Below are 72,089 nucleotides of genomic sequence, written 5' to 3'. Positions count from 1 at the left end.
TTTGGACCTTGAGCGCATGTAAAAGTGCTTTGTATACAACTAATTAATGCAAATGACAAGCAGTATGTTAGCCACCTCAGCAGCAAGCGTTTTTATGCTAGTCTTAAGATAAAGGAAATGTTTTTTGGCTGCACAGTAATAATTAACGAGACATTCATATCATTAGAACCCTTGCTGGACACTGTAAAGGGCTTAGAATTTTACATCTTAATAATGCTTATTGGCATCCAACAACACTCAAACACGTACATATGAGTTTAACATACTTTAATGGCTGCTCCTCATCCGAGTTATCTTCTCTGCAACCCACCTGTATTTTCTGTTTTTTTCCCCCTGGGCACATATTCAAAACTCCATTTAACGGCTCAACCTCCTGTTTGTTTTCTCAGGTTCTCTTCCTCTAACTTTAAGTCGCCACAGGTCCGTGTAATCCACACACGCACTCACACGCAAACGCACAAACACACGCTTTTACTCCCCCCCACGCATTAGTCTAATCTCCTGTTCGTACCTGCCAATATGACTCACTGAAAATGGATCAGGGAATGAGGGACTTTCTTATTTCCTCAGTGCCAGTCCAATAAAAAACACTTCACAGCAATAGACACATACGCCCACACACACACGGCTCAGTGAGTCAAATGGTTATCCATTTTTAATGACATATGGACAGCTTGACCTAGTATTGCTGAGCTCTGTCTCCGGGGTCGGTGTGTGTGGTGTTTTGTAGAGGCAGAGGCAGGCTGGGAACAAACTAGTGTGTGTGGATGTCTACTCCTGCAAAATCATTTTCGTGTGTGCACCCTAAATATAGTTTGCAAAACATTACAAAATGTTAATCACTTCACCCACATGCAATCAGTCACACCACACAGGTCAGAAACATGGATGGTGTCTGACTTAATAATCTCACCTGTGCATATTTCCCTCCCTGTCTGTTTGTTATCAGTCTAGCGTCCACAGTTTTTAAGATATCATTTTCAAATTTTGTGTGATGGTAGATACCAATGACAACTCGAGTGAAAATTGGGGCCAAGGTCAAATTTGCACAAGATTTGAAAATCAGTAAATTTTATTTTATACACAATTTTCCATGGATTGTCTTCAAACATCACAACAATATACTAGACCTTGTGGGACATCATACTGTAATTAAACCAGGCTGATGTCAGCATGTGGTAATAAATACATAATAAAGCAAGGTTTATTATAGCCCTCACTCTTTGGGTGGAGTTTCGCTCTCTGAGTGCTGTTGTTGGGTTTTTCTCTCTAATACTATTGGGTCTTTACCATATAATATTGAGCACCTTGAGACAACTGTTGCTGTGAATTGCTTCTATATAAATTAAACTATATAAATTATATGTTTTTGGAGCAGGTTGCTGGTAGCAAAGTGCCTAAAGATTCCATTTCAAATAGCTTTTTTCCCCTAAGTTGTTTGTTATGTGTGTAGTGATAACAGTGGTTCATCCCTTTTGTTAGGTGTATGTTTTATGCTTAATATAAGCTTAAGATAGAATTAAAAAAAATAACAACTGAAGCGGAGTACAGTGGAAAGGTGCTTGAAACACACCTAGACAGTTGTGTATGCACTTATACAGCAGTATTAGTCATTCAACCATGCACTCTCACCACATACTTTTCTCTCTGTGCCCTCGGTGTGACCTTGGCTTCTATCCCCCCTCTGGATCAGCATTCATCTGTCTCAGACTCTCTCTGTGAGTGTGACAGAAAGGTCACCCATAGAAAAAAGACTTACAAATTTTTAATTCACTATAATTACTCATTACATGTGTACATTTATTGTCAGCAGTCCGGGACTAAGCACAGTATTGTCTTCTAATCTTTTTTCTTCAATTCTCCCAGTTAAACAATGAGTCATCTATTGCAGCATATATTGTCTCTGGGGTATTTTTAATTTATTGTTTCTCATTGTTTTCATTGTGCAACACCAATGTGTGTGCTATTTGAGCAAACCGAAGCCCTAACACAATCAGACATCATAATTTAAATATGAAACGCACACGCGTTCCTGCAGTATTTATAGTGGTAGTTATTAGACATGAAACAAAAAGTAGTAGCAGTGGAACCTTTAAACTTTCAGTTTTCATTAGATAAATTTAATGCAGCAGTACTGGCTATTTAAGCTTTTCTGATAACATTCCCAAATAATTAGATGAATACATTTTTTTTTTGAATGGGCTCCCTTTTCATGTGCATGTCATCTGAATGAATGGAGAAAGGTCAGAATATATTCACAACCATTAAACACACAAAGACTAACAAATTTGTACATTAATCTAGATCACAGATCTGACTGTTTGGCCTCCTGGTTTCCCCGGAAAAAGGAAATGGACACGTTATTTCCACATTTTGACTGCGTGCATGTGTCTGTGTGTAAGCCTCAGAAAAATATGACTCACTGTTGTCATGGGGAAAGAAGAGCAGTGAGACTGAGGAGAGATTTACTGAACCATGTAAAACACACACATCAGACACATGCGTGCAGTAATGCACAACTTGAATTGGGTACATTAATGAAACTGTAGCACCTATAAATCCCCACACGCTGCTGTAGCAAGGTAAATGTGCACACACATAAATGAATAACATCAATTTGGAAAGAAAAAAGAAAATATGAATTTAAAGAGGGAATATTCACAGCCCTGTAAACACACTCGCTCACATCGACACACGCTGAGAATCTGTACCCGGTTATTTGGAATAACAGTGCTGAGATCACAGGCACAGATGCGCTCACCAGAAACTAAACAAACCAAGCTAATATGCACAGGCGCATGCGAGACCATCCAGACATCTCTTCTGTTTCCTCTTTCATGTCTCACCCGCATGTATGAACACAGCATAGTTCACAGTGATTAAAAAAAGAATTTCCTTAGCATGACACTTCATAAAAACTCCCATGCAGAGTGGAGGAACCAGTTACCTCATTAGTCTGGGCTGCCAGTCAAAGGCACTGCAGAATATCCACAGTAATTCCACTTTAGTGGTGCTTTACAGTCCCTTATATAAATGAAAAGGTCTATAATGATCCTTCTGGTGTATGAGGAGTATATTTCATTATCCTATAAAACAGCGGTCCCCAACCGGTATCGGTCCGTGGGTAGTTTGGTTGGTCCACAAGAGTTGGACTCGGGTGTGAAATTTATGGTTTTCAGGGTTTTTATCAGTTTTTAGCGTTTTTTTTTTTTTTTAATCATTTTTATCGTTAACTTGGTTTCTGTGGGTCTTTACCACTATATGAATAAATCTTCGCTTTTTTGGTACTGGTACTGGCTTTATATTGTTTTATTTATCTGCAACACCTTAAAGGCTGGTCCGTGAAAATATTGTCGGACATACCCGTCCGAATGGTTGGGGACCGCTGCTATAAAAGACCAAAAATAACAGATGAACTGCATTATCATTTCGATAAAGAAAAGGTTTGTCAATGACTTACTGTAGTTGCTCACCTGCATCCTGAACAACTACAATCTGCCTAATACTGAAAGAGCAGTAGCCATATTCATAAAAGGGCAAAATAGCTAGTCAAAACCATTTCAATCACATTACCCTACAGCAGAACACATCCTCCAGTTATCCATCTTTTCCCCCCTCTAATTAAACACAAATAGAAACAGACGAGAGGGACAAATTGGGAGGCCACAGAGCGCTTGGGCAGCCATGTGATTTAGTGTCGACATTGATTCGGAGTGATAGACAGTGGGGAAAAAAAGAACAAAGATGGAGGAAAAGAAAGAAAGAGTTTATTGTTAGCTACTTTGATGTGAACATAGATACAGAGAAGGAGAGGTGGATGACAATGGAATAATAAGGACAAGAGGCAGACAGAGTATCCATTGTAGGAAAGAGTGACATGAATATGTAGAGCGCTGCAAAACGTTCTGACATTTCACAACTGTTTCTGGACACTATTCTGTGAAACATGTGCTTCTTTAACTCCTCTCAGTCGTTATTGTACAATTTCAGCCAAAGTAGTGTGTTTCAGCATCGTATATCCATCGTAATTCTATGGATATAGGCCTCAGAGGAGCAACACATTTCTCGTCTGCAGCCCACACCATAGCAGGAAGGACAGAGCCACACAAAGACGGAGAGAGAGAAAGATATGCGATGATGGTTAGAGACAAAGCGCTGCAGTACAATGCAGACATAGGCTTCCCTCCGTTACAGACTGCTCATTGTGCTGCGCTGTGTGAAGTGTTTGTGGTAGAAAACTAACTGAGGAAAGAGAAGGGGATGGAGGGGAGGACAAAAAGGAGAAAGTGTGTGTGTGCTCACACTACTACATGACGGTTGAGCTGGTTGTGTGAATAGGCTGCTGGAAAGTGTGTGGCCGTGGTTTGTGTGTGCCCACTGGTCAGAAGGGAGGGGTCAACCTGGGTGTCATCGTTCGTGTTCCTGCTAGATGTAAAGTACTTTAACTCAGTGTAACAGGCAACCATTCGCCTGCAGCCGTACAAAAGCCTCTCCGCAGCAATAATAGTTGTTAGAGATAAACTGAAGCTGATTGTATTCAACACACTGGTATCTACACAGCCTTGACATTACAGCTTTCCCATTAAGTCAAATGAAAAGCCAAACTGGTAATAAAGCATACAGATGTTAACAGACTATGTAAAACGAAACTGATTGCTATGAATGGTACCTGAAAGATAAAACTTAATGTCTGAATTTGAAAAAATAGAGTATTAGGTGTGACAGCAAAGTGATATTGTGTGATTAAAACAATTAGAACCAGAACTGATTACATTTTCACATTTTCTATAAGCCTATGGATCACTCTTCCAGGCAAAACAATGCCCAAAGGATCTAAAAACCTTAGGATAACTTCAGTGAGGGCTGAAATGTAACGTGCATAGAGATCCTTTGTTTATTTAAATCCACTCTACTTGGTTTGGGAGGCTTATGTTATTACTGCGAATATGCTGAAGTGTAGCAAGTATAGTGTTTACCATTCTCACCATGCAGCATGGAGCTAATGGGAATGTCAAACTTTCTTTAATGCACTTGGAAAAGGACGCAGCTGGAGGAAAGGTTTAGGACAAAGACATTATAAGGCTCAGACAACACTCAAAGAGCCAGCCATCTGCTTTATAGCAACCAAACCAGTAAAAACATGAGCTAATCAATTGTTGCAGAGATGTCATGACAGTTTCAGCTGTGTGGTGGCCGGCGTATCCACTGATGTAGGTAAGAGCATTTTTGTTGGCTTGCTTTCCAATAACGTGTCCCATTAGCATGGTAGGTGTTTAGTAATGATGGATCAATCTGATGCCAATAAATACAGGGCGAGTACTGTTGATACCAATACTGATACTGATGCTTTTAACCAATAAGGCCAGCTTATATTGGGCAGAAAGCTCTGCGCCTGGATTCACACAGATGAATCATCATCTACTTGCAAATTTGGAATACATTTTAACAAACACAAAAATCACGGGGATTTTTACTTTCCGCAATTAATACAATAAAACACAGCGTTCAGCTTTTCACATATTTTAAAACTGAGTCTTTTAGAGAGCTGGAATGTAAATGGGCCTGTCTCTAAAGCACTTTCATTCAAATTCTGTTAAAATGTGCTACAGGCTACACATAAAATAGATGTGACAGTCAACACAAAAAGGTTCCGGCATTGTTCATAGTGCATGTTTGATGTGTTTTTTGTGTTTTTCATGAAAAAACTAGTATTTTACACATATCGCTGAGCTGCATTTTGATTTTAGAGGATAGAAACACAGCTGCATCAATATGATGTCAATTGAAATCGATACTATCGGTATTTGGATCAATCTTCCCCGTGGAGTGTTTAATGCTCTGGTGCGATACATATAACATGCACGAAGGAGCTTTTTAAACTTCTTTTGTGGCAAATTCAGCAAACTTTTTAGGCATTTTTAATCAGATTTGATTGGTGATTCACCACATGCGTTTTTTTCAGGTTCCACAGACTATTGAAATTAAAGTTATGCCTCTCTCATTGTTCATTTTGATAGAGGATTGGTCTTGGAAACCCACAATAACTGCTCAGGCATTGTCAAGATGACCTCTGAAAAGCAGGACATGCTTCTAAAGGAAGTTTGGTTAATTCATTCTAATTTATTCATATAGCGTCTGTTGCAAACATTGAAGCATCACTAAGGCATTTGACTTAAATCACTCATACAGTTTGTATGAGGCTTAGGCCTTTGGAGAATATTTGTACTTTTAAACTAGCATCTTCCTGGGTCATTATGCTACAGGTGAAAATAAAAAGGAAATTTTTTATTGGCCATTTCTAGAGGCACATTGTGTAAAGACTCTGTGATACTGGCCTGTGCAATGTTTCTGAGTACACTGGCAGATGGAGAACAGAGCCTGGAAGGGAAGCAGAATCAGATGTTATCGGATTAATAGACAAATATTACATCTTTCCCCAACTTGTATGCGGCATGCACTTCAAAAGTTTGATTTCCTGGCACTTGATGCGAAGAACGTAATCATCAAACAAAAAAAAAGGTTTTTAAAAAGTCCCACACACGTGACATGAACCGCTAATTCTCATTATAAATGTATTAGATATTCTGTAACATTAGAGTATTAGTGTGTGAGCAACATGTAGAAATGGCTGTCAGATTTCTGAGACATGCTTTATGTCTCACAGTGTGAATTCACACTCAGCTGCAGCCATTTCTTAAGGTGGCAGAAAAAAAAGTGTCATTTCCACAGTCACATGGGCAAGTTGGAACAAAAGTTGCTGTGTGTGTGTGTGTGTGTTTGTGTGGTGTGATGGTGAATGTCGATTTGTGTGTGTGTGTGTGTGAGAGTAGGGGGGATCTGAATGAACCAATGCTAAAAGCATGTCTGTCCAAGAAAGTCAACCACCTACACATTCTAGCATCCACACACACACACACACTCACAATAAAGACAAAGGAAGAGAAAAATGCACACATGAACAATCTGTTAATCAAAGTCAGTCTTGTTCACTCAACCCCCACCACACACACACACACGCACAAAAGACAAAACAGGAAGGAAGTAAGGAAAGTTGGAGCATTCAGTTTAGGTTTGGACCCCCTACAACAGTTTCTCTTTAGTGGTTTTCACTTTGTGGCATGCATTGTCCCGTGTGTGTGTGTGGTGCCTTGTGTCCTGCACGTACATCAGTGTGAATGGATGAATAGGGGAGGTGCGACCAAGGACAAAGTGGGCGGCGCTGGACACACAACAGCCTTGCTCTTTGTCTTTTTTCCTTTTTTTTGTATCATTATCCCGCTCCTCTCACTCTGTCTGTCACCTTTAATTATCGTGCGTTCACATTTCTGGCTTTCATCTCTGTATTTTGTGTCTTTATTTCATCTGTTTATTCATTCACAGTTCCCCCTTTTTGTTCTTGCTGTCTTTTTTTCCAGAAAGCTCAGTGGTCACACTGCTTCAGTCATTATTTCTACTCCCACTGGGGCTACAAATGGACAAAGTCTTATTCCAGCAGCCACCAGCCAATCAAAGAAATGCCTGGAGCGTGCGAGCGCCGCCAGCAGACACACACACAACAGGCTGTGCCTGGAACTGTGTAGGGTGTTCTGTAGTTTCTAGTTTCATGCAGGGATGAATAATTAGCTAAAAATATCCATAAATGCTGGAGTGCATGTTAGTGAGCAATTCTGATCTGTAAAACTGGGGGTGGTGACATAAGATGTGAACTCCCTATTATGTAAAATCCCCTACTATGCCTAAATAAATTATACAGCCAGGATTTGCCAACAAGGAATTTTATTCAGTGTAAAATCAAGAATATTTTTTCCTTTTTATATTGTAATGAAGTTTGTATAAATTCCTGCTGAGAAAATGAGTAAATGATAGACTGTGAATTGGTGTGTGATTATTTGCATTCTACATATTGGCTTTGTTCATCAGAGCATCAATATACTAATTGGTGGCTGTGAGGAAAAAGCTTCAGAATGAGGCCAGGTACCACTTGAAAACACAATAGATTATTTAGAAATCCACTAATTAAATGGTGAACCTTCTTTAAAAAGGAAACCCTACCCAAATTAAAAAGCTTACATTCAAAGCTCCTAAAGCACCAGATCCAGATGTAGCTGAGCAAGGTTGGCCATATTAAAGCAAACAAATATTAAACAGCATATCCAAGCACACGGACACACTTTAGTACCTTTAGTTCCCTCCCTCATTAACGTCATGAAAGTGTGAAGACATATGGTCTCCCCAGATGGTCCCTCAGTTTTACTCTTCAAGGTGAAAGACAGATTTAAGATTTATGTGGCCAGGCAAGTTCATTATTCTTTCTTAAACATAATTTCTGGTAAATATTCATTTTGTTAAAAAATAATCAGCCAACTTTATTTCTTAGAAAGCAACAGGGGAACCATGCATGGGATAGCTGAGCCATTAAATACATTATTATCATATTTCTGAATGCCACTTGACAGTTTATCTATTCTACAGCTGCATATATTTGAAGTTCTAAAGCTGGATCTAATACTGTATTTTTAGCAATGCTAATATAGTGGTTTAAACATTAACTGAACACGGTTAATGCTGCTCCCCAGTTCAAGAACAGAAGGTGACAAAAACCTCTTGGGGGTTGCATGAGGAAGGGCATCCGGCGTAAAAATCTGTCAAATCAAATATGCAGAGCTACATGCTGTGGCGAGCCCTTGTGAATAAGAAAGCTGCCAAAAGAAGCTTCTTCTAATTTTGTCTCTATTCATTAGGGCTGCACGATTAATCGTTAGAAAATCGCGATCTCGATTCATACTTATGTGCGATCTCATTTCCAAATGACAACGATTAAAAAAAAAAAAAGACGACGACGATTGTACCGCATTTTGATCCGGGACATAATCTGCATGAAAACAAGCGCTCACTCTTCCTGCTAAACAAATGACAAGGGCGGAGCCTTATACCACGTGATACAGAAGCTGTGCGATGCTAAAATTAGCAGGGAAAAAACAATGAAGAGCACGTCAGGGATGACGAGAAAGTGACAGGAGAAAATCCGTCCCGGTCAACCACCCAAACATCAATAACGGGAACCTTATACAGCGCTTCCCTATACCCGTCGAACTCCCGCAGGCACAAAGAAATTACGGAGGCTATCACTTATCACCTGACCAAAGATATGGCTCCCATCAACACTGTGCAAAACGAGGGATTTAGGAAAATGATCAACACCCTAGACAAACGCTACACAGTGCTGTCCCGCAACTATTTTCTATTGTTGCACTACCTGCTCTATACACGCAGTGTCGAGCAACGGTGGAGACGGAATTTCAAGCAGTACAACATTTTGCGGCAACAACAAAACGTGAGACATTTGTTGTTTTTATGTTTATTTATTGTTTTTATGTTCAGTTTCAACTGTTACGAAGTTGATGTGCAGTTAGATAAGTGCAATAAATATTTATACTGGAAAAGAGAATCGTGAGAGAATCGTGATCTCAATTCTAAGCCAAAAAATCGTGATTCTCATTTTATGCAAAATCGTGCAGCCCTACTATTCATAGTTTCATGCCACATGATCAGTACTGGAGGCCTTCAACATGCCAGCCAACAATGGACACTCCATCAAACTACAGAACAGGTTGGTCATTATTTTCTCTGTTGCATGGCTTGAAAATTTACCACACAAAAGAAGAAAAACAAAGATATGTGACTGAGTATTGGGAACTTGCAATCTCACTTTAAGAAACCAGCTATAGTATTAATATAGTACTAAAAACACTAAAGGACTATCACAGCATGCAAATTAAGGATAGCTACCCATATTTTTCTGCCATTTGGGAGATGCGGATGAAGAAGGCCTCAATTATGGTAAATGGCCTGTATTTGTATAGCACTTTACTTAGTCCCTATGGACCCCAAAGCGCTTTACACTACATTCAGTCATCCACCCATTCACACACAAATTCACACACTGGTGATGGCAAGCTACATTGTAGCCACAGCCGCCCTGGGGCGCACTGACAGAGGCGAGGATGCCAGACACTGGCGCCACCGGGCCCTCTGACCACCACCAGTAGTCAACGGGTGAAGTGTCTTGCCCAAGGACACAACCACCGAGACTGTCGGAGCCAGCGCTCGAACTGGCAACCTTCCGATTACAAGGCGACCTCCCAACTCTTGAGCCACGATTGCCCCGTATTATGGGAAAAGAAAGTGCTAATCAGCAAACATTAGATACCTGATGTTGATCCATTGGGTTAGTTTCTATCCTATTTCAGCAACAGCTCACCAAAGCAGAGAATCTGTGTTTCAAAAAGTGCTTATAGTTATAAGTCAGCTGCTTTTCTATTATGATTAGGAGCTTCTCATGCTATCCTCTAAACACTTTTCAAGCACCACAAGCTTCAGTGTTAGGGCATTTATTATTTGCTTTGTATATAATCTTTTGAGGGCTTATTTTACAAAAAAAAGTATTATTTTGCTGTTATGCTGATAATACACTGATATCTCCCTTTGATTCCTGAAGACTCTGTCTGAGTGAATTTAGTACTTTGGTGCACCTGAAATATCTCAAAAAATAAGGATAGCCATGGCATTTTGTGCTGGAATTCTTAATCATAAGTCATTATGATTAAGAGATTAATCATATTGAAATTCTATGAAATTTGAAATCAATAGACCTTAGCTCTTCAAAAAATCCTTCATCACTTCAAAATTTCCATTTGCTGTCAATCTGTGCATGTATCCATAAGAACACTGCCAAAGCCATCTGCAGGGATGATTTTCAAGTTGGTTGACGTTGGATTTCAAGTAATTTCTGATAAGCATATGGCCTGGACGTACTATAAATGGTTTTGTTCCAGAGTGAAGCTTCAAATTTGGAGCACTTTAAACATTAAAGCTCAATTCTCACTGAAGATATCTGGAATAAAAGTGAAGTAAATCACAAGCTTCAGTTGAATTCAGGAGTCATTTCATGATGGTAGTGGAGGAGTACAGGGAACAGAACAGAAGAGCGGCTCATTTTGTTTTTGACAACTAAACATGTAAGTTTCTGGTTGAGAATTGTCTCCGTCCTTCAGCAGATACGACAGAGCCCTCTCTGCACTGACAGGTTAAAGACTGTAGCATGTCTCATTTGGGTCATGTTCACAAAATTTCCAGAAGCCTGAAAGCCTGGCTGTAAAGGTTTCACTGTCTGATGTGCCCTTTTGTCTTACATCCCACCTAGGCAACAGACAAAGTGAGTCATCTTCAGTCTTTTAATAACACAGAATCTCCTTTAGGAAAAAGAAAAGACTTCTACACATGCACAACTATCTTTTTTTTTAAATGTGACACACAGTGGATAGAGCAGTTTACCTTTGAAGTTTACATGAAGATGTATAATTTCTTCGCAGTGCCTGAACCTTACATGCTAAAAACAAGTCTGACAGTTACATGAAAAAGTATATGTTGCATTCAATTCATTGCTTAGTAAAATCCGCTTCAGTGTTTAGTATCAAGTGAAAAAACATTTTTGATCACAAGTTTATTTTGTTTTCCAAAAAATAATTCAGCAGCATCTATTCAAATTGTTATGTATTTAATTATTTATACACTGTTCCTGTAATGAAGTCATAATAAAATATGTGTTGTCAGTTCAAAGCCAGTAGAATTATAAGGATCATTTTAAAAATAATACATGTTAGGAAAGTTTGACCTTGAAAAAGAGGTCAAAGGTCCAAAGTCTATATGCCTTCTAGCTGTCAGTGCAAACAATGGCAGTAAGAAACTGTTTTGTAAAGCTCTATAAAGCATTATTATTGTTTTAACATTTACATCAATCTGTTGACCTTGAAGGAAAGATCAGACATGACGTCGAATATTACATATTTTAAATATTATACTGTACTTTCTATATGTTGACAATAAACACCACACTTGTTTTCATCCATTTTAAACCAATAAATAATCAATTTGACCTTGATTGTTAACATGACCCCACTCTACACCCCTACAGAATTTTATCAGAATTCATGGTTTATGTCCATGATTAAAGACAGAATGCTACCAAAACATAATCTGTAATAAATGCTGGTGTCAGAAACACTGACAACATTAAGACTCAAAAATATATATTCATTTTAAAATTAACCAATTTTAAGATTTACAGATTGGCTATAACACTGTTTTGCATCAGATTAAATGTAGATAGATAGATAGATAGATAGATAGATAGATAGATAGATAGATAGATAGATAGATAGATAGATAGATAGATAGATAGATAGATAGATAGATAGAAACCACTGTCAGGTGACATAAATAACGCAGATCATTTTGTTACAGTGCAGTCTACTAATTAAAAAAAATCTTGGGACCTGGCAATCTGGTATATATTAGTTTGGAATGTACCACACACCTGCAGCAGCAAGCTTGATCCATGGAGCTGCACACCATAACCCAGATGTCACACACCTCGGCACACACCCCGGCACACACCCGGAGGTCCTTTGTCCTTCCAAACACAATTCAGAGACACCTTGGGAGGCTGAACAGTATTAAGAGAGTGTTTTAATATTGCATCTGAACTGTTTTGCCATTTTATACCCCTTTTTGAACAGGCATAAAGTCTTACATGTCCGCAGTCCTCACTGCAAAGTACCACAAAGCTATATTTCAGTATCTGTGTTTTGAAATCTACTAGTTTAACACCATAGTAGTAAAAGAAAGCCTTCACAGGTTTAGAAATACACCTTAATAAGAGACATGGGTTCAAATATAATTAGAACTTTATTTTAAAAAACATCTTAATTGTCAAAAACAAATGGGAAGAAAAAAAAAACAATGTGGCACATTATCTATAGGTCTAAATGCTGCCCTGAAGATTAAAAAGGCAATCGGATGGGACCTACCAGCAGTGCAGAGACTGTGAAAGTAGGGGGGGGGAAACGACACACACACACTGCACACCAAATTTTCTACCCAAGGTGCTGTAAAATAAGGAGGATTGTGAAAAAGAACCACCACCAAGACGGTAGCACTACAACTAGTTGTCTACCCCAGTCCCATCCAGCAACAGGGAAAAAATATGATTAGTTATCAGCTGAATTCAGTGGTTTATGATTTCATGCATGACAGATAATAATAAAAATAGCCCTCATAACACAGGAGAGAAAGGTACATATCTGCACAGCAGTAGCCACAATAAATGTGTATCATTGCCAAAGCTAAAGATGATGCCAGCTGAACCAACACTTATCTGTTAAAGCAAACCACCCCACTGGAGAAATGGCCGACTGCGTTACAGAGGGGCAGGTGAAACAATAACCCAGTTCAAGTCCACCATTAAAACGCCAGGTATATTCACCACACGGGACAGTTTCAGGCCAGACAGCAGCAGGCACGCTACGTCAGACAAGACAATGGCTGGCAAACCCACATGAGGCAAGACAGCAGATCTTTGGGGAAGTCAAGCCTCAAGTATAATGGCCAGTGAAGAGTTCTACAACCTTGGATGAGTGCAACCACAAGCCTGAAGGCATGAATGAAACACTGACTGAGGCGTGGCGTAACGGCAAGCAGAGACCTAGAAATTAAATTTACGTATTAGATAAAATGTAGCAGGCTGCACAAAGTAGGCAAAGTGCCTCCAAAATCAGCTCACCTCAGAATAAGTGGACGTCTTATTGCAGTGGTAAGTGTCTGCTTCCTCTGCAACAGCCAGGGAAAAAATAGCCCGCCACAGGTTGGTGAATATCATACTACTGTCAGCTTACAAAGGCTGGCTATGAGTAGGACAGGATATGTAGCATACCTTGTTGTTGTATGTAAATGCGATTAAAATCACGTTAGATTGCACTGAAATTTACCCAGTCACGTGACCACCAACCACTCGACGTTAACTTGTCCACCAGATTAAATGTGAAACAATGTAAGGTCAAGTGAATAAGATTAACCAAAGCAATCGCAGGGAGGGTTTTGGTGTAAAACCATCATTGTCACAGATCTTACACACTGACAGCCACCAAGCTCAAGAAACCACTCGCCAGCCATTGACGGATTACAAATTTTTCCCTTGCAACTGATTGTTGTATCATGTGCAATGTGGCCACAATATCATGCGAAAAACGTTCATTCTCCACCTTATAACCTTACCACGGAAAAAAAAAAGGAATAGCATGGAGCGATGTATGCCTCACTTTTAAATATATGACCCTGTGTTATTGCAGTCTGATTGGGTGTAGATTCTGTCTCGATTTTTGCAAAAAACAGTGTGTGTGCTCATGAGATAAAAGTAATTTCATAATGCATGTATATTATTTGAAGATGGAATTTGTGTTCGTGCACATGTATTTGTGTGACAGAGAAAGGACAAACCAATACAACATGTTAAAATTAAAGGTCACAAATCCACAATTTTTAGAGGTGTTCACAACAGGCTCCACTTACAATATTTAGTCGTAGGCTGGTGGTGTGTGTATGTCCCAAAGCAGTGTAACAGTAACAAAGACACAGTCTGAGAGGGCACAGCTAAGCGTATGTGTGTGTCTGTGTAGAGTTGATGAGCTCTCAGCCCAGGTATAATTACATGGAGACGTGCTCAATCTGGCTGCATTTATCAGGAATTTATCACATTCATTTAGCCGTCATTGCCATAGTAACCAAAAAGCCTCTTTTCGAACATTATTCTTCAAATGATTCCACGCTACCGAAACCAACGTCATCAGATCTCCTTATAGACCAGAAAGGGAGTGACTGTGTGCGCCAGTGCCAGTATACCTGCATGTGTGCATGTAAATTAATCTCCAGTATACCCGGTCACAGCATGGGTGGGAGAGTTGGAAGAGAGACAGGCAATGAGAGAGGAGAGGGGGCAGATTTGAGAGAAGAAGAAAAAAAGAGTGAGAGAGAGCATACTGTGCAAGAGTGCAATGCTGTTGCTAGGTGGAGCAGGGCTGGTGCTTTGAAGCAGAGATGTTTTTGACTGCACTTAAAAAATCCCTCTTTCAAATGCGCAAAGATGTGCACAACATTTTTTTTTTTTAAACGGAAAACACACTTTTCCATACACTCACTGCCACCGCATTCCTAAAACTAAATAACACAAATACACAGTGGCTTGTGGAAGTTAGAGCTCGAGTAGAGAGACACAAAATACCAGAACATGAGATGAGGTTTGGAAAAATAGATGAGCAACAGAGCCAATAAAATGCTAGAAGGCAACAATAAGCATAGATAGAAAGATTATGTTAAAGTAGACAAGCCATGTTAGTTGATTTGGGGCAAAGATAAAAATAGAGGGAGCATGCTAGGAGATGGTCAAAAAACAGGCAAAAGAAAAAAGTACTGGGGAACAAAAGACTAAAATGAGATTAACAGAGTAAAGGGAGATGAATGGGTTCAGTAGCAGCGCCACTGTACAGCTGCTCGCACTCCATTATAGCAAGGAAGTAGAGACACGTAAAATTGAATTTGCAGCTATACACGCTAACATTTGCATGGCACTGGTGGGAAACACAGGGTCAACACCCAACTGTTTTACTGCTGGTCAGAACAGTGATAGCAACAAGATGTTTAACCCTTTGTCAAAGAGCATGGACACCGCATCCATGGCTGTCCTTCTGCCTCATACATTCTTTGGAAGAGCTGCTATGGACTGTTAGCAAACAAGCTAGGCCAACTAGTCTTTAGCTATGTCCCAGTTCAGGGGCTGCATACTTCGGAGGACCCAGCCTTCTCGGCCTACGTCCTTCGAAGACCGAGAAGGCCGGAAGTGCGAGGCTCTGAACTGGGACAGTCCAGCCTTCAGATTTCCGTCACCAGCTGTTCTCGGTGGAGTTTAATAAACTCATCCTGCTCCTTGTTCCCTAAAATATGACAGGACATTGGAGTAAATTCTCTACCATCAGTTTTCTGTTTGACGTTTATTCGGCCGATTTACTCAGGAACAAATAAAACACTGCAAAAAGCTAAACAATAACATTTTTTAAGTTATGTAAGTGACTTACATATCTTGTTTAATCTGAGACTAAGACTGCGATGTGCCGGGAGTTTGCTGTTCTTGCCGGCTCTAGTGAGCCTTGACCACCCGGTCAGCTATTGAGCTAGTGGGGTGACAGACGTCTCTGAAAACGTCAAAGCACTTTTGTAAATATGTCTTGATAAACCGAGCAGATATTTGAAGTTTACGCAGCTACATTCTCGCCTGAAAATATGTTAAAAGTTTATTTTGTGTCCCAGAGTAATAAGAGTAATATTAACACTAAGTAGCTGGAATTGGCTGGGCCGTGCAATGAATTCTAAGAAAGATAGGTTGGGCCACAAAGGATACTCCTGACCCATCTCTCAAATATGGGGAAATGAAGGACGCATTTGTTGGCCACATTTGGAGCAGTCATCAAATTGGGATAGCCTTTGTCGCCTAGCTGTGATGTAATCAGCCTTCAAATGCAGCATCTGAAGGATGCAGCTCCTGAATTGGAACATAAGCTAGTTAGGGTGAATGTTCTGGTATTGACAGTGAATCTTACTAAATACTAACTAGTCGTAGAAATATAGCTTAAAATCAATCTTAAAAATGTTACATATTAACTCATTTTCAGATTCGTTCAATTATTTTTCTTTGCACTTTTAAACATATTTATGTATTTGTGCTAACCATTTCATTTTAGGTAAGTTACCTACCACATCTTTCTGAGCTGGAGTAATAGTGAAGAAATGCATTTTGTGTGTAAAACTGTTTTAATTCTTGATGCATTTGATTAAATCTGAACATGTACAACCCATTACTTGAGCTTTTTTTTTATTTTCCAATTATTACTGACCTCTTGTATTTGGTGAGTTTTATTATTTTAGGCATCCTCAAAATATTCAGGCATGGCCAGCCTCTGCTTGATATCTTCGGTTATGCTTTTCCTAAGCACCTCAAAGTAATTCTGGGTGTTTGTTGATAATGCATAAGCTCACTGTGTTCTCTTATCTGAACAGAAGAACAGATGCAGGACAGGCGTGTAAAGAAAATCCTTAACCTTCAGAACAGGGATGCCCATACCTGCTTCACGTGTTTGTTCTCGTTTCTTATCGTTTATATCAAGTGTTTACCTTATAAAGGTATCTTTATTTTTATGTTTGTCTGAATGCAGAAATCATAACTCACTGTCTCAGTTAATAATAAAATATTTACTCTAAAATTATATACACTTATGGGCTATTTTTAATTTATGATAATTACCTCTTTGTGATGTGAATTTAACAAGGAGCTGGAAACATTCCTCAGAGATTTTGGTTCATATTAGTATGATAGCATGAGACATTTACCTGCTGTACATCCATGATGCAAATCTGGTGACTGTGGAGGCCATTTGAATACAGTGAACTCACTGTTAGGCCATTAGAAGATGGGTACTTTATTAGCATAAAGGGATAAACAAGGTCAGTGACAATACTTAGCTAGGTTGTGGTGTTTAAACAATGCTCACTTGGGAATAAGCAGCCCAAAGTATGCCGATAAATATCCCCAAACCATTATAACACCACCAGCTTAAACCAAATCAAAATCAAATCAAATCACTTTTATTGTCACATCACATGTGCAGGTACATTGGTACAGTACATGTGAGTGAAATTCTTGTGTGCGAGCTTCACAAGCAACAGAGTTATGCAAAATACAATAAGGTAAACAAGCAAAATACAAGAATGGCTACATCTGAAACTAATAAATATATGTACAATATATAATAGTATATGCATTTCTGGATGTGTATACTAAATATTTTTCTACGTGTGTGTGTGTGTGTGTGTGTGTGTGTGTGTGTGTGTGTGTGTGTGTGTGTGTGTGTGTGTGTGTGTGTGTGTGTGTACACATATTATACAAATTAAATACAGTAAACAATAAATAAAATATATAAAAATAAAAAATATAAAAATATACAGAGTTGATACTGATACTGAACCACTGGTGCTAGGCAGGATAGATCCATTTGTTTAATGTTGTTTATTCAAAATTCTGACACATATATTTCACAGCAAAAATCCAGAATCATTAGACCAGGCAATATTTTTCCAGTCTTCTCTGGACTCTGGAGTGGCACCCAGCATGGTCTGCTGCTGTAGCCCATCTGCTTTGTTTCCATGTGTTGCATATTCAGAGATGCTCCTAGGCATACCTTAGTTGTAACAAGTGGTTATTTGAATTACTTCTGCCTTCCTAGCTGAAAGAAGTCTGGGCATTCTCCTCTGACCTCTGGCAGCAACTGGTATTTTCGCCCAGAGAACTGCGGCTCACTAGATATTTTCTCTTTTTCAGACCATTCTCTGTTAACCCTAGACATTGTTGTGTGGGATAATCCCAGTAGATTAGCAGTTTCTGAAATACTCAGACCAACCTGCCTTGTACCGACAACCATGCCACACTTAAAGCCTCTTAAATCACCTTTCTGCCCCATTCTGATGCTCAGTTTGAACCTCAGTGTGTTGTCTTGACCTGTCTACATGCCTACACATTTGGTTGCTGTTGTGTGATTGGCTGAGTAGATACGCCAGATGTGCTAATTTGAAAGTCGTGCATCAAAATTTTCTTTTTTTAAAGAAAATAATTGGCAGTCAATAGTAGCTTGTGAGTACTGAAATATTGATCTGAAGTGAGATGATGGCTCTCTGAAATGATGAATCAGTGAAAAATTATCATGATTGTCTGATTGTGCCACACTTTGGTGAGAAACTATTTAACAGCCACTTCTTCGAGCTCATTTCCTGATAACAGCTGTAATTGGTCACATGGTAGAACATACAGGTTTTGCTTTACTGGGGTTTTTTTCATACCATGCTTTTCATAAGAGCCTGTGAAGAGATATTATTTGAAAAGTGTCCAGAAGAAGGTTGGAGAGACAGGGAGAAGCATCTGGATGAGCGCTTGACTAAAAGAGGACAAGGACCTCTTCCTCCCACCATCTCTGTGAGTCATCGTACCCCTCCTCCCACATCTGTCTCAATGCTTAATCTCAGAGGACACGTGCACTCAATAAAACACAGACTCTCATGCTGTGCACACATACACGCACACCTATAATGTGTCCACATACACATGCAGGAATGGCCACACAAAGAGCTACATAATATCCTGATATATCAACATGCATTTACATGTAAAGACACACGTGCTTGCATATAAACATGTTTTTTTTTTTAAAGCAGAGCAGGAAGTTGCACACATAGAAAGACACACATAATGTGCACTTGCTGTAGGCCAAAGGAGTTCACCATGGCAACAGGAGAGTGGGGCAGCAGCATGGAGTCTGTGGCTGACACAGGTGTGTGAACAGATAACAAGTGCATGTACATACACACACATAAACGCACATGAAATGCATATCCACAAATACACAAGCTTCATGAGAGGTATTAACTCCCAGCTGCAGCATCAGCTCCCAGTATCTGAACAGCAAAAGCCTTTTTTTAATGCTTTTTTGTTTGTTTTATTCTGAGTTACAACCAAGTGGCCACCCCTTGGGCTGAAAAATAAGGCCAAAAATAGAAGTGCCAAAGCCTGTTCCTCAAGTGGCCACTTGAGGCTGGGACAAAAGTGAATCGTCTAAGTTTAAACATTCAGCTTTTGAGCAGAAAGAAAACAAGTTTACAGCCTGGTGCCGAGCACAGTCATCATCTCTATAGTTAATTTCCATCTTCATAAAAACTGCACGTAAGTGGTGTTTTTTTATACTTTACTAATGCTTTTAATTGAGTGCACTGCTGCTTTGATTACCAGGTAGATGCTAAGCTTCAACTGTGCTCACATTCACACCTATGGGCAATTTGGATTAATCAGTTAACCTATCCCCAAAAACTGCATGTCTTTGGATGTTGGGAGGAAGCCGGAGAACCCGGAGGAGGAAGCTGAAGTAAACCCACACAAACACAGGGAGAACATAAAAGCTCCACACAGAAAGACCCCGGCCTGATGGTGGAATTGAACTCAGGACCTTCTTGCTGTGCAGCAACAGTGCTAACCACCGTGCTGCCAGAATGCTTGTTTGGTGCTTCGAGCTAATTAGCAGGTATCAGTGTCTGTGGAATCTAGCTGTATCATTTATGGGTCCAGCTTGTTGGCCGGGGTTGTTATGTTAGCTGATAAGTGAGTGCTTCACCTTCTCATACAAATATGGGCACGTCTGGTTCTAAACAGCATAGTGGTGTCCAGAATGTAAAACAACAATTGATGTCCTATTGGCTAGGCACATCTTTTATATACAGTCTATGGTTAAAATCATTAAAATGGCTTGTTCTGAGACGCAGGTATATGGCCCAAATAAGCATGTCTGCCACATGCAGTGAGCAAGTTTTTACTAAAAATACATTACAGCCATAAAGCTTCTGTTCATGAGTGTGTGCTGCCAATCAGGAGCCTGTGAGCTATAAATGTCCCACAACACAACGTCACAGATACGTAGCAGAGCTGTGTATTGGCTTGCATCCAAAATCATCCATACTGAACCGATTGTGCTGTCACTCTGAAGCCATCTATCAAAATCGTGGAAGATTATTTGTTTCATATGTGAGGGAGAGCTCAGTGAAGATAAAAGGAGCAGTCTGAAAGTCAAATTTACATCATTTAAAACAGGGAATATGATTTTTTTTTTTAACTGTTCCATACTCTTGTGTTGGATGCTGTGATTTTGCGCACAGAAGAAAATGGAATAAATGCACGTGCTTTAAATAGTTCAAGAAAATTATGGTGCATTCTAAAGGGATAGTCTGTGAGAGCTGCCAAGGAAATGATGCTGACTTCAGCTCCTTTTTGGTAGGATTCTTCCTGCAGTCACTTAAGTAAAGAGTATGAATCCATGTTAGTGGCATTATTTTTTCTCACCACAGCTGGAAGTTCAGAAGAAAATAAGTTCACTAATATAAAGTACCTAGGTGTGTTTTCTAATTCTCTTTCTATTAAGGAACACTCCTCAGAGGAGAGCGTTCACTTCAGAATTTATTATCCCTGAGGTATTAACAGTAATACGATAAGATAAGCTTAAATTAATGGAACCTGTAGTAAATATGATTGAGAAAGAAACAGAAAATACTGTTTGGTCACGTTGCTGTGAGGGGGAAATGGATGTTAAAGTGTTGGCACTGCATGAATAAGGTATTCGTGTACTGCTTGGACATTACATTAAGCATCTGTTTAAAATAAAGCCTTGTGGAAGTATTTGCTAGTTATGGTGATGGATGTGTTGGCACGTTTGTAACTGTGGATGCATGAAACATAATTTTGAAGCATGTTGCAAAAAACAACAACACTAAATTCTGAATTTTTTACTTTTCACATATATACTGTATATATGTACACACCAAGGGTAAAAAACGCAAAATGTCAGTGGTGCAGTTTGATGTCTTTTAGGCAAATTTGGGACTATGTCTGAGAAGTCAGAGCTGACTGACCTGGAGAGGCATCTAGCTGTATGTCTGAAGCAAAATAGTATTATTTCGCATTTGTTGTCAAATGGAGTCTGATTGGTCAGATCTGTTTATTCAATGTGAAAAATCAGAAAAATTGAGCTTGAGCTGAAAAAATAAATGTCTCTGTGGCAGCATTAAATTTGTCATGAGAAAATACACAGTCGATGTGAAGCACCACATTAAAAGTGGGTGAATATGAAAAAATATTTCCAACACACAAAACATTTGCACAGATCATCCGGGGTGTAAAGGCCTTAAGTTGTAGCTCTAACTGGCTCCTGATGGGAGGTGTCACAGCCACAGTCATTGATTGAACTGTCCTTGGTAAGAAGAACGCCGTGTGCACATTCAATTGAGTGGCGTTCCACTGAAATGCAGACAGGAAGATGGGATATGATGACAGAGGGAATCCATTACAACCACAGAATGACTCGGAGACGCACTCAAAAAATTGGGTCACCGGCTAATTGGACAGGAATACATCACACACACACACACACACACTTACTGTTCACAGACCCATATCTGTTAAAACGTATTATATTTGCGTATAGATGCAGAGCAAACACACATTCAAACAAACACACACACCAAAGAATGGCTGTATAGACAGCATGTATAATCGTAGATCATCATAAAGTAACCATTTAATCAATTACACCCAATCACAACGGGGAAGTCCAGACAAGACCGAGGGATTTTCATTATGCATGACCAAGTGTGGCACACAGAAAGCCTCTCATGCATACAAAGGTACTCACATCGATTATGACCACGTGTGCACACACAATGGAGAGGGCCAGCACACATGCAGAACATATCTAGGCACTTCGACTTACAGTACAGTAAGTGAAGGTGGCTATAAATAGAGTGTAGCATTGTGAAGCTGAGTAAACTGCTCAGTCTCGATTTTTTTTCTCTGTTGCTGGGTGCAAAATAGAGGTTTGGATGGACTGTAGAGAGCTACAGAGCAGAAAGCAGAAGAGAAAGGAGGAATAAATAAGGGATGAAGGGAATGGTTTGAGGCATTTTGCGTTTTTTGCTGTATCATGGACTGAAGAAGTAGGTGGATGGTTGGAAGGAGAGAGAAACGAGAGTGGGCGCACACGCATGCACACAGACTCACGCTTAAGCCTTGATTTCATCTCCAGGTAACAAACAGGAGATGAGAGAATGATACTTTGATTTATCAGATTTCTGAGGCTTGTAAGATTATAAGCATGGCTGCTGGAGAGACATTGAAAATGGGATCACCCTTTTTTCTGTCTTGTCTGAATTTTTTTCTTACATTCTTCATCCTGTTTTCCCTTCTTGCTTCTCCTTTGTCTCCTTCCATCCAGACATAGCATTGATAATCAATTCAGAGCACAATAATATTCTTTGAGGCGAGAAATAATATTTATTGCAGTTAGAGTTAGATACGATTTTTTCTAAAACAATAGAACTTTAACGGAATTTAGATACTCGTGTTTCTGTGAACAGACTGAATAAGCTATTTATATTTTTTAATGTGAATATTACCAATGCTCTATTTAAACCCTAAAAGCAGGTGAGGTTAACAAAATGAAGTGCAAATGTTTCTTTATAAATTTTCTTTATGAAATGAAAATGAAAGAAAAGTGAATAAAGGGGTAAAAAGATAACAAAGCAAGCCTATGGAAGCAGTTGTGGCATATTAGCGTTAGCTTAGCTGTGAGTAGTTTTGCTACTATGTCAACAGACCTCTATAACAATTAGTTAGTACATTTTCATTATATCATACAGGCCTGCTTTGCAATATTTGATAACAATATTCAAAATTGTTATGACAATGTGACAAATAATGACCTGTAACTACAGCCGCCTTTATTTGCTAAGGCTCCAGTCACACAGTTGAACTGGTTAACCATCGGTTGCTAGCGACAAATATAAATTCCCTGACCAGTTGGCAAACGTCAGCTGCCAGTCATTAGAAGAAATGACCAGTAGATGGAATATAGTGCTGAAAAACGTCTTGTGATTGCTTTGGTTGCTAGAAAGTTGTCACAGTCACGTGTATTTTGTTAAAAAAAAAACTATGCCAACTTTTCTGCAAACACTTGCTAAGCACTTGCAAGTGGTAATAAAACTTTGAAGTGTAAAGTCAAAGTAGAAAGTAATTGCCATTAAAAATGAAAATTGTCTTTTACCGCTTTTAAACCAATACATTTCAAAAGGTGCAACTCTTACTTTGAAGGCAAATGCTCTCAGTTCCCGATTTTCGTCACACTTTTTTCAAGTATCACTACCACACAGTGCTTGGTTAGTAACTCTTTACAGATAATTGAGCATCTTCCAAGTATGGGTGACCATGACAATCCAATCGACCAAACCAATGACCAGGTGGTTTTAGGTCTAGCGCCTTCTAAATGGCATAAAGGTCAGATTATAATAACACATTATCAGATGTTAAGTGTAAACTAGAAGAAGAAAAAGCATTTATATAACAATATATATGGACACCAATGCGAAATATGAAAAGATAGCTCTCTAAATTAATTCTTCTGCTAATTTGTCTTACTAGAAAAAACACATAACTTATTTCTGGCTCTAATCAAATGAATAGGGATAAGGATACCAGAAGTTAACTCATTTGTACCAAAGAAGAAGAAACCTAAAGAAGGAAAATGGCAGACAAGACAGCATAAACAACAGAATAAATCAAAGTGTTATTGAATTAAAGGAACTCATCATAAAAATGGAAAAAAAAATGCTATAAAACACATACTGAATTTGCAAACAGCCGTGGTTTCCTATCCAGTATTAAAGTTTTGTGACCTCTTTTTATTGAATTGATATTAATTATGGTGTTCCCTCTGTGTTAGATTTCTTATCTTCCCTTTTTCCCGCTTCCCATTTTATTTTGAAAATTACTTGTTTCCCATAAATTCTGATTGTCTCTCCTAACCCTTTACTTGTGTTTAGATGCTGCTTTTTTGAATTGTCTTATCAAACTGTCTGTTTGGTTGTCATGAGCACACACAGCTAATCGTGATAACATTGTATCGAATCGTGCGTTACTCTCATTCCCACCCATGATTGACACTGTTGTGACTGCACAGTATCTTTAAATAGCATCATTTTTCCTATCCTTTCCACCTTTGTCAGTCTTCTGTGACATGCGTGTCACACAGCCAGGTCTCCTGTCTTTGTGGCTCACTTTCCAGACCACTCAATTATGCATCTTTAAAGCCTCAATGAAGAACTTTCGAGGAGAGAAAAGTGTTTCCTTGCTTCTCATCTATGCATGAGAGAGGGAGATGGGAAAAAGTCAGGTGGAGGCATGAAAGCAAAACAGAGGAAAAGAGATGTGGAAAAAGATGAAGCAGAAAAAGAGAGTAAGATAAAAGAGAGCAGATAAGGGGGGTCAAAGAGACAGCAGGAAAAAAAAGATGCAAGTACAAAACAAGAAGGGCAGCCGAGATATCTGCAGTTTTTTTCTTTCTTTTTGGCATGTCTGGTACAAATTATCAACATGGTTTGTCAGCACACACCCGGCGCCACTGGGAAGGCAAATTTATGTATGTGTGTGTGTGCATGAACCAGACTGAATTATTCACTGAGCAAACATTAAGCCGACATAGAAACGCAGATGAGCACACAAACTCCTGCTCGTTTTCAGTGAGAACCTCCCCTCCTCTGGGTCATGCCTACAGATGGGACGGGAAGTGTGTCACTGGGTCAACCTCAAGACTGTTGCGGGCGGCCATCTTGGAACAAATGGGAGGCTTCCTGTTCTCCTGCATTTGTGGTGAAGTGATGACAAACGGAATCTGATGAAGCGTGTTTAATCGAGATCAGCACTTGCCATCAAGAACAATCGCTATTGATGTGGAGAGGATTCACTGGCTTGAATTTGAACCGACTTTCAGAGTTATGAGGGCGAAGTCAACAAGACATATACGGATTTTGAGCGAAGAAGCAAAACTGTAATAAATGTGCCCTCCTCTACTTTACTTGGCAATGTGAGGCTAATTAGGGACATGGTGTACTGTTCTTCACAGCCTATTAATAATGACTTTTACCAAAGGAATTGTTCAGCGTTACAGAAAATACACCTGGTGGTTTATTTGCTGAGATTTAGATGAGAAGATTCAAAACCAATTCTCTGCACATCACACGTAAAGCCAGCGCCAGGAGTAAAAATTACTTTAGAGTAAAGACAGCCAGCCTTGCACTCCACTCCAACATCTCTAAAGCACACTAATTAATTTCTTTATCACATTTGGTTTAAAAAAAAAAGAGAGAAAAAAACATCAATTTGTGGTTTGAGAGTGAGTTGGCAGTTTTACAGTTTGTTTTTGTGCGGTGCAACCACATCGTGACGGCAAGACCCTGGGAAGTCTTTGCTGCTTTCACTAGGAAATATACGCTTCTCTAATGCAACAAATTATTTTCACGTTTCTGTTTGGGATTAGGGAAATGAGACATAACAACTTAATTAGCGAGCTTTAAAGTGACTGCAAGGTGTATTTAAAGAACTTTGTACCGAATACATTTTTGCCTTAGTGGTAAATTGTTCTTTTAAGAAAAATGTGAGCCCAAATAATCAGGGTGTGGAGAACTGGCAATTGACAATCAGTGCGTGGGGGCTAATAAAAGCAATGGAAAGCAAGATTTCTTTCATTTTTAGAACCGTCTCCAAACTTTTTTGACTTCGAGAGAGCATGAAGGATAAAAATTATTTTATTACTGGACTAATGCATTCATGCACTAAAAACCTATTACAGACATGATTCATCTTAAAAACATGGTCTGCAATATGTTTCATAATGACTCATGAACCATGAACTGGCATAGCATATGACTGTTTGCTATAGAGGTTCTCGATGATTTGTGAAATGATACTTCCTTGTTGAAGTTGTGTATCAACATGTTTATGTTCATGAATTTCATTGTGTTTTGAGCCAAGATTTGGCAAAATGAGCAGCTTACAGGGATGAGAGTGAGAGTTTTAAACAAAGCCTTAATACATGCTTTAATTCTTCCTTCGTGCATGAGTGCAGCAAAAAATGAACACCGTCGCCAACAGTGGAGTGCATTTTTCGTTGACCATTTTCCGAGGAATGTTTGTTTATTTGGTTCTTTGTTAACCACTTAAAACTTGCTTGTTAATGATTAAAAAAATAAAAGTGCCTAAATCCACAGATCCACGGTTGAGTCTACACATATCAGATAACTTAGCAATGAAGCAATTTTAAATTGTATATTTGGGCAGTTTGTTGCTAGTATAGTGTCCCAAAAACACATATTTAGTTTCTTTAATTATGAGAAATGTAAAAAAAAAAAAAAAAAAAACACCACAGTTGGCAGGGATATGATAATAATTTTGGATCAAGAAGATACTAAAAACTTGGACCTTGGTGTGTAGTGTATCTTATAAAATTTGAGGAAACTGAAAAAGTTTCCTCAAATTTGTCGCATTTGTTCTCAGATGATGAGAACAAATGCGACAAAGACCTGAAAACAGGACTTGAGCGATGCAGCTGGACCTCCAGTCGAGTCGTCTACTGTTCACTGAAACTGCATCAGAAATCGGTGGAAGGGGGTCAAGAAGTCAGGGAAACAGAGAGAAAAGGCTGAAGTATGCAAAATTACACAAGAACCAGACTGTAGATCAGACTTAACAGGTCTCATGGAGTGATGAATTCAGATCTGAAATCAACAGAGAAGCTCAAGAGAGAGGTGCAGCAGGGAGTGTCTACAGACATCTGTAAAGCACGATGGAGGCTCGATGGAGGTTTGAAGCTGTCAGTCAGTAGTGATAGAATTTATGAACACAGACTCAAACATCATGTTATACCATGTTCACCATGACAGTGTTCCCAAAAGGTTTATAGACTCTTTTTTTGCCTGCATATTGTATGTCCATTTACGTTTGCACATGTTTTGATAAATTCATTCACCTATTTCCCATTTTTCTAGCAAAAAAGAAAGCACTCTGAGAGTGCAAACCTTCAGCGAGGCAGCTCAAAATCTGCCTTGGTGAAGGTTTAAGGGGATAGTATTGTATTTTGTAAATAGTCTTGTTTCTTTGTTCTTTTAAAAATACTTTAAGGAGTTTTTAGTGCAGTAAAAAATCAAATAGCTAGGCAGCTCGTTTTTGTTCTCTTGACAATACTTTCTTTATAAAGATAAAACACATTTTTGGGGAAAGAAATGCAGTGGTAGGTAAAAGTGAGGTCAGAGCTCAATTGTGACATCATATTTGGATGTAAACTATCATGTGATGTTTATAATCTTTATATAACAGTGTCATTTCATATGCTTATCACTTTGACCTTCAGATCAGTCTATTGACCTTGAAGGAGAGGTCAAAGGTCAAATGTGACATGACATTTTAAGTCTTAATACGGTACTTTTCGCATGTTGACAATACACACTTTACTTGTAATAACCATCATGTAAGTTATATGGCTTTTTTTGTTAATTTTCCACCAGTAATTCATTAAGGTGACCTTTTTATTGGACTGTTAACATGACCCCACTCTACACGCCTACAAAGTTTTATCAGAACTCATTCAAAGTGTTTTGCAATATCATATTTACAGACAGACAGAATGACACACATACAAATGCTGAAAAAGAAAAAGATAACTTGTCAGCTTGAGTAGTGACTCAAGATTTTTGCACATTACTGTGTGCGCTTATAAACCAGAATTAACATTTTGATTTATTTGCAATGTATTATCCTGTAATAATTATTTTTGTTCCTTCCACTGTTTGTCTTTTAATTTTACATGATCTCAATTTAATCGTTCACTTCACAGCTCGAGTTTTCCTTCCAGAATTTGTTTGACTCCAAGGATCAATCATCAGCGCTTCTTTATCCCTCGTTTCTTGCATTCTACTTCTCCTGCATGTTTGTTTGCTCCGCTCTGTCGGTGGAGCAGCGGAACACGGGATAGCTGTCTAACCCCCCGTCACCTGTCGAGATATGCTGGATGAACGCACCCCGTGGAAATTAACGGCAGGATTATGCAAATCCAAATTGAACTGTGAAGTTAAGAGGCTCGGCCCAGTGACCTCGTCATCTCGAGCAGGCAGGGAACGGGTATGCAGACAGATCGACGTGCGGTATGCGCTCCCGTACTCATACTAATGCATGTGCACACACGCGCACTCACAAACATGGGCGAACACTGAGTCGCACAGTTATATCTGAGTGTGCGTACGCTTCTGAGACCATGTGCCTCTCCTGCCTGTGTGCATGAGCTGAATTATAATTTAGTCATTAGAGCTGTCCTAAATTACCACCCACAAACAGATGCATTCATGCAGAGGCCACTGGCTTCTCCAGCTGTGACTGCTGAGTCTACTTTTCTTTGTTGGAGAGGAGCTCCTGTTCCAGAAACCCAGACTCAAACCTTAAATCATTTAATGAGGGATTTCTAGCTTAAAGTAACGTACATCTAGGTATTACAGACGTTTGTTAAATATCTGCCAGAATTCCCATTTTCCAAAGTTTGTGCTGTATTTCATGGTCATCTCCTGGTGCTTCAGCTATTGTGTTTTTCCACAGTAATTTTCAACTGAAATCTGGCAAGTCACAATGCAGTTGTGTAATGCACCTATAAAAAGCTCATATGTGTTTGCAAATTTTTACACTTGGAATAAATCCTGCAGAATCACCAGTGGCCTGATTCTGGCTTCAGCACATTTTCCTATCTACCTGTTTTCTTGTTTGCTGCCTCGACATTCACTCCCTGCGGCAGTTATCTCAGCTGCAGTATTTTTAGCATTCGTTTTTTTACTGTCTGACTTACCTGGCTGTTGCTCCAGTTCTTTGTGGTTTGGCAGAAGAAGCGGCTGAAGGTGAAACCTGCTGATATAAGAGGCTCAAGGAAAAGGGGGCAATAACATTGCAGGAATTAATGTGTGGCATATAGATATAGTCAACATATGCTACTGAAGTTCAAACCAAGCATCAGAAGGGGGAAGAAAGGTGAGTTAAGTGACTTTGAAGGTGGCATAGCTGTTGGTGTGAGTATTTCAGCCACTTCTGGTCTGTTGGTACTTTTCTGCCAACCCAACTGCAGAGTTTACAGAGAATAGTCTGAAAAATATAAACTACCCAGCCAGTCGCAATTCTCTAGGAAGAAAAATGCCTTGTTGATGTCAGAAGTCAGAGGAGAATGGCCAGATGGCTTAGAGTTGATCGTGGGGCAATAGTAACTCAAATATCGGCTTGTTGCAAAAACATCTGGAGAAGAGCATCTCTGAACCGTGAAGAAGATGGGCTACAGCAGTAGAAGACCACAGCAGCTAAGAACAGGAAACTGAGGCTACACCTCATATAGGCTTGCCAAAATTGGACAACAGAAGATTGGAAAAACGTTACCTGGTCTGATGAGTTTGTATTTTTGCTTCAAATGGTAGGGTCAGAACTTGGCATCAATCCATTTCACCTTGGATCAGCCATTCAGGCTGCTGGTGGTGTAATGGTGTGGGGGATATTTTCTTAGCAAACTTTGGACACTTTAGTACAAACTGAGCATCATTTGAAATGGCAGAGCTCACCCGAGTGTCGCTGCTGACCACAGTGTACCCTTCTTCGGATGGATAGCATTGTGTAAGAAATGTGCCATCCGCCTGCCTTCATTGTGATTGCATTAGCAATAGAAGAACACTTCCCATCCTGCTATGATGCAAATATCTTTAACAAATTAATTCCAGAATCTAAATTATCTTTATGACTAATTTCTCAAGAAGACAGATCCTCACTAGTAAAAAGGTTTACCGGTTGTTCTGGTTTCCCCGGCAGTGAAACATTAGAGCAATCAGATTTATTTTACACCTGTGACATGCACTGGATCATTTCCAGTTTATCAGCTGTCACATGTCAAGAAGCGAGAGCCAAGGCAGATGGAGATCAGAAGACACTTAGCACACGTTATTCATGACAGTGCTTATATTTTTTAATCAATAATAAGATTTAATTGTCTACCAACTTGAAATTTAATATAGTATGAACGTCAAATAACATAACATCTCAAAATACTTCATTGGATACAGTATATGTGCATTTCCACCTTATAAAATGGTTGTGCTACACACAGATGTTTTATCTCTGTCGCATGAAAAACTAAAATAACTCTGTGGATCTGTCCCTACATTTTGAAGTTTTACGATCTACTGATTGCACAGAGGGCAACATGATGACACCACTCTGGTAATTTTGGTATATCAAACAAGAATGCAGATTTCTCAGCGCATTCTTTTCTTTTCTTTGAAGCAGGGCATCACCTGGGGAAATACTGAAATAAAGAATCATTCTGACCATTTGAAAGGAGGAAAAGAAAAAAAAAAGAAAAAGATGAGTTCAGGGACTCAACACATCTTTTGTTTCTCATCTCTTCATCCAACATTGCGTCCTTCTGCCTCTGACCTCCATGACAAATATGATAGATGATGGATGGCAGATATTAATATACACATAATACATTCATACATCCACACACCCATGGGCATTTTCTCACAGGCACAAACAGACACACACACATGCATCCTTATCATATTTTAGCTTATGTGCACACTCATATGGTCAGCCAGTTTCTGAATGCTGGTAGAATCTAATGGTTGGCATTAGCTTAGCAGTCCCCTGATATTTCACTGGAAAAGAGCTTCAGCTGCTGAAAGTGTGCGTGTGTCTGTGTGTGAATATGTGCGAGTGCTCACAGGGCCTGAACAGACAGGCAGACAGCAGTGGGTGTGGGTGGTGTGTGGGAGAGGTCGAAGCAATGCAGTAGAGGTGGCAGAGCTGGAGACGCCAAGAGGAGGGGAGAAAGAGGGAGAGTTACAGGCCGAAAGCAAAACAAAGAACCATAAAGAGCAAAGGTAGAAGTCGTGGAAGGAAAGAGGAAATTGGACACAGAGATAAAGAAGTACCTAACGTTATTCTCCCAGCAGAAGCCCCCCAGCTCTAACTGGATAAGCCAAAGGCTTCTTCATCAGCCAGGATGAATGGATTGTAATCCAGTTGCCTTTGCATGTCTTAAATATTCATTGATTCTCCTTTGTAGCCAAGTTGTGTATCTCATTAAAATATAGGTTCCAGTATTGGTGATTTTGTTTAGACTTTGCTCTATAAGTTCACTTGGTTCTGATTTTAAAATACTGGCATTTTTTTTTTTCAAACCTGCTGATATCGGACAGAGATTCGCAGGGTGTCCTTTGGAAGCTGCAGTGGCCATCTTAATAACAGTTCTTATTTTATCCTATGATTAAAATAACCACAGCAGAGACGGGCAAGCGACAGCAGTAAAACCACTGTGTAGCTCCACGCAGACTTTCACAATAAAATTCAACTACCTGTTGCAATTTGGTTAGGCTAAATTTAACCAAACAGCACGTGAAAGCAAAAGTAAAAAGAAATGGAAAAACAAAAGTTTCCATATGGGGCATGAGGAGAGTCTGTTGGCTGACTCCGGCTAAGGATTTGGACACTGTAAGAAAATGGACCGTGGGTTTTAAACATACAAGAATGCTGTGGCTGGGGTGTCAAGGTTCCAGTGTCAAACTACAGCTTGTGTTTGTCAGAAGCTCCAGGCTTCACTGAGTTAAAGTGTATTTGATGCCCTGAAACCATAGTACAATGACCCTAAGAGGTCAAACACACACACACACACACTGCAGTTTAAGAAAACACCAACAATCAGAAATATGTTGCAAAAGCGTACAAAACACAGCTGACATTTTCTCCCTAATAACACTTCTGTTGTGTTTTGGGAGGATTTTTACCTCTGCCAAAGCTGTTATGTGTTTAGTAGTGATTGCGTGTTTGCGTGTGTCATTTTTTTCTGCTTGTAAACTCAATAGCTCAAAATTTTTGGGGAAAAATCTGGCAAAACTTTGAAGGGGTGTACAGTGGGATCTTGTTAAAAATCCAATAAAATCTGGCTAACACCCTCCAAGGTCTTTAGAGTCAACGTAATCAAATTTTCGTCAAAACTGACAAAAAGCCTTACAACTTAGAAACTCTGACATTTACAAATGTGGTGTGTATTGTCAACATATAGAAAGTACCATATAAAAATTTTGTACACGTGTATATCATGTCACTTTTGACCTCTGACCCCTCCTTTAACTTCAATAGATTGATCTGAAGGTCAAAATGATAATAATCGTCTAGAGAGCTAATCAAAACTTTGTTTCTTACTGCCATTGTTTGTACATAAAAGAAGAATCCATTTCTTTTATCTTTAGAACTGTGCTTAAAACACTCCTACTTTTGAAGTTTGTGATCCCAGATACTGATGTTTTCTTACGTTGCAGTGCATTTGACCTTGTAGGACCACTATATATCCTTTCATCCTAATTTTCTTCTTCTTTTTCTTCTTTTTTTCTTTTTTTTTTCACCCTTACCCGTTTGGTTCTTTTGCCATCAGAATTATTGTCTAAAGGCCAAGAAAGATGCCCAATGGATTTACTTTACCAAATGCCATCCCAGCCTTGCTGTATTGGTCCATTTGATTGACCTTTGTTTTTATTGTTTATTTTATTTTATTTTCACTTGCTACACACGGGACAGACATGACTCAGGGAAAGAAAAGGGAGAAAGAAAGAGAGATAGGGAAAGAAAAACAGCAGGGAAGAGGAACGGTGATAAAGGGCAAAAAACAGACAAAAAATACATATATCAGTCACCTGGATCACCTGTTGAGAAAGAAAAAAGAGAAAACAAGCAAGAAAAGAGAGCAATATAATAAACAACATCATCGCAATAATCTATGTGAATATAACAGTAAATACTAAATATTAAATATTATTGTGCAGCACGTAGGATCGACAGCGCACAGTGTGCTCTGAGGTAGGAGCCAAAAAGGGTGTAGTTTGTGTCTGTGAGCACTCGTGTGTACACCTGTGAGCATGAGCGCGCTCGTATTCAAAAGGTTCCTTCATGTAATGATCTGCTAGAGGGTGTGGGGAGCCACAGCCCCATCATGAAGCAGGTATGGAGGAGATCCGGCTCCAGAGACCCTCCTACTCATCCTACTTTTTAAAGGGGATTTATTGCTCTGTGTTAAACTGATACCATGAGAAACCAGCAAACTCATCTGAATTCTTACAGTAAAAGCTGATGTCCGCATTCTTAGAATGGAACTACACATCACATCGACGCAGCTACCATCGATTATGATTGGCCTGTTAGGTACCATCATATCCTCCTATGCATGGCAGGCCATATAAAACTCTAGGACACAACCACGAGGTAATTAACACATACATGTAATTGCTATAACAGTCCAGCATGGCAGGAAAAGGGGTGATGTAAAAAGCCAGATTTTCAAAATGGATGTTAATTAAAAGCAAATGTGACTGAGACTGAGATCTGACGTATAAAGCTTTTTTTTTAAAAGACGCAACAATCTGTGCAAAAATTGTACCAGTTTTCTTCTCGGGGGATTTATGTATATTTTCTGAAGCTCGTTCTGTCACTGTCTAGGACTCCCTGTGTTTGTCTGCCTTTTTCTGTCATACCTCATATGGAAGCTCCCTCTTTCTCCACTCTAACATATCTGCTGTTTCTCCTCCTCCCCCCACTACTTCCTTTCACCCTTCATTTTCCAGTGACACAGAGGATCATATCCTCTCTCAGGGGAAAAGGATGGAACTTAATGCGGGTCAGGGATACACATTGAAATGCCCTGTACCCACCCCTAACCCACTTAGTCACTGAGATTGTAGTGAGCGTGGTGCTTTGGGTGGGATGGGGGTGGAGGGGGTCGGTGTATCAATATACTGTATGCATGCTAGAATCTATATGATTCCTACCAACCCCCCCAGCAACAATCATGGGTAGTGCTGTCCTCACAGTTGTCTCTTGCAGCACGATAACAGGGCCATTATGGCTTAAATGCACTTGCAGACCTCTACTGCACTTCTTTAAATTCTCACAATAATGACAGGAATGATTATGATAATGAAAGCTTCCCACTTCTTTAGCATTTGGAATGAGAACATTTCTAATTCATTATGTCAACAAGGGGTCAGGGCTTTGTGCAGAGCAGCTGAGCAGGCTGATGACTTTTCCTATTAAGACACGTCCCACTTACCTGAAGGTAATTGATTGGTATATGAATTATATTTTAATATTTTTTCTCCTTTGGGTCGCTTGTGTCATTTTGTGCTAGAGGCACAACACCATGCAGCCACTGCATCACTGGCCTGCATCGATAGTGGGTGCCAATCAATCAGCGTAATCAGTGTAAATCCCAACCGTATCATTCCTATATTTCCATTGTTTCTTGTTTTATTTTGAAAGCCTGTTTCAGTCTTTACGCTGTGCTCCTGCTATTTTGATATCAGTCAGCCAGTTGCTATATTTAATTTTTTTGTTTGTTGTTGTTGTTTTATTCCACAGCAGTCACTTCAAGATAAAGTATAAAGATGGGGAGAAAAGCCAGTAATCCGCGAGTCCCTTGTGAGCAAGCTGTGGCAATAGTGGGAAGGAAGACCTCTCTTTTGACAGGAAGACACCAGGCTCAGGGAGGGACAGCCATCTATACTGACCTCTCAGTCATTTCTTGTGTTTTTTGTATATTTTAATTAAATAATAAAGATATTTATTTATGGTGAAAGTTGGGAAATTACTGAAAAAATAATAAAATGGGAAACAAAACATATGCAGCCAAAGATCTTCCGTGAGTATGTTTATCTCCAGTTGTTGAGAAATTGTACCTTCCTATACACAGATTTTACTTGTTCAAGCACTTTTCTTCAAATGTTTTTGCCACACTCTATGGCCCCTGGACAAAGGCTTGTCACATTTTTCCTCAAATTGGATTCAAAAACATTCTCAAATGACAAACTCCAGTTTTATAGTTCTTGTTGTAAAGCAAGGGCGAGTTTTCTCGGAAGAGGTAATATCCTCAAGAGGAAGATTTCTCAGCAGGAGCTCTGCCAGAGAAGAGTGAATATGTTACAGTAGGAGTTGACCTTGGTGAGTATGAAGAAATAATGCTGAATTTGCAACTTGATTCAAAGGCCTTACTTGTCTTTTTGGGCGGAGGCTCCATAGGAGTTATTAGCAGTCAGGTGGAATTTCAAAATGGCTGGAAGTGCAACGGTGGAGAGTGGGCAGGAGGATACGTTTCAGGTAAGCATTCTCCTTTGCAGGTATGGAGATCAGCAGTTGGGCTCAGGTAAGAGTAGCTGGTTAATGTAAAACTCCTCAGAGAAACTGGATCCAAGAGAACAGGCTTGTCAAACTGGCTTCAGATGGGTAAAAAGGAAAGCAGATGGAGAAAGAGAGTTACAGAACGAAAAGCACAAAAACCTGCTGGTTTCAAAGTGGTCCTGATTACCACCATATTGGCACTAACAATCTGGCAGAGAGCAGTAGCACAAGCCAGCTTTTAAATATCATGAGCCTGGAAAGTTAATCAGAGTAGTTACTGGAAGGAAATCCTGGGAAGGAGAAGCTCTGCCCACAGGCAGATCAGTGAGAAAATGCCAATCCATGACTTCACCTGAAACTCTGTGATAGGCTTCAGAGGGAAAGAAAAAAAGATAAAAGAAAAACAAAGGAGGAAAAAAATGCCAGGGATACCAGAGTTTTGGATTTTTGGATTGTGATTTACTGTGGGTGCTTTTTTTGTGCTTAGACTACAGATGTGTTTTTTTTCCTCATTGATAAAAACAGCTAACAAAGAGATAGCTAAGCCTGCCTTTAAGCATTTCCTGAACTTTTCTCTTAGCCTAAACATTTTATCCAGTCTGTCAAGCTTCAACAAATGAGGATGTCATATGGAAAAGTGTGCTAATTACTGTTTTGCCTCAGCTGGAGTGGCCGCAGGCTGAGACTGCGGCCAGAGGTCAAGTAACCATCTGGGGAAGTTTTTCACAGAAGGCTGGTCAATGAGTTCAGCAACATATTTTTTATATCAGTACTGTAGCAGAGCAACATGTCAGTGCTGTCAGTGGAGAGGCCATAAGTTCATCTTTCTGGTTAAGAAAACTTTTCACATATTTTCACATGCTACATTAACAGGGATTTTTCCTGCATTCATATGCTTATCCACTGGTTTCCTTGTTTCCTTCGCAGACAAGGAAACCAGTGGAACAGCACTAAGCTGGGAGCTTAGTGCTGTGCTGTTGTGTTTAATGAAGCAATCAAGTTAATGGGTCTGTTATCATTTTATCATCATCAACATAAGATGTTTGGATATTGTGCATTATGAGCTGCTCACCGCATGTTTAATCTCATTCATGAGCATTAAACATGCCGGAGGCTACACTTGAGGAGCCTCCTCAAGTGTAGCCTGCGGTCACCCTCCAATCAGAGCGTTTGGTCATATTTTGGTGAGTTGCTACATTACCACCTGGTGGCGTTGCAACAACATTGCTCATTACTCACAAAGTAATCTGATCTTGTATTGATCTAACTATGACTCAGTATGTTTCAAATGTAATACTAATGAAAAACAATGTAAAATATTATATTGTTTGAAATGTCAAGCGGTCCCCTTTAAGGAGATACATGTAGAAGGCCCTGTAGTATAACTACCTTCTGATGTAGACTGAAGTCAGGCTGGACGCCCTTTTGCCTTAAGAATTTCCTTAATTCTTCATGGCTTACATTCAACAAGGTGCTGGAAGCATTTATTCATTTTGGTCCATATTAACATGATAGCATTGCACAGTGGCTACAGATTCGTACACCGTGCATCCATACAGAGGCTCCTGTTTCTCCACAATCCAAAGGTGCCCGTTTGGATTGAGGTCTAGTCACTGTTGGAGGCGATTTGAGTCCAGCGAACTCAATATCATGTTCAAGAAACCAGATTCACATTTGTGAAATGGTCTGTATCCAGCTGGAAGCAGGAAGAAGATGACCAGCAATAATGCTCAGGTACACTGTGGCATTTAAATTATCATTGGGTACTAATGTGCCCAAAGTGTGCCAAGAAACTCTACCTCACATTATTACGCTGCCAGCAGCTGTCTATATATGTTTGGACCGTCTGAATGTCGCAAGAAAAATCGAAACTCATCAGACTGGAGTAATGTTTTGCAGGCAACATTAATGAGTGGTTATTTGAGTGACTGTGAGTGATGGCCTGGCCATTCTCTCCTAAACATCAAGAAGGAATTTTTACCTGAGAACTGCTACTCACTGGATATTTTCTCTTTTTTTCCAATCTCTGCAAAGCCTAGAGATGATTGCATGGTAAAATCCCAGCAGATCAGCAGTTTCTGAAATATACAGGCTTGGCTTTGAGCACCGATAACTATGGTCCATTCAAAGTCACATAAATCATCTTTCTTCCCCATTCTGATGTTCGCTTTGAACTTCTGTCAGAAGTGTTGGTCATGTCCATGTGCCTAACTGAATTGCTACCAAGTAATTAGCAGATTACACATTTGTGTTAACAGGCAGTTGAACGGGTGGACTTAATAAAGCAGCTCGTGAGTGTACGACCAGCTGTGTCTATCACTGATAAAAGTTTGACCTGAAAAAAGGAAGAAAAAATTGGAGTGCGATGTGTTGATTTGTTACCTTTTCGTCTTCTCTTTCTGCAACTCTAAATTTGGATAAGCAGAAGAGAATGGATAGATGGATGGACATTTAATTAAAAAAGCAACATCACAAGGCAAAAGAAATAAAAAAGAGATTTTTTTTTAATTGATGACGCCCATACAAATTGTATGCAAATACAGTCATGCAGCATTTGCATCTTCTTAAACATTCATCTTCTCTGGAGGAAACAGTAACAAAGGGGAGGCTGAATTTCACAGCTGACCCTCAGGAGCAAGAGAGGGAGCGAGCGACAGAGCAATAAGCAGAATGAAGAGAAAAACAGACACAGTGGGAGAGGTGGGGGTGGTGATTGAGGAGTTGTTGGTATCTGACAGAAGAAAGAAGGGTGACTGGAGGCAGAAGGAAAGAAAGACAGATGAGGAAATGAGTGTGCTTCTCACAGGCAGATACATGGCATAAACATTAGCTCCTTGGGGACAGGGAACGCTCAAGACACGTCACGCTGATTATCTGTAAAGTGGCAGACTCCTTCAGGAAATCACCTGTAAGGAAACACATTAGAGTGCAGCTTGCATGATTTACATTCACTTTGAAGCAATCATTTTAATGACAATCATTTTGTTATACCAGAAGTAATGATTGGCCCCAGCGATTCATCTGAAAAAGCTTGGTCATTTGTGAATAATATTAATACAATGAGGCGCTGTTGGAGTCTTGCCTGCAGCTGCACATTGCTTTTAATCAGACAAGAAGTCAATTCAAATGAATGGGAAGTCAATAGAAATATACTATAAAGAGTTTTCCGGTTTACTGATTTATTTATGTTAAAGTAAATCAAAAGATTTTCTTCCCTGTTTTTTAATTGACCTAAAATATCAATGTATGATCATATCATTTAGTAACCATAGTAAATAACTAGTATATTAAGGTATAGAGGTCTATAGGAATATGACCTCTTTCTAACCCCCTTTATGGTTGCTCCTGCTAAACAAATGAAGTGTAAAGCATTCAAGTTTCAGGGTGAAACATTCAAGAAAACCCACTGGAGACTTCCTTTTGTTAACCCATGTAGGCAGGCCACCGTGGGACCTCATTAAGGGGGAAAGGTTTTGTTTTTGTTTTTCCCCTCATTGAATTTTTTTTCCATCAACAGCAAAGAAGCATCTTGACAACCACCTTCATTTAAGTTTAACATCTTTATTTTAGGATTCGGAGGGATTTTGACATCGCGGAGTTGAGCACGGTGTCTTATTTCCATATCCGAGCTTTTGTTATGCTTATCAAAGACGCCAAAAATAGGCTTTACAGAGCAACAATAGAGAGAGCTTTCTCTTGAAAGGTGATTCTTAATGATAAAATGGCCTTATCTTTCACTAGACCCAGTGACTGTATCCTGTGGCATCCTGTGTAGGTGCTAAATTAGTTCTGTCAAGAAAAAAAGCGCATTAGTACAACATAATTCGTAATTCGGTAAAGTTACATTTTTTGTAATATATTGTGCCAAATCATAACAATTCATTCATATTCATTTTGTGGCATTTTTTATTTAAAGACCTCACACTGCTATAAATGGAAATTGATAATGCTACACTCACTGGCTCTCCTCCTTTCATCAGCTTCTACGGAGATATAAAAGTTGAGGTCATCTGTGACATCTTTGCTCTTAAGAGCTCAGACTGACGTGCTTGCTGCAGAGGATGCTGAATATTTTTGTTCTGCAGTCAAGGCTGGCCTCATTGACATCTGAGCCTTCGGTTTATTCCAACAAAAGCTTTGTGTTACTAAAGGTGTGTTTAGAACAACACAGGAAAGGTGAGGCTAATTTGGAGTGATGCACATCCAGCAGCACCTGCAGGTCTGCCACCAACTTCAATCACAAGCTGGCTCCCCAAATGAGCACAAAAACTTTGAGAACTCCCTTTGTCTCCAAACCTGTTTTTGATCTTTGTGGAGAGGCATAGCAAGGGTAAGAAGGGTCTCCACTTTGGGAACTTGAGAATAGCATCCCTGTGTTTTGCGGTAGTTCTCTTGGTTTCTTTAGAGTTTGCGCTTCAGCACTCACTGGAGCGGGATGAGAGTCCCTACCTCCAAGTATGAGGTCATTGTTCTCTTCTGGAAAACAATGGAATGCTTCCTCTAGGCTGGGGTGGAGAGTCTGCCTCAAGCAAAGTTCAAGTACTTATTCACAAGTGATGGGAAGATGGAGATGTGAGTGGGGCCAACGGATTGGTGCTGAGTCAAAAAACTGCCACATGAAATCTTAGTTATGACTGAAAAAGTGATGTTGTAGGTACAAGTGGCTAAAATGAGTTTGTTTCGTAGGTTGACTGGGCTCAGCCTCAGGGTTAGGGTGAGGAGCTCAGACTCTGAGATACCTCTCAGAGCAGAGCTGCTGCTCATGCGTATTGGTTACGATGCCTCCTGGGTGCCCAACCTTTGAAGGTTTTCTGGGCACGCCCAACTGGGAGTAGATTCAAAATACAATGGAGAGATTATGCTCTATATCTATCTGTATATCGGGAGCACTTTGGAATCCGCCAGGAGGAACTGGAAACTGGCTGAATAGGACACCTGGAGTAACCTCCTTAGCCTGCTGCCACTGTGACCTGACTCTGGTTTAAGAGGATGGATGGATGGATGGATGGATGGATGGATGGATGGATGGATGGATGGATGGATGGATGGATGGATGGATGGATAGATGGATGGATGGATGGATGGATGGATGGATGGATGGATGAGTAAGGACTCTCAAAAAAACCCTGTTACCGGCGTTAACACCAGTTATACAGTATACGGAGTATGTTCATAACCTCCAATCAGGCTTTAGCAAGGTTTTAGTCTGAGGTGGCCAAGGACAACCCTAGTCACCTGTTATCATCTCTTAGCTCCATTGCCAGGTCAAAGAACATGGAAACTCCATAAAGAACAGCTCGTGCTGAATTAGGTCATATAGGCCAGAGGTCATCTATGTCCTGGCAGACAAGCCACCTGCGGCTTTCTCCTGTTTACCTTCTGGTGCCATAGCTAATAAAAAACATCCTACACTCTGCTTTTTCACTGCACATCCACACACAAGCACTGACCCGACAGCTCCCTCTTGTACTCTAGCGCTCTTATATCTTTATTTATTCTCTCTCATGTGATCACTCAGTCCCTGCCTGTCTTACTCTGTCTGTCTGTATGTGGATAACAGCACAGGCAGGGATAGCGCTGTCTGTAAACACAGCTGAGAAGCAGGCTTGGCTGAGGATTCAGACAAAGGCAAAACCAAAGGACTTGGAGAGTGACACAAAAGGAGCTTCATAAATGATCCATATCTATTCTACTGCAGGTCTAATACATGCCTCAGCTGGTGGAAGGCTAGACCAATCAGAGCATGACATACATTCATAGAGTCTCAGTATCCCATGGCTGCAATTTTCCAGACCTCCCCTGTGGCTTACAGAGGATGGTAAACAAAATTGACAGGATTCACACAGGCTTACAATACGTAATACATAACAGAGTCTGTCTGTCCATTACTATCCATCCTCCTTCTTTTGTTCCATCCCTGAAAATAACCACAGAAGTAGTCCCACCAACAGCCTGAGCTCTTTCCCCGGGCAGCTAAAATTAAATCATGCCATCCGATTCTGCCCTGGCTGTCTAGACAAAGAAAGAGAAACACAGAAAGAGTTGGAGAAGTCCGGATAAAAAACCAGAGGAACACAGAGCAGAGACTGTTTGGTACTCATTATAAGTAATAATGAGGATGAGCAAAGGTCAAAGGAAGGATAAAAAGACTTGTAACTGTCAGAGTGAGTCAACAGATATGCAAAGAGCAGGTAGGAAAAAAGAGATATAGCAGTGTGAAAAATATGCGTAAGAGTAGGTAATGTGGGCTACTCTTGTTTGTGTGTATGATGTTACTTATCCTTTAGCTTAGCCTCTGCCAACAATATAACAGAAGGGATGGGTATCGAAAACCGGTTCTTGTTGAGAACCGGTTCCCACTGTTTCAATTCCTTGGAATTGTTTGCCATTTTTGCAAACGATTCCCTTATCGATTCCAGTCGCCCCGAATGACGTCACCACGTTGCGGAGCGTCATTTACCTGGCAGGAAACACGGCGCGTAAGCAGCTCAAACGCTCAAAAGTTTGATTATACTTTACGAGAACGGATGACAACAGGGCAACTTGCAATACTTGCAAAGTGGATATTTCATTTACGAATATGCAAAAGCATTTGCTCACAAAACACGCGATGACCTTAAATGAATGTCGTGTTTTTAATTCCGCTCCGGACTCGTGAATCTCAACCCAGCAGCAGCGGTAACGGTTGCACGTCCTCTCCCGTTAATGCGGCAGGTAAATAATCAACTAACAGTGCATATTATGTTAGCGCGATCTGCCTTATTACAAAACCTGCTATTACTGTGCATTTAGGTGACCATGATGAGAGAGACAGATGGAGTCTGGCTGGCTCAGATGCTGGCAGTTGTCGCTGCAGTCTACCGGTAGCGTCTCCTTTCAGGCCAGGATAGACGAATGTCACCGAGCAGTGTCACCGAGGAGAAGTCAAAGTCTGAAATAGAGTTTGGGCAATAAGAAATGATGTTTACATTTTTAAGTTAGCATTGAGACGAAGTATGAGAGGTTGCTGTTGCTATGCTATGAAAGGTGCATACTGAACTTTAGAGAGGCTGTTTCTGTCTTTCATATTTAACCCTATGACCCTATATTGCAGGAGGAAGCTGGAGTACTTGGAGGAAAACCACTCCAGATACTCTGTATGGCATCTGTTCCTTATGTGCACCACATATGATCACTTCTAAGCTTTGTATTTGTATCATGCTCATTGCATGATACAAATACAAATACAAATACTGGCCATTTACCATGATCCTCCAGATCCCATCAGGCGACCACATCTGTAGGAACCTGAGCAAATGTGGTTGAAGCACAGACAGTTTTTGTGATTGAATCAAGGTCCCCTTGAATCCTGCCACCACTTTCTCATAGAAAATGCACAAAGACATTTCCTTAAAAACACAATTTCCTTTGAATTGACTGATGCTGGTGCATCTAAAATCCACTGCAATACTTGTGAATCAAATTTGACCCAGAACAGCATGTACAACTGTTTAAAACCTTAAAATATTTTGATTTTTGTGGGCTTTTTTGGGTCACTATAAGAAAAGTATTAAAGTTTCAGACTAAAAGAAAAGAAATTTAGACTATTTTTGCTGCTGTCAAATGTCAAACCAGGTCAAACTGAATCTGCAACAATACATAAGGGTTACGGCAAAGTCACAAGTCTTTGTAAAAGATTCAACTGGGATGAGGGGGAAAACAACTGCAGTGTTTTGGAAAGAAAACGAGACAAAGAAGCAAGAGGTTTATCAACATTTTAAAACAGCTTACATAAGTGTGGCTGTAGGAAAAACACACACATACACACACATACACACGCATACGCAAAACCTGGTCTGCAGGTCAACAGAAGGAGTGAGCCAAACAAGCAAGCGCTCCTTTCCACAGAAAGGAGTGGGCAGCTTAAACTCTGGCAAAAACAATGGTCCACTGACATCAGCCGTGCCCCCTCTCTGCTGAGCTGATGGCTGAGTGGAGTCAGCTGGACCTGAACCACCAGCACCATGAGACACAAGAGAGAAAGACAGAGGAAGAGGGGGGGAAACAACCCACTTCACATAGGCCATAACATGTTTATTGATTTCAAAGCAAAGCACTCAAGGTTGAAAATGTTACTATGAGTGCTGAGCGAGTTTTTGAAGGGACTTTTGAAATGTCACCCAAAAAAAGAAAAAAATGGGAGACGAAGAACATGCAGCAGTCGGGTTGACAAAAGAGAATCTTAGACTATAATGCTTGTAAAGAAAGAAGTGTTTGTGTTTCATCCATCCAACCATTTCGTTAAATCCAATTCAGGGTCGTGCATGGCTGGAGCTTATCCCAGCTTTCATGGAGCGAGAGGTGGGGTAAACCCCACACAGATCACCAGTCTATCGCAGGGCTAACACAAAGACACAGACGTATGTTCATGTTTTTCAAATCACACACTGCAAATTCAGTATATTGTCACAGTAGAGCTCTAAGCTAAATGCTAATATCGGCAAGCTCACAATGACAGTGATAACAGCTTTATACTCTGAAAGCTGTGCACACTGGAAGAGAAAATAGTTGCCCCCATATGAGTAGAAATGGGTCAGGGAGCACAAATATGATATGAATAAGGTAAAGTTTTTGTATTTGTAAAAGCCCAGAAATTTTTGACCACACTTTGTATGTGTTAGCAAGCTACAGTAGTTATCGTAGGAAGTTGTAAAAAGAAGAAAAGCACACTCCGAATTTCCTAAATCTCTGAGTAAATCTTTCCAAAGCTTAACAGATCTCAACTCAGTAGAGCACCTTTGGGATGTGGCAGATTTGCCTCATCGATGTACAGCCGGCAAATCTGTTGCAACTGCATGATGCTGTCATGTCAGTATATGGAACAAAATCTCTGTGTAATGTTTCCATTGCTTTATGGAATCTGTGCTAAGAAGAATGCATTCAATTCGATTTTGTTTGTTTTTATTTTAAGGCAAAGACCCTACAATCATACAAAGAAAACAGGAAAAAACAACAGTTATATTAACCATTTTGGTAACAGTGGAAAGGAAAAACTCCCTTTTAACAGGAAGAAACCTCTGGCAAACCAGGAGGGAGGCGAAACCATCTGCCACAACTGGTTGAGGGTAAGGGGACAAGAGGAATTAAAACAGCTCTGAAGCCCAAAAGGGATCCAAACTAGTACTATGAAGGTGCAGCTAATGAAGTGGTGGGTAATTAGCCTAAAACCTACAAATGTGGACATAACAGGATCAGGATTGTCACAGTTGTGCGATTCGTCCTGCTGATGTCTCACATCTTTATCAGCTTTTGCCTAACTAAAAAGATTTACCTTGTAGCAGTGCTGCTTTTACATCTTTCTTTGTCTTTTCTTTACTTCTTTGACGAATAGAAAGACATGAAAAATATATATAATGTAAGTAGAGAGCCACAATTTACAGTGTTATCCTGACAGCGAGGAGCACTTGTTTGCACTCTGTCTATGACAGCAAGGGAAGAAAAATCCTGATGAGGAGAAGAGGTAACAAGCACTGCCACAGTCAGTAGAATATCAGTCTAACAAACATGAAAGAAGAAAAGAGCAATGTGAAATGCAAAAGCTATGCACAGGTAACAAAAAAAGGAAAACAAAGGTTAGGATGAGGTTAAGGGTGGAAAAGGGTGGAGGGTGGAGGGAGGCTATTTAAGACAAGGGTAAAGGAGGGGTCACTAAGGTTACAGCAGGGGGAGAGGCGGGGCAGAGAGAGGAGGAGAGGGTGAGCAGGAAAATGAGATGTGTGATGATGGTTAGGAAGCACAGATTAATTATACTAGGAAATCTACTGGGAGTTACTCAGAAGAGAAGAGAAGAGAAGAGAAGAGAAGAGAAGAGAAGAGAAGAGAAGAGAAGAGAAGAGAAGAGAAGAGAAGAGAAGAGAAGAGAAGAGAAGGCAAAAATAAAGGAAGCTTGGAAGAGAAGGTGAGGAAAGCTGAAAGTCTCCAACAATAGAATTATGTAGCAAGTGTTAAATGAATATTTAAATAATATTGCCCATCGTCCTTGGAGAAGATGTGGTTCATAAAATTGTAGCGGAGGAGAAGCAATCAGTGAATACCAGTTGGGCGAGTGTGAGTCAGTCACAAATGAATTAGAATATCAAAAGCAGAGGAGAGGAGCGAGCATTCAGAGGCAGATGCAGCAAGAGCAGAGAGGTATAAAGCAAGGTGACACAGGGTGAGTCAGGTTGTTATGTTGCTGTGTGACCAGGTGAGGCCCGGAGGGTCTCAGGGTTGCACAGAATTTCAAATGAGGAAGAAACGGCAAACAAAAGCTGCCACGACATTCGGGAACGGTGCAAACCTCCAATCAGTTAGATGATCTTTATCACCTCCTTTCTCCCCCTTCTCCCAACTCCGTAAGGAGCACTACTAATTCCCATGTACTCATGCAGATTTCCACATTTAAGCGACAGGCACAGGCCTGCTTTTGAAATCTCGAGATGAGAAAAGTATAAAAGGAAAAATGCACATGCACGTGCAGGCTAGATACACAAACACATCACTATACCCAACCTGACCATGTGAGACAATATGAGAACATAGGGCCAGCAGTCCATTCAATAACAGCTCAAATTGGAGGAAATGGGTTCTGAAATTACATTTTCAGGTTCTCATTTTAAGTGCATGACTGGAGATTCGCATTCATTTCCTGTGGGACAGAGGCGGAGGTGTGGGTAGGAGATGGGGTCAAGCGTCACATCAATCAGGCGTAGCGCAGTTTCATCTTACAGCCATTCACAACCTGTAACGAGCTTAACGGGACGAGAAAATGTTTTTTTTTCTGCCCAATTGAAGAGAGGCTATCAAACACCTGGTGTGTCCATTTTGTTCATTTACAAGCGCCTTTTTCATGTGAAGCGAGTGTGCTAGAAATGTCCTGTGATGGACTAAACGTATTTGGATTGTGTGCCTCAAATGGAGTGACGTCCTGTACGATGACAGCAGGAGCAGAATGATTCCAGCCAGCACAGTGCGGTGAGCGTTTGGCCATTATTTGAGCCATACGTGCCCAGAAGGGTGAACATCATGTTTTGTTTTGGGGTTGTTGTTTTTTGTTTTGTTTTTGTTTTTTTGGGGGGGGGGGTTTAAAAGAAAAACATTTTGGTGTCAGAGGGGCCCACCCAAGCCATGGGAGTCTGTGTCGCACTGCTGCCATCTAGTGTGTAATTCCAAAGAGACAATATTTTGAAGCAGCACAAAGAGGATAGGGATATATACATATATATGTACAGGTATTGCATTGGTGGTGCTGCATTTTGGTATTATATTGGTTACAATAATAGACAAGTTATTGTTCATGACATGCATGCATGTTGTTGCTTGTGTGTCATTTAAATACTTGAAATCTCTGAACATTAGTAAAGTCAAGTCAAGTCAAAGTTAAGTTATAAATGTACATTACACATAACAGTCACTAAATCCACAATAAATATGCACTTTAAAAGGTAAGGTGTGATGGAAAACAGCAGCAGAGCGAAGGATCTCATGTGGCATTAAGAGAGAGGAAATGCATTCTGAAATTAAGATGCAGTTAGGGCCCTTAAATTGGGACAGGGACAGCTTTTTCTGTTTGTGGTTCTGTACATTACCACAATGAATTTTAAATCAAACAACTCAGACGTATTTGAAGCACAGACTTTCAGTTTAATTCAGTGGTCTGAACAAAAAGATTGCATAAAACTATGAGGAAATAAATTGTTTTTAACACAATTCCTTCATTTCAGGGGCTCAAAAGTTAATTAAATCAGTGATAAATAGACTGGTTCTGTGGCACTTTTCTACTCCGAGCACTCAAAGTGCTTTGCACAACTGAAAATAAAATGTTAATTTCTAATACTTGGTTGAAAACCCTTTGCTGGCAATGACAGCCTGAAGTCTTGAACTTATGGACAGCCCCAGATTCTGCGCTTCCTTCTTTTTTAATGCTCTGCCAGGCCTTTACTGCAGCAGCTTTCAGTTGCTGTTTTTTGTGGGCATTTTTGTCCAAGGTTTACTCTTTAACAAGTGAATTGCTCAGTTCTGTTAAGATTAAGTGACTGACTTGGCCATTCAAGAATATTCCTCGTCTTTGCTTTACTAAAGTCCTGGGTTGTTTTGACTAAACGTTTTGGGTCGTTGTGCATCTGTATTATGGAACACCGCCCAATCAATTTGACTGCATTTAGCTGGATTTGAGTATGTCTCTGAACACCTCAGAATTCATCTGGCTGCTTCTGTCCTGTGTCACATCATCAGCAAACACTAGTGTCCCAGCGTCACCGGCAGCCATGCACACCCAAACCATCACACTGCCTCCATCCTGTTTTACAGATGATGCGGTTGCTATGGATCATGAGATGTTTCACGCCTTCTCCATATTTTCTTCTTGCCATCATTCTGATAGAGGTTGATCTTGTGTTCGTCTGTCCAAAGAATGTTTTTCCAGAACTCTGCTGGCATATGTAGATGTTTTTTTAGCTAAGTCCAATCTAGCCTTTCTATTCTTGAGGCTTATGAATGGTTTACAACTTTCAGTGAACCCTCTGTATTTATTTTCAGTCTTGGTAGACTTGGATATCAATACGCCTACCTCTGGTTTTTTATTTGGTTGGCTTTTGTGGAAGGCTTTCTCTTCACCATGGAAATGATTCTGTGATCACCCGCCACTGTTTTCTTTTGTGGACGTCCAGGTCTTTTGCATTGCTGAATTCACCAGTGCTTGCTTTCTTTCTCACGATGTACCAAGCTGTAGATTTTGCCACTCGTAATATTGTAGCAACTTCTCAGATTTGAGTTTTCTGTTTTTGCAGCTGAAGGATGGCTTGTTTCATTCTTTAGCCGCATGTTGTCTGTTCACAGCAAAATCTTCCAAATGCAAGCACCACACCTCAGATCAACTCCAGGCCTTTAATCTGCTTAATTGATTAATGACATAACAAAGGAATTACCCATACCTGCTCATAATATAGCCTTTGAGTTAATTGTCCAATTATTTTTGGTCCCTTTTAAAAGAGGATGGCACATGTTAAGGATCTGAAATTCCTAAACCCTTCATCTAATTTAAATATGGATACCCTCAAATGAAAGCTGAGAGCCTACACATTATGTCCGTGTCCATCATACATCTATAACTGGAATATGTTTCATTAAACAGGCAAAAAACCACACAACTTGTGTCAGATTCTAGAGTCAGCATGACAGGCTATATTTATGTTTTGTGCTGACACACCCTTTTATAATCATATTCATTATACTTTCTACATCATTTCCTCTGTCTTCCTTTTTATTTAATTATTATTATCTTACTAGGATTCTCCTGAAAAAGCATTAAAATGCACCACATTTACAAAAGAGACAAGACTGACAGACTGTAGGACATAAGCTCAAGGTCTACAGAGTTTTAAACACGGACACGCTGGACATCAGACACGCTGATAGGTCACTGAAGGACAGGCTGAAGTGTGGTAATGGTTGCATGAAGCATCCAGATCAAAGGCATTTCACTCACTTCTTTTAAGTCTCATAAATCTGCAGGAATTTGTTTTGCTGGACTGATTTTAAATGACAACTGCTCATGAGGGAAAGAAGCCAGCTTTATTGTTTGACTCCTCAGTGAAGTATGGCACTGAATAGTTTATGTGCATGATTATAATAACCAAGGCATTGTGAAACGTCAAATGTGCTGGAGCTGTAATAAATGAGGATTACTCAAAATAATTTTGCAACACCCTGAGATCATTTACAACCCCACAAAAACATTTTTTATCTGGATTAGTAATGAACTTTCATCTATTTTTTTTCTTCTCACGATAGAACAAATATTTGCTTTTCTGTGTTCTCCGATAAATGAAATTAAACTGTAAAATATGAGTGAGAGCATGGAGAAATACAAAGAAATCCAATATAGGAGGCAGTGCTGGCGTTTTCTATCTCTTTTGTGGACTCAGATGAGATCAAATGGAAGCTTCACTACACAGAATAATATTCGAAAATCCAGAAATGATATGAAGAAAATCATTTTCAGTTTGATTTCTATTACCAGGATCTTTCGCACTGAGGTTTACAATATAATACAGTATCATGCTGAGCCTTTGGCTTATATATAACCTTGTTAATTAAAGAATGGTCCGTATATTTGTAATATACTGCCTGCAAACACAAAGTCTACTGAATAAAAAACTTTTCAGTCTGTCAAAAGCCAAGACTTGTTAAAAACTAGTGTAAATCAGAATGGATTTTGAGTCTTTTTTTCTTTTCTTTTCTTTTTTTACATAGTCGCTAAGTTTATACAGCAATCTGTTACTGAGCTGCACCTACCAAGTTAGTTAAATGTAGCATCAAGATTCAGAGCAGAGATCAATGCAAGTGCCTATTTAATCAATAAATATCTCTAATTTTCTTCATGCACTGAAGGCGCACTGCACTCTTTCTACTTATTCTGTCTGTCAGGATGTGCATGACTAGCTGACTAGCCGACTAATCGTTGTTGCTGTCACTAGTCGGTACTGGACTTGCTAGGCCAGGGGTGCCCAATCCCGGTCCTCGAGAGCTACTATCCTGCAGCTTTTAGATGCATCCCTACTCCAACACAGCTGAATCAAATGGTTTGATCTCTTCAGCATGCCATCATGTTTGGCAAAGGCCTGATAACAAGCCATTCATTTGATTCAGGTGTGTGGGAACAAGGATGCATCTAAAAGCTGCAGGACGGTAGCTCTCGAGGACCGGGATTGGGCACCCCTGTGCTAGGCATTTAATCTAATTGTTAGAATTTTAATTGATGCCCAGGGCTGGTAAATTATAATTAACTTCCTCCAAAAGGTGATTGGGCTCTCCCTAGCCATAGGGTGAGGAGTTCAGTAATTATGGAGCGGTCCAGAGTTGAGCAGCTAGTCCTCTACATTGAAAGGAAACGGCTAAAGGTGTTGCCTATTGGTTAAAGTGTTCCAGCTGAGTATGTCCTACTGTGAGGAGGCCCTAGCATAGAGCCAGGGCATGCTGGAGATATTACATTCATTGGCTGGCCTGGGAAAGGGTTGAGGTTTCCCCATATAAATATAACCTGAGAAGGATGAAGAGCAAGAAGAGGCGCCATCATGGAAGGACAAGGCCCTACACGGTATGTACCACCAGCAGATAGAAGAAGTGGCTGATGTCAAGCAATCTTACCAGTGGCTGGACAAAGCTGGATTGAATGACAATCCAGCAGATAATAGGTAAGAGAAAAATCTGTGCCGAGTATGACCTGGAAGTCCTGAGGTCAAAATGGGAAACACCGACTAGGGTGATGGAGAATGACCAAGCTAAGATCCTGTGGACTTCAGATAAGTGGTGGACGAGCAGAGGAAGCCCGCATAGCAAGCTGGTCTGGCCCAGATCTGGTATCAAGCCGGCACTGCTGGCTGACTTCTGGCATGGTAAGTGGTATGTCATCCAGATATGGGCCAGGCCTGGAATAGATGGCACTGTCTATGTTCCTATTTTCCTATTTTAGTTAGAAGATCCAAATGCCATGTTGCAATACTATACTGCTATGGTAGCCAACCTTTCAAATGCAGGTTTGACAGGTTTGTGAGTGTGCACTTTATCCAAAACCTAGTGACGGTTTACTCACCTTTGCCGGTGGATGGCTGTAGCTCAGGAGGTAGAGCAGGGCACCTACTAATCAGGTTAGTGGTTCGATCCATGGCTCCTCCAGTCTACATGTCAAGAGTAAGAATGTGTGTGGCTGTAGTTAAGAAGCACTCAATTTAGAGAAAGTGTATAAATGTGGCATGTTGTATAGAGCACTCTGAGTAATCCGGGAGAGTAGAAAAGTGCTATATGAGAATCAGTCCATTCAGTGTCTAAACAGAGTTTCATCATGTTACTTTTGCACTATCATGTTCCATCGCATGCTGTTATTACATGGCTGAATTAAGGTACACATTAGGCTGACATCTGGGGCCAGAGCTGAAACTGTTCTGGGCCAGAACTGAAACTGTTCTGGGCCAGCACAGGACCAGCAGTGTGTCTGCAACTGGCCTTGTGCTGGCCCATGTGTGGGCCACATCATCAGATCTGGGCCACCAAAGGGCCGTCATTCTTTGCGGTATGTGGGCCATCTGTAAGCACATTGTGTGGGCCAGATCCAGGCCATACCAATTTTGGTATGTGGAAGACGGCCGTATAGTGATAGATGTAGCTATAGCAAGTGATAGCAACGTGAAAGAAGGAACAAGAGAAGCTCGAGAAGTATCAAGCACCAGAAGGAGCACAAGCGGTGAAGCTCCTAGGACCTGGCATCCACATATGTGGACATCACATTTTGGGTTATTTAGACCAAAATACTCAATTTTGCTTTACAAGGGCCTGATATCCACTTACGAGGACATTATACTTCTACTGTTATATCAAATATTTAAACGAATATCCTCATATGTGGCTCTTATTTTTCTTAAAAACAAAAATAAGGTAAAAAAAAAATCTGGTAATTCTTTGTTTTGACGTTCTTGGGCCCCAATATGCCCAAATATCAAAGAGAAATTAAAAATGCATACCGTGGAAGAGTTCGGGTCTTAGGAGGTTAATACTAATAACTAATGATTAAATGCAGAGTGTTGTGTAAGCAAATAGTGAATGGAAAAAAAGGTGAGTGTAGACGAAAAACCAAGAGCATCATTCCACTGCAGCCTAGACCTATTGCAGGTCTAGGCTGCAATAGGTCCAGCAGCCTAGACCTATTGCAGCATAACTAAGGAGGGTTTGAAGTCACCTGATCCAGCCCTGACTGTATGCTTTATTAAAAAGGAAAGATTTAAGCCTAATCTTAAAAGTAGAGAGGGTGTCTGTCTCCTGAATCCAAACTGAGAGCTAGCTCCATAGAAGAATGGTCTGAAAGCTGGCGGCTCCCATTCTACACATAAAGTTAGGAGGGTGTGTTACTGTTAAAGAAGAGGTAATGGAGTGAGGTATGTAATAGAGGGAGTGATATCGCTCTGCTGGCATATATATTTGACCCAGACTATTTGAAATGTGTTCTGCTTTCTCGCCTCTAAATCTGCTGTCACTATTCTGTGACTGAGATAATACTAAGCCAGCAGAGGAGCGCCGTTATCTCCGTGCCCCAAAAAGACCACTGATATCTCTATTTCCTGTGCGGGTGCGTGCGCACAAATACACACACACATGCATAAACAGATACACTTCTTTCCCAGAAGTGCAACCTACAGATGCATGCCGACACTCCCAGAAATAACTCAGCACAAACAACTTGCGCTGAATCTTTTTTTTTTTTTTTTTTCATTTTCTGTCTGTGAAACCATGACTGCTGAAATAGGTGGAATATAAACAGTGGCATATTCATTCTGTCTCAGCAGGCGCACACACACACAAACACACACAGACGTCCTCTGAGTAAAGCAACCCAGGCAGAAACAGTCAGGGCTCAAATGAAAACACACATCTCGAGAAGAGATAAGCGAGCCGCGGCATCTTTCACGAGAGACTTTTTGTAGTTGCGTCAACAATTGTTGCACCGTGTCACCCACACCGCCTGGATTCACATCAAAGCCTGCGATGAAAATGCACTCAGTTCTCTTTAGTGAACATGAGCTCCACAGTAACATGCTCAGCAGTGCCCCCGTGTGGTCATACAGGGACACCGAGCACATTATTGCATTGTATATGACCATAAGACCAAAATAATGCATTGTACAACACTGAAGGCTTTGCAAGGGATTGCGATTTAAAGTTGTCTCGCTAACATTTTACACAAGTCTCTGAGAATTGAAGCCTCTCTGCTGGACACACTATGTGATCACACCATTTTTAAATCACCCAAGGATCTTTTCCTGCATTAAAAAAATGTCATCAAATGTAATGTTGGCCAGCATATAGACCAGTCGTGGGTGCTGGCTACATGTAGGATTAGTGCAGTCTGCGTCTGGCCTGTACAGCGTGGTTAAATGCGACTCATAAACTCAAGTTTCACTTCCTGATCGAAAAGTTGAAAGCCTAAAATGCTTTCTCACTGTGCGCGAAGCTCTTGCAAAGGCTGTGGGCATTTCGACAGCATAGTGCAGGCTGAGAGCGTATATTTTTGTGTCTACTGGTTATCACGTAGCCTATTGCTCATATTTCCACTAAGTTCAGTTATAAAATCATTGTGGTCACTATCACGTTTGCTATGTCGTGAGTCTAACTGTTGCTGGAGTAGTGGGTGATAATTCGATTTAATCTATTCCTCTGAACGACTGAGAAAGACGTTTTTAACCCATCTTTTTATCGATTAAAGATCACGACAGTGCAGCAGTAACAGTGAAGGAAACCTCAAGAGGAAGTAGAGAAACATCATGGTTAGTCTGCATGCAGACTGAATCTAATGACTGCATTTTTGTTTTGTTTTCTTACTCTAATGTAAGAATAAATAAATACATAAAACAAATTTGAACACGTGATTTAGGATTAAGGTTATCCCTCAATCCCTCAATACACTGCTTTACTGTGTGGCTTTTACAAATGAGTTTAGTTAGCCTAGCATAACAGCAGAGTAATCGGCTGTAATTATCATTAATGAGTCGTAATTATACAGCGTCAGGACGTCGCAGGGGGACGTGAGCTCAATTACTAACCACGTCTGCAGCCATGCTGCCTTCTCTATCAGCTCGTGTTGCGTTCAGCTGCTATTGGAAATGTGCAAAATCAGCACTGTGTTTCTTCACTGACATCAGTGGCTGCGCATCAAACTGCGTGATCATCATATTTATAATTTCTAGCATGACTGTGGGTTGTAGCGTTTTTGTTGCATACAGTTGGTTTCATATTTTATTCTATTATTGTTCAAATGGAGTGTTGTGCAAAAGTCTTGGATCACCCCTCATTTCTCTAAAAGTGATCTTGAGCAACAGTCTAATGGCAGGGGTAGGGAACTCCAGGCCTCGAGAGCCGGTGTTCTGCAGGTTTTAGATGTGTCCTTGATCCAACACAGCTGATTTAAATGGCTAAATTAGCTCCTCAACATGTCTTGAAGTTCTCCAGAGGCCTGGTAATGAACTAATCATTTGATTCAGGTGTGGTGACCCAGGGTGAGATCTAAAACCTGCAGGACACCGGCTCTCGAGGACTAACGTTTCCTACCCCTGGCCTAATGGTCTTTCAAAGTTTGTGTCTGGACACTTCTTTTATAAGGCACTAAACACTGATGTGTGAATTGATCAGCTATTAAGCAACAAAGTCAAGCGATGAGACAGTGTTTTATCTAGACATAAAGGACTTAGCTGTCTGTCACAGAAACATGTAATTTATTACATTTTTTTTAGATAAACCTTGAAAAGTGACACATTTTACAGACGTAAATTAGTATTTTTGAACCAACAAGAAGCTGCAAATCTGCCATTTCTTGCACATGTTCTTTTTCTTGCACATGTTCTTTTTCAGCTATTTATTAATAAGTGACTTTTATGTATATATATGCCTGTATATATTGTGTTATTCTTAGTTAGGGTATTGTCTGTCTTTGTTAATGTTTGTTTATAATGGAGCACTGTAACAAAAAATAATTTCCCCTAGGGATCAATAAAGTATTCTGATTCTGATTTCTTGGCATTGTTTGTATTTTGGCCTTTAAAAAAATGAGGAAACTGAAACAAGTGGAAAACAAAAATAAGAAGTGGGAGGCCTAAACATAACAAATGGGGGCATCTTAAATTACAAGGAACCTTGCCTATGAGAGTTCAGGGTATGTTGAAGAATAAACGTGGTCATGGTGACTTTAAAGCTCATTAGAATTGTACAAAATCCGCTTTTGTTTTGTTTTTTTTTAATTTATTTGTTTTTTGCCTTATAGACTGTATTTCTATGTATGTTTGTACCTGTTTTAATAAATGTCTGGAATCGTTTCCTATTTTCCTTGCAAAATATTGGAAAATGTGGGTTCTTCATGACATTTTCAGTGTTGCATTGTAGTGAATGTGAATGTACACCTGTACATGTTTTCACATCTCTTTTAAACAGTTTGTAAATTAAAGCAACCAATGCATTCCTTTTAAAATGTAGGCCTACTGTGACATATTTTCATAAGTGGGTACATGTTTTATTCGTGCTGTAACAACAGAAAGAACACACATCGAGGACATACATCCCACCACTGGCTTCATTCTGGTCTGTAATTCAGCTGTCGTTTATGTACTATGCTGAAAAATATCACTGTGCCCACAAAGGAAAGGAGAAGACTGGCGGGTAATTAACATGTATAAACAATTCAGTTTCAAAGTTGAATTTGCAAATGCCTTATCGGGAAGGAAATCCGCTAAACAAATTAGTTAAACCTCAAGTACAGCCCGCGGAAAGGGCGTCTTGATGAGAAAAAGTAAGCGTAAACAGCACATTTATGGTACGTAGGAAAACTAAAACCCTGTCAAAGTGTACTCAGAAAACTGTTTCTTCTGGGGAGCACGTGAACGCAGCATCCCGTACTCTTGCAGGAGATGCTTTTAGTCGCAGCTCGCTCACTGCGCGTCTGCAGCACAACATAAAAGAAAACAATGCACAGGAAGGGGACAGCTGGAGCTCTCCGCACAGAGTGATCATGGCCGGTCGGTGGCGCGACGGTGCTCGCGTGTGTTCGGGAGAGCAGGACGGTGGCCTCAAACCGGCACGAAAGCTCCGCCAGCAGCAAGAACCGGGCTCAGACACCGGGGACGCGACGGAGCCGCCGCGAGGACTGCCGCGATGGATGCGGCTTTACTTCTACGGGATGCACGGCGTGACTCTGGATGTCCTGCTGTCATCCTTACAGGGGCTTTTGCACTCACGGGACCCTAAGCTGATGGGCTTTTCCTCTCCGTATCTTTGCATCATGCATTCGCTGACCCATTTTGCGCTGGAAAAGATCTACTCACAGAAGAGGTGCTTCCTAGGTCGGCCTGTGGTGTTTCATCTTGTTTTCTACCCGTCCATCTACATCGGGCTGCAGATTCTGATCGGGAACATTAACACTTTGGCCGAGCAAGTGAGGGTGGTTTCTGGGACTCAGCTGGTAGTGCATTACATCCTGGCTCTCTACTTCTCTCAGGTGTTTCACAGAGAGCTGTCACATCTACAGTATCGCCCATCATTCTCCGCTGACCTCCAGCTGGAAGGCAGACCCCCGCACGGTCTTCCCGGCTTTGCGCGCTTCTTATTCTTCGGGATGCACGGCTTTCTGGACGAGGTCCTTTTCACCTCTCTGTTCAACCTGGTGGAGAAGTCTGACAGGACCCTCAGCGGTCACACGTCCCTGTGGTCTTTCCTGATGTACGGAAGCTGCAGCTTCGTGGTGGAGAAGCTCTACCTTTACCTGCACTTCAGCCTGGGCTGGGGGTCCTGGCGACGACTCCCCATCTACATCTGCTTCATCTACACGTGGGAATTCTCGTGGGGTCTGGTCCTGAGGCAGTTTAACGCTTGCTCGTGGGATTACTCCCACTATCCTCACAACTTCATGGGACTTATCACCCTGCTCTACCTGCCCGGGTGGATCTGCTTGAGTCTCTATCAGGACGTGCTGTCCAATGTCCTGCTGAGAATCAAGTGCACCAAAGATGTGCATGATTTAAGTGAAGAGAATGGAGACGTCAATGGACAACTGGAGCCAAACAAAAAGCAACTTTAATTCTAAGTTTGATGGTTGTAAACTAATATATAAGTGAGGAAGAAATACAACTAATTTAATAAGGGACATCTATTTATTATCAGGCAGTAAACAACAAAAATCAGAGTCTACGTTACACCTTCTAAAAATGAACATTTGTCCATATATCAAAATATTGGTAGCACTTTATAATACAGTCCACGATCAAGGGTGTAATAGACTTAAATGGAATTTACATGTAGACAAACTTGAATAAGAGGGTAATAATTCAACTCTTTTTTTTTTTTTACAGGAAAGCAGAAAAATGTTCTTAAGTACTGCATTTGTAATTTAAGTAGTGCACAACATCTGGGTATTTTACAGGAAATGAGATAGAAATCAATCATTTTAAGTAGTGTATTATTTCCATCTATTTTAGTGAACAAAAAAAGATCCAAATTTTATTCTATATTTATGCTCTACTTTTTATATTGACATTGTGAATTGCATTGGTGTGCCTCAGAGTATAAGTGGGCGGATCAATCCAAATACTGTTAGATATAATACCGAAGCTAGTATTGGTGTGGGATTGATACTAGTGTGATAGGATTGAAATTTTGTTTCTAGGTTGGACTCCAAGGAAAAGTAAACACCAGCCCGATTACTCTATTGTTAAAAGATCACATGGGCCACCTGTGTGGCCTGCAGTATTTGCAACTTTTAGTTTTTTCTTCTAAGTGGGAAAGGTACTTTTATAGGTAATATAAATGGAAAATTGAATATAATCCAGAAAAAAATGCAAAAAGTACAGCATATTTACAGTACAGGATGGTTAAACTCAGAGAAAAAGAAAATACCTGGACATAATAGACTACTTAAAATTATAATTATTTCTTCTTTCCTGTAAAAACGTGACTTTTTAGCTCTAATTCTAGTTTATCTACTGCTAAGTACTTATAGGTAAATAATTATCATTTGTGGGTTTACCACTATCATTCATGCAGTACCTAAAATTATATACAGTATAATTATTTCTTCTTCCCTGTAAAAGCTTGAATTATTACCCCTAATTCTAATGAGTCTACTACTAATTATATCTAGATTAATATAATAACATTGTCATTTCAGATAAAATACATTGGCATACCAATTCTAATTCTAGAGTTATTGCTCTCTTAGCTGCGCTCTGTATTATAAAATACTATCAGATTTTTTAATACGTTTCATTTTCTTCAGGCTGGTGAAGATTGGTGTGTTCAGCAAGATTTTCTGTGGAGGTAATAACTTCTGGAAGTTACGAGTCGACCCTAACCCTCGTTACCTGTGCTTTTATTCTGCTCCGCCTGATATTTTAGGGTATAGCAAGGAATTCAAAACTTTGGACCCTAACTGTTTAAATTCAATTACTGCCGTTTTTACCCATTTAGTGGAAAATACAGTTGTAACATGAACAACTTTTACATGTCCTCATGACTTTGAAAGTGTGAAGATTCCGTTTTGTATGGATTGCAGTGACTGATTTCCCGTTCTTCACATATGGCAGATGTGTTTTGGATTTGATCGCTTACGTTATTCACCTATACATCAGCATGCTTTAAGTGTCCTATCTGCATGCTAAAATACCAGTAAAGCTTTCTTTTATTCATTAACTCACATGTATCAACTAATATTCCAAAGTCAGTATTTTTAAGACAGAGTCATCTGTTAATTTTTCACCTTTTTATTCGACTCCTTAACATTTCAAAACAAACTGCATCCACTCAGCTTGTTAACATGATCACAGAGCAATGCATGGCAATTCTTAGAGTTGATATAAACCCAGTGGTATATGTAGCAAAGGAATCCGTAGCTAAATGATTATGAGGAGACATGATGTTGCAGTTTCTTTTTCATGACCCAAACACTGATTTGCTCGAGTGCCTTCCTGCGCAAACTGAGTCCAAGCGACACAAAAAAAACTCAGCTTTTTATCTGCAAGTGCTACAATTGTGGGTCGAAAGGAAGTGCCTGACTGAAAATGGATTTTGGGGGCCAATGTCAATATTGATTTTTTTTATTGATATACAAAATATGTGACTTAGTGATATATGGGTTAATATAATATTGATATAATATAGGCCATACCGGTTCACCAACATACTGTAGCAGCCAGTCACCTATATGTATCACCTGTATCATCTATATTCTCTAGATATTAACCTCCTATGCTGCCTCATTAGAAGTAATATGCTTCAATGAACTGCAAAGAAATGATTCTGCTCTGTGACCTTTTTGAACACCATTAAAATATTAGAATCAGTCACTTTGCACTTAGAATTAGAAACACGATGATCTTCTCTGGGATTGATTGATTATTTAGGTGACAAATTATTTTTTGTCTATACAAATTTAGAAGCATACTTTGCACAGGTGCTTTATTTTATTATTTTGTTTATTAACAAATATTCATATTAATTGTTTTTTTAGTTTTAAAGCCCTTTGAAATTCTACTGATATGATTAGCACTGAGAGCTGAACTGAACCCTACTCAGCCTAATACTTTGGCTACTGATTTTTTTTCCTTGTTTAACCTGGCAGCTACACTGGTGTTCTTAAACATTTACACTCTGTCCCACATGAATAACTTTGTACAACTTACAGTTTTTTTCCATGACAGAATAACTGTATTTTAATCATACTTAACTTTCGTGTTTGGCTGTGCACTTTTTGAAGATTTTTAAAAAATGACCAAACTACTTTTAAAAAGCTATAAAAAAAAAAGAACGTTTGAAAGAAATTGCACAATAACTAAAAAAAATATCTCTAACTTGCAATGGCATGTACTGTATGACTTAGAATTTTAAATAAAAATACAATTTTCCTGTGACGCAGCTGGTATTCCTTCATTTCTTTAACATTTGCATTATTCAGCAGAGGCGCAATTACACCATATCTATGGAAATATTTACTTCCTGTTGAAGAGTCAAGGTTAAAAGTTAAAAGCAGTCCAGGCGTAAAGTGAAAGGGTAAATCAAACCCTTATACAGAGGTTTTGCCCTGTGGAGGGTGCGGTTTCTTTTTATTTACTGACTTGGTGTTTGCATTCTGCTAAAAGGCTAGGAACAAAAAAGGTCTGCCAGACACTGGTAACTATAGGAAATACTTGTAGTTTTCCATACCACAAGCTTGAACAAATCTCAGCAGATCCAGGCACACAAGCAACAGAATCAAGACAATCTTGGTTTTATGGCTGCAAATCATTTTCTTTAGTGCATAAGATAATAGTTCCTGGCACAACCTGATAATATGTGTGTTATCTGTAATTACTGCTTTCTGGTTGAGTTAGCACTGATATAAATCAAATAAGACAGAGAAAATTGCAAAAAAGCAATGTAATTCATTTAAAATTTTAGTTATGTGATGCTGGGGTTTTTTGTATAGTTGTGTTCACTTTCTCACTCCCTCTCTTTCTCTCCGCGACACCATGGAGATCATTGTGACATAAGCAAATACGAACATTTAGACATCACACACACCACCCAGAGGACTCTGAGTGAATACACCAGTGACCTACAATATTTACTGTAAATCACAATGGGAGCAACATACACCAAGCCTCATTAACACGTTCAATCAGAAGTAATCTGTGACTGCTGTTTATAAAAATGAACATGTATTTTCAACATATCTTTTGGTATCTAATACTAGGAAGTGAAACTGAACAGTTGGCTTGATTATTATGGCAACTTCCTTTCCAACACCTGAATAATAAAACATTATAATATGGTCCTTAAAACTTTACTAGACCAGCGGGAAATTCCATTAATTGATATTTCTCTAATAGTCGCCACATTACATATCTGTTTATGTCCTCATTAATCCAAATGTCTAATCCGACAATCACATGGCAGCAGCTCAGTACATTCAGACAAGTAGACATGGTGACAGAGAGTTTAAACTGACCGTTAGAATGGGGAAGAAAGATGATTTAAGTGACTCTTTGAATGTAAGTTGTTTGTTGGTACCCGTTAGCGGCAATTCTCTGGGTGAAAATGACTTGTTGATGTCAGAGGTCAGAGGAAATGGCAAGGCTGGTTTGAGCTCATAGGAAGGCAACAATAATTCAAATAACCACTTGATTGACCACATTTTGTACCGCTCCTCAGCTAAGAACAGGAAATTGAGGCTACATTTTGCATGGACTCGCCAAAATTAGACAGTAGAAGGTTGGAAAAACATTACTTGTTCTGATGAGCTTCGAATTCTGCTTCAACATTTGATTGTAAGTTCAGAATCTGGCATAATCAATATAAAAGCATCCTGATCCAAGTACTTGCTGCTTTTTTGATCCGAGAAAGACCCTTTATGACCACCAATCTTTTGATGGCTTCTTCCAGCCGGACAACATGCTATTTCGCAAAGCTCAAATCATCTCAAAATGTTTTCTTGAACATGACAGGTGCTCTGTTGAACTGAAATGGCTTTCACAGCCACCGTATTTCAATCCAACAGCACCTCTGGAATGCGATCGAATGATAAATCTACAGCAACTCTGTGGTGCTATGTGTAATGCTGTCATAGAAGTACAGGCAACTTTCTCTGAGGAATGTTTCCAGCACTTTCCTCATTTGTCATTTATAGACTTAAATAATCCACTGCTTGTCAGACCTTTTCTCTCAAGCAATCAAAAGCCACTGACAACGATCTAAACTGGAATAAAGGTCAGTGCGTCTGGTGATTCATGTTTATTTTTCTCACACAAATTATATTCGCTATACATTTGCATACACAGACATATTTTTAAAAGAGCCGAGATAAATTAAATAAATTACTGAGAATTTAAAATGAAAAATGTTTTCATTCATTCAGTACTTTGTCATTGCAGAGAAAGAAATAAAAAACTGCTGCAGTTTTTCTTTTTTTTCCATTTGCATATGCAGTCAAATCATATTCAAATACCAACTGGCTGTAATATTGTCAGGCACAGGTGACACATCTGTGATTTGGTATTGTGCTTGTAGTTTATAGATTCTGTCAGTGGTTTTATTCATAGTACATGAAGTAGCCCTATGCTTACTGAGTCGTTTTTTACTGACACAGCAAAAGGTAGCAGTATATATATATATATATATATATATATATATATATATATATATATATATATATATATATATATATATATATATATATATATATATATATATATATTGAGTTAATCGTTGACTATAAGCTCATCTTCTATGCGAGTAGAAGTTTGATTCTGGGTTCTAGACCAGACTAACAATTTAGTTTGTAACCACCAAATTTAATTGTCAGCTGCATTAAAGTTCTTATTAACTTTATCTTTAGCGGTGCTGGCCTGCTCGGTGTCATCTAATCCAACTTTTCTCAGAGTGGGGGAGTTCTGGTACTGCCCTCGCTTAACACTGAACATCAGGGCCTTGGCAAGCTCTTTGTATGTCCTAGGAGTGCATTTCAGTCCTTTGTAGCACTGACAGTTAAATCTCCTGCTTAAAGACTTCAGGTCTGCCAAGCTTGGACTTCCTAGAACAAAGTAGCGTTTCTGAGTATTCACAACCCTGAAACTTTCAGGGTTTAGGTGGAGGTAATGGCTGGACTTGTAGTTTTTTCTGACACAGCGGCCATTTCCTCGGCACAGGAAGTCGCTGCACAGCTGGGCAGCTGTCGTGACATTGGTGATGTAAGGATTCAGGGTGGAGGTGAGGTAGAAGGAGAGGGCTTCACAAGAAAGCTGGAGAGGAGAAATAGAGAGAGGAATAAATAAGATCACTATAGTTGTGGACACAAATTTACATGCACTCATCGTGGGCATGAATGTCACGGTAAGTTCAGGCTTTTTATGACTTCTTTCAACTGTTCTTTTTCCAGACTACAATAGATACATCCCCAGTAATATTTGGTAAAATATTCCTTAGCAAGTTGCACCTCAACCAGATCCTTTCAGTAGCGATCAACAAGCTTTTGGTATAATTCTTGCTGGTTATTTGACCACTCTTCTTGGCATTATTGGTAGAATTTATTTAAATTAGATGGTTTCCTGGTCCAGCTTTTAGGCAAAATAAATGTAAACTTGTGTACGCAAATTCTTGTTTTTTAACGTCACTGAACATGTATGCTGTTCTCCCTTTCCACCGTGGAAAAAGAACAGTTCAGAGAGACCATTAAAAGTTCAAAATTACAATGATATTCATGCCCGTGATGTGTGCATGTACCTTAAACTTCTGACCACAATTGTGTCGCCTAAAACAGAGGACAGCATCACAATAATTCAGTGACCGTGAATTGTATTAACATGTCCACGTGAAAAAAAAAACTGATCAATACCACTTGCATACCTATTCCTTAAAAACAAGACTAAAGCTAGCTTAGCTTTGCTTAGCTAGCCTTAATGATTACTAAATGACATTAGTGGGCTACGGTGGCGGTGGTGTTAGGTCAGTTTTGTTAAGACCAGACTGAAGACACTATATCGGTTGACGTTTATTGGAGTGGTTCAATAACATGGACAGATTAATTCTAATGAGGCATAGGATGTTATTGATTTTCTTACTTTATGTTGACTTAATGCAAAAATTTCACAAGGCTAGATCTGGCAAGTTTGTTTCTGCAGAGAATTAAGCTAAGCAGCTGCTAACTGTAGCAGCAGTGTCACTGTTTTATAAGATAAGATAAGATAAGATAACCTTTATTAGTCCCACACGTGGGAAATTTGTTTTGTCACAGCAGGAAGTGGACAGTGCAAAAGTTATGACGCAAAAATTAGAATACAATAAGAATAAATACAGTACACAGCTGTACAGAATAGAATAAAATAATATACTATATACAGTAGAATAAAATAGAATAAAAATATACAATAAGATAAAAATAGAATACGAATGCTATATACAACTGAGTAAAAATACAACGATGCCAGAAAAGATTATTGCACTTAGTGTTATTGCACATGTGTGGATGTGTGTGTTTGTTCAGTTAAAGTCTTTGTTGTGGAGTCTGACAGCAGTGGGGAGGAAAGACCTGCGAAATCTCTCCGTCCCACACCGTGGGTGCCGCAGTCTCCCACTGAAGGAGCTGCTCAGTGCTGTCACAGTCTGCTGCATGGGGTGGGAGACGTTGTCCAACAGGGATGACAGCTTAGCCGCCGTTCTCCTGTCACTCACCACCTCCACTGGGTCCAGAGGGCATCCTAGAACAGAGCTGGCCCTTCGGATCACCCTGTTCAGTCTCTTCCTGTCCCCAGCAGAGATGCTGCCGCCCCAGCAGACCACACCATAAAAGATAGCAGAAGCCACCACAGAGTCATAGAAGGTCTTCAGGAGTGGGCCCTCCACCCCAAACGACCTGAGTCTCCGCAGCAGGTACAGCCTGCTCTGCCCTTTCCTGTAGAGGGCGTCTGAGTTATGAGTCCAGTCCAGTCTGTTGTTCAGATGAACACCAAGTTACCTGTAGCTGTCCACAGCCTCAATGTCCATACCCTGGATGTTCAGTGGTTGCAGTGGAGAATGCTTGTGCCTGCGGAAGTCTACCACCAGCTCCTTGGTTTTACTGGCGTTGATCTGGAGGTAGTTCAGCTGGCACCAGTCCACAAAGTCTTGAGTCAGTCCTCTGTACTCCTTGTCGTCCCCATCAGTGATGAGGCCGACTATTGCAGAGTCATCAGAGAACTTCTGCAGGAAGCACTGGGTGGAATTGTGGGAGAAGTCTGCAGTGTAGATGGTGAAGAGGAACGGAGCCAGAACCGTTCCCTGTGGGGCCCCCATACTGCAGACGACCCTGTCCGACACACAGCCCTGAGTCCTCACATACTGTGGTCGGTCGGTGAGGTAGTCCAAAATCCAGGTAGTGAGGTGATGGTCCACTCCAGAGTTCTCCAGCTTGTCCTTCAGAACCGAGGGAAGAATAGTGTTGAAGGCACTGGAGAAATCAAAGAACATGATTCTCACAGTGCTTCCAGCGGTCTCCAGGTGAGCGAGGGAACGATGTAGGAGGTGAATGACGGCATCATCCGCGCCAATGCCAGGCTGGTAGGCAAACTGAAGTGGGTCCAGTGATGAGCTTGTTAGGCGCCGAAGCTGAGCCAGGACCAACCGCTCCAGGGTCTTCATCAGGTGGGATGTCAGAGCCACCGGCCTGTAGCTGTTGAGGTCCTTGGGGCATGAAGTCTTTGGCACTGGTACAACACAGGAGGTTTTCCAGAGCTGTGGGACTCTTCCCAACCTCAGGCTCAGGTTGAAGAGGTGCTCCATCACCCCACACAGTTGGTCCGCGCAGGACCTGACGACCCTCGAGCTGATGCCATCTGGGCCCGCTGCCTTCTTGCCATTAATCCTCCTCAGTTCCCTCCTAACCTGGGTGGTTGAGAGAGACAGGCTGGAGCCTTGTGTTGAGTGTGTATTGGATGCTGTTGTTGGGGGTGGGGGGGAGTGAGTAGGGTGAATAGAGGAGGTGTGAAGTGTCTGAGGTGTCAGAGGTGGAACAGCAGCAGTGGGGGTGGGTGAGTCTGCAGCCGATGTTGTAGACTGTCTCATGGTTGAATCAAATCTGTTGAAGAAATGATTCAGTTCATTTGCCCACCTCACATCCCTCCCAGGCAGAGAGTTCTGCTGTTTGTGGCCTGAGATGGTTCTGAGGCCTCTCCAGACTTCACCAACGTTGTTTTGCTGAAGCTGGTTCTCCATCTTCTGCCTGTAGCTCTCCTTCCCATTCCTTATCAGTCCCCTCAACTCTCTCTGCACCCTTTTCAACTTCTCTTTGTCTTTGGATTTGAAGGCCCTCCTCTTCTGCTTGAGGACAGCTTTAATTTCTAGGGTAATCCAAGGTTTGTCGTTGGAGAAACACCGTACAGTCCTGGTAGGTACGGTGTTATCCACACAGAAATTAATATAGTCAGTAATGCATGTAGTAAGGCTGTCGATGTCCTCTCCATGGTCGTCACAGATCACCTCCCACACAGTCGACTCAAAACAGTCCTTAAGAGCCTCCTCGCTCTCCTCTGACCATCTCTGCACTGTGCGGGTGGCTGGTGGCACCCTGCGCACTAAGGGCTCATTATACATTCAAGAGCAAGCAAACTAGCCAACACGTTCTCACTCCCAAAGCATAACATTTTACGCTAGGTGCCAAATCGTCAACATATTACGTTTTCGGCTACCCACCACGTTCCTAAATGACGACTTCAGAAAAATGAGGAAATATGACAACCGTATGGACTCAATCTACACATGTTCGCTCTTTTTCTTCAAATCGCCGACAAAATGTCGGCATGTTACGCCTCGGGAGTGAGAACGGGCTGAACTAGCATACATATTATAAAATGTACTGTACAGTTGTTCCTGTGTGAGAGCACTATTTTGATAGATCTGTAATGTTACAAATCTAATATTTGTGATAAGCTAAGCAGCTGCTAACTGTATCAGTGGTATTACCTTTTGATATAATCAACAGAAAACAAACTAGCATATTTACATATTAGAAAACCAGCTATTCCTGACTGAGAGTATTGTTTTGATAGGTTTGTAATGTGTGGAGTAAGAAGTTCATTAACTGCAGAACAGGCAGAATTAACAAAAAATATCTTGCAGCTATAAAAAGCCTAATGCACTGAATAGCAGACACTAAGGACGTGTAATAAAGTTATTTAACAGCATGTAATATGTAATAAAAGGCAATTAAGATATGCAACTACAAGAATATTAATTACATGCTGAGGTCTCTGTCAGAGCAATTTAAACATCCAGTTAAATGTACCATCATTGCTTAATTTAGGCTTTGCTGTTGTGGATTAACTATTGTGGTTGCTAAACCAGCCGCCACAATCACTCAGCAGATATTGTCAGTTGCTGAAGAGATAAACCGCTTCCTGTATCGTCTAATTAAAGTCTTTGTCTTGTTCCGTCTGACTGACATCAATACATTGTTATATCTTTCAGCAGTCCAATGGAGGCCTGTGGTGTGATGTTACCTGGTCATCATAGTCACCGCTGGCTCCCCATAGCACAGCGCCAGATGCCCCCACTGCCACACTCTCCCCGACGGTGCTGATCAGATCCCCCTGGACGCAAATAGTTAATCATCTTCACTAATTGTTCGTTACACATGTAAAAAGACTGAGCCAATATTTAAAAATGTAAGATTAGATTTGATGAATGTTGAGCTGTTTCAAAGTTAAGCAATTTTCAGTTTTTAAAGAGGTTTTAAAACACATTGAATTTTACTGTTTACCGTTTACAGAGATGTCCTTAAACCTCCCTAAAAGAGATTTTACTGGTATGAAAATTACCATTATCAAATTAGTGTTCTATATAGTACTTGATTGTTAGCAAAGCAGTCCAGGTGCTAAACTGGCCTATACCTGCCATCATTGAAAGCATTTCGGACATTATGAAATTAAAAATATGGCAAATGATGCCCAAACTGTTGAGCGCCCCAGTGTTGGTGAAAAATGCTGGAGAATTTTTGCTTTCTCTGCACTTTTTAAACTAAAAAGGTTTGCAAAGAATTGCATCATGGTTTTGAGTTGAGGTTTTTTGCAGCATGCTCACACAAATGAGAACAGAAGATAAGGATTACAACATCGTGTGGTGGTTACCACCTGAGAAGGATGTTGTTACACCAAAGAAACTGAACTCCCCTTAAAACTGGACCTCCTGGCTGGAAACACTCCACTCTAGGGATGTATAAAGTAACCTAAGATGTAAGATGTAATCTAGTCAAGTGTGCTTGCATTTACTCTCTAATGAGTTACTGGAAAAGATGCAATCTGTTTAAGCTGCAAAGTCATTTAATTTGTATGCTTAGTGCTTGTCATTTGCAAATGCCTCCCAAGAACATCCCAACCAGGTCAGAAAGTCATGCTGCAGACTATTACGTAATGTGCCTATGAATAAAGTGTTAAACAAATCCACATTTAAATAGTCTTTGTTACCTGGCTGAGGAAGCGTTTGTTGTCATCAACAAAAACAGGACGCATGTAAACGAACACGGGTGCAGTAGCACTCCATCCAGGAAGGGCAGACACCCTCAAAGCCTCCTGGACGCGGTTTCTCACCATCAGAGCGGCTTTTGGATTGTCTGCTAGAGAGGTCTGAAACAGATTCAGGGAAAATTACCGCTTAACCCTGCGCGCCACCTTTTCCATCTGCTGCCCTCAGGGAGAAGGTACAGGTCTATACAGGCCAGAACATCCAGACTGGCCAACGGCCTGTATCCACAGGCTGTGAGGCTCCTGAACTCTCTGCCCCCCTCTCACGGACAATAACCATATCCAACTTCTTAATAGCAATGAACTGGTCTGCATTGGTGCATCATATCTTTATTCTCTTCCCCCTCCTGCCCCCCCCCCCTCTTTCTTAAATAGATAACTATCATATCTGATATCATATCTCACAGTACAATAATATTGAATGGGTTGCATTGTTGTATTTTGTCATGTTTCTCAGGTCTTTGTCTGAATTTCTACGAACATTATCGCTAAGGATTGTCTTATTGCATTGGAGTCACACTGGGTTAAATATGTACACTTGGGTTTTAAGGGGTATTTATTATTTTCTTCTTTTTTTGGGGGTTGTATGGAAGCCCCAAACGCAATTTCATTGTTCTTGACAATGACAATAAATAAATAAATACTAAATAAATAAATACTTAAAATAATAATATTAGAAGTATGTCATCCATATAGGAGAATCACCAACCTGCAAGTAAACAGAGGGGTAAAGGGCTGTGCTTGACTCCCATAGCCAGAGCAGCTCATCATTTTGCCTCCTCACCTCCTTGGAGCACTGGCCTGTGTAGTGCTGGTCCTTCCAGCCATAATTATAGCAGTTGGGGAACAAGTAGAAGCCCCAAAGATAGTTGGGTCTCATAGCTCTGCCCAAGGCCAACATCCCTGACATAAGATTCCTTGCTGCCTCCTAAGAGGAAGGAAGCCAGGAGTGAAGGAATGATGGCATGAATAATTAATAGGTGCTCTGAGCTCTGTATTGTATATAATTTATCATTAAGCCTCAAGCAAAGCGCTCTGACCTGAAACTGCTGTTTGGCTTTTACTGTGGCCTGCTGTACTGAGAGGGAGAGATTAGCCTGCATTACATGGGCCACTGACAAAGTCTGGTAGATTCTTTTGGTTCCCCAATTTCTGTCCCATAGGGGGCGCCATTCCTCCCAGTCTATCACAGCCAGGCCTCGGTTTGTCCTGGAAGGAATGAGGAGGGTGATGGAGGTCAATATCAGCATTTAATGTGTCACTAGGGGCAAAGACAGTATACTCTGGCCTACTTACATGGATGGGATGTAGTAGTTAATATCTGCTCTGGCCTTTTCCAAGCTGGCTTTCAGGTTAGCTCTCTGAGGGATCCCGCCGTAGAATTCTTTCCTACTTTTGAGGTCTATGTGTGGATAAAGACCCAGTCGATCTGTGTAGAACAGAGACAGAAACTGCCCTGGAACCTGCAGCAGGAACAAGACCCAATAAACTTATCTCCACTACTCATAAATAAGTTTGCCTTTTAAGACAGTTTTATAACCTCCTAAAGGTTGTATAAAAACACAACAACTGCTGATTATCCATCATCTTTTCACTCTTACCTTGGCAGGTGTGGCCACTCCTTTAAAGGCTGAGGTGTCCAGTGAGATGTTATACCTTTTACACACTAGATCAGGGATATTCCAAGTAACAATGAATGGCTGGTGTTCAAACAGCGGGCCTACGGTGTGGGGAAGATGGGCAGGTGCAAGGCGAGGGGTTGTTGCTTCCGGAGGAGATGAAGTGGTGTTGTAGGGAAGGAGGGGTGATGTTTTAGAAAGGGCAGGCAGTGTTGTTTTGAAGGTTAAAGCTGCGGAAAGGGGTGACACTGGAAGAGGGGCCCGACGCTTTTTTAAAGCACTTTGAGGTGAGGTTGAGTTGGAAAGGGGAGACAGTGAGGCTGGTGGCAAAGGAGATTGAGTTTTAGAAGTTTTCGCAAGTTGAAGATGAACTTTTCCAGTAGAAAGAGGATACAGGCAGCTCTTGGTGTGAGGTGATTGAGAGTGTTTGTGCAAAAAAGGTGCTGTAGCTTTGTGGGACAAATTCAGATGTTTGCAGGGGTTAGATGGCAACCATGAAATTTGTTTTAGGGGTTGAACAGGATAGAAAAATGTGTGGCGACAATGGCCTGAATAAGGACTAGGAGAGACCTCTTTGCCAAACGGATGGATATTTTTAGAAGTTATAGGTGAGTTTGCAACATCTCTGTGGGGTGCTGGGTTGATGAGTTGAACTGATGTTTCAGAGGTAGAGGACTTGGCATTTGAGTCAGTCTTGATTGGGAGTTTTGACAAAGTTTGTGGGGTACGTGCAGGAGAAGAGAAGGTTGAGTAGGACTGTGATACGCTGTAAGATTTTTCCACTGAAAGAGTGGAAATGGTAGCAGGCAGGATTAAGATTGATTTGTTAATGTCAGCAGCAGGAAGTGCCACGGTTTTTGGCGCCGTCAGGGCTGCTAACGCTAATGTGAAGAAAGAGATGGGAAAGATTGACCGGGTACGAAAGAGAAGCAACAGCACACATCTTCTGCTGCTTTGTGCAACTGAAACCATCCTTTAACCTGCCTTAAAAACAGAACATAAACAAAAGAAACACTCATACCCCACAATATTAATATATAATCAGTATAGTGCATATTTCACTAAGATGCTCAGAGCACAGTTCTGTGCATAATGTCTACTTTTTTCTGAGTGGCTACTACACTTTCTTTAGTTACTGTACTGTATTCATGAATATGTCAAGGCTGTTTTTAATTCTGCACATCTATCAGTGTCAGTACTAGCATGGATCAAATTTTTTCTCTAATAACTCCAGCATAGAAGTCTCCCAAATGTTAATCCAACCTGACAAACCTGGCCTGATTTTAATCCCCTTACTTTGCTAAAAATAACCTCAAGCTGCAAAGCATGTTACTTCTATGCATGATGATTTCTGTTACATATATAAATAGACTAGTAATCACAAAATACAAGCTCAAGGCTGACTTAGACTATGTAAAGAAAAGAAGCACAGTACCTGGACATGCCTTTATCCAAATGTCCCAGCTTTGCATGTGTCTCACAGAGTGAGAACGTCCTTACAAGAAGGGCACCGATGTTATGAAGGTGGAAGACATAAACAGAAGTATGAAGGAGGCGGCGTAACATGATGAGTATCGCTGTGTACCGGGATAGACTCAGGAAAGACAAGAAAATGTGTTGACCGCCCAGTGCCAAGTTTGACCTGGAGCAGAAAGGGGGAACACCTGGGTGTGAGGTTAAGGAGCGTGCCATGTTTCATAGTGCACACATAGTGTTTCAATGCACAGCTTAGGCTGCTTATGACCTTGAGTTAGTTATAATGAAACAATTAAAACAACAGAAACAAAGGTACATAACTCAAATATACATTTAAAACAAAAAAAATGAAAATACGCTGTCATCTCGTTTGATTTGGGGGTTTCGTCATGTGTTTTTCAGTGTGAGCTTTGTTGGTTGCATACTGTAAAGATACAGTAAAAAACTGATCCAATGCTGAGAACAGAATTGAGGCAAAGTAAAAAAGTGTTTACTGGCTTTACTTTTATTTTTACTTGTAAATATATAAGCAAGCTAGTTTAAAAAAAACTAAAAAAGCATAACACACTAATGCTATCATGACCAGCAGCTCATTCTGTCCCTGCAGTGAGGAGACACAAAAGTTTGACACCCAAGTGCCAAGAGAAGAGTAATAAATAAATATTAGGACACATTTCTCCTAATAGGAAACACAGGCAAAAAAAAAATATATATATATATATATGGGCACAATCATTGAAGTTTATAGGAACAAATAACGAAAAATGTAACTGACGGCTACACTGTTTTGCCTCCATGTTGCAAATGTTAACCCTGTTTACTCTGTATGTGCTCTATGTATTTATGTGTCTAGACAGACATGTGTAATACACCATTTGGTGGTAG

The 72,089-nt window shown here is 40.3% G+C and overlaps 2 protein-coding genes across 3 annotated transcripts; one reads left to right on the top strand and one right to left on the bottom strand.

Annotated features, from left to right (window-relative positions):
• The first annotated feature begins 55,907 nt into the window (after positions 1 to 55,907).
• Positions 55,908 to 59,880, top strand: tmem229a (transmembrane protein 229A). The gene has a single exon (XM_026148077.1). It carries the CDS (start codon positions 55,908 to 55,910, stop codon positions 57,168 to 57,170), a length of 1,263 nt encoding a protein of 420 aa, XP_026003862.1. The 3' UTR covers positions 57,171 to 59,880.
• Positions 59,881 to 62,331: 2,451 nt separating this feature from the next.
• Positions 62,332 to 71,476, bottom strand: LOC113009633 (hyaluronidase PH-20-like). 2 transcript variants are annotated; one of them, XM_026148075.1, is made up of 8 exons: positions 71,164 to 71,476; positions 69,711 to 70,712; positions 69,406 to 69,572; positions 69,150 to 69,318; positions 68,819 to 69,037; positions 68,053 to 68,211; positions 67,090 to 67,179; positions 62,332 to 62,859 (listed from the first exon to the last, which is right to left on the bottom strand). In XM_026148075.1, exons 2-8 carry the CDS (start codon positions 70,698 to 70,700, stop codon positions 62,413 to 62,415), a joined length of 2,241 nt encoding a protein of 746 aa, XP_026003860.1. In that variant the 5' UTR covers positions 70,701 to 70,712; positions 71,164 to 71,476; the 3' UTR covers positions 62,332 to 62,412. The 2 variants fall into 2 exon arrangements, with proteins under 2 accessions (XP_026003860.1, XP_026003861.1); XM_026148076.1 differs by lacking the exon at positions 71,164 to 71,476 and having other exon boundaries at positions 68,894 to 69,037; positions 69,711 to 71,146.
• Positions 71,477 to 72,089: the final 613 nt, after the last annotated feature.

Source organism: Astatotilapia calliptera, chromosome 17 (genome assembly GCF_900246225.1).
Source record: "Astatotilapia calliptera chromosome 17, fAstCal1.2, whole genome shotgun sequence".
Lineage (NCBI taxonomy): Eukaryota > Metazoa > Chordata > Actinopteri > Cichliformes > Cichlidae > Astatotilapia > Astatotilapia calliptera.
This window is presented reverse-complemented; position numbering and strand designations above follow the sequence as displayed.

Excerpts from the sequence above, each read along its gene's own strand:
- tmem229a (XM_026148077.1), top strand. The coding sequence starts at position 55,908 with ATGGTACGTAGGAAAACTAAAACCCTGTCAAAGTGTACTCAGAAAACT.
- LOC113009633 (XM_026148075.1), bottom strand. The coding sequence starts at position 70,700 with ATGGTTTCAGTTGCACAAAGCAGCAGAAGATGTGTGCTGTTGCTTCTC. Across the intron at positions 69,319-69,405 it reads AACTACTACATCCCATCCAT|GACAAACCGAGGCCTGGCTG; the intron begins GTAAGTAGGCCA and ends CATTCCTTCCAG. Across the intron at positions 67,180-68,052 it reads ACAAACGCTTCCTCAGCCAG|GGGGATCTGATCAGCACCGT; the intron begins GTAACAAAGACT and ends ATTTGCGTCCAG.